The sequence below is a fragment of the Urocampus carinirostris genome, chromosome 20 (genome assembly GCF_059441175.1).
Source record: "Urocampus carinirostris isolate Australia breed hairy pipefish chromosome 20, RoL_Ucar_1.0, whole genome shotgun sequence".
Lineage (NCBI taxonomy): Eukaryota > Metazoa > Chordata > Actinopteri > Syngnathiformes > Syngnathidae > Urocampus > Urocampus carinirostris.
The window spans coordinates 8,284,884-8,347,696 of NC_142368.1; the positions used below are offsets into that span (position 1 = coordinate 8,284,884).

Here is a 62,813-nt window from a genome sequence, read left to right on the forward strand (position 1 = left end):
AGGGGGACAAGTACTGAACCCTGCGGAACACCACAGGTAACACTAACGGGCTCAGATGTCATTTCACCATATTTAACACAGTGTGTCCTATCTGAGAGGTAGGATTTGAACCATAAGAGGACGGTTCCTGAGAGACCAATCCATTTTTCCAACTGTTCTAGTAAGCTATTCAATTACACAACAACCATGACATTTCCAAGTAAAAAGTATTACTACGGGATCGATACCGATGCATACTACCTTTTATCTACTTGGGTTGGATCGATACCAAAATTTCCAGCATGTATTCTATGTATATTAAAAATAGCCTTTTTGTCCAGCATCTGTTTAGAAAGCGTGTGGTCCGACTGTCGAAAAATGATGCACCCCATCCAAGTTGCTCATCTTTGCCTCAGGCCAGGGAGATGTTACCCAAGGGACAAAAATCAGGTCCAGCTGGTAAATAATGCCTGCCTAGGGGCTCGTCTTGTTCGCGGGCCAAAGCCGAAGGTGGCGATGCCAAAGGTATGTCTTCCTTGGAAGTGTTGTCCTGTTGTAATAAAGATACCGAATATCTGTTTCGCATTACCCCTTGCCTCCCGAGGCTCTTACAACAGCAGTACTCCGGTAATGAGAGCCACATTCTTGCTGCAGGGAGTGACTACTATGAGTAAGGTTGTACTGTAGCATAAAGTCGAACATTTTTGTGTCCGTGCCTGTGATGCGAGACTCAAGAATCGAGCAACCTATCTAGGGCTTGGAATTGTTTGCGAATATATACTGTGACGTTATTATTAATATCATGTTTCTCTACTTACGTTACTACTAGTCCATTTTTATATTACTCCGCTACTTTATAGATGCGGATCATTAACTATATTGTCCATTAATTGTTGAGTTATTGTCACATGCATCGCTTGACCAGTAGAAAAATGCCTGAAATGTATTTATATTTACCTACAAACTAAAACTGAGTTTTCAGTAAGCTGAATTTCTCCTCCTGAGGATATTCTCCCTAATGAAATGAAATTAAATGATCTGCATTTATATAGCGCTTTTCAGGTCAAGACTTCCCAAAGCGCTTTACAGTGTGCTTCACATTTCCCGTGCAGCCATGTGAGGCGCTAACCTGCTTATTGGGGGCATTAGGGGTTCAGTGTCTTACCCAAGGACACTTGGACATGCAACACAGAGGAGCCGGGATTCGAACTGCGGTCTCTTGATCCCAAGACGAGCGCTCTACCCCCTGAGCCACTGCCGCCCCCATAAAAATTTGAAATGAAATGATGTGCATTTATATAACGCTTTTCGAGTCAATGACTTTCCAGAGAGCTTTAAAATGTGCTCCACATTTCCCAATAGCGGCCTTGCAGCCATGTAAGGCTGCTAACCTGCTTATTGGGGGTATTGGGGGTTCAGTGTCTTACCCAAGGACATGCAACACGGACGAGCCGGGATTCGAACTGGGATCCCTTGATCCCAAAACGAGCACTCTACCTCCTGAACTACTGCCGCCCCTCTAATGTATATACTCGTATAGAAGCGAAATTTCTAACTATAGAATGAAATATTGAAATCAGGAAGTATATTTGGTTGCTTGTCAACAGTAGTTATTGGTAGCATCGCATGGAGAAGGGGGTATTTTTTAACAGGAAAAACAAACTAACGAAAACTCAAAAATGAACATGGAATTTACAGTAAAAGCATGCAGAATTTGGGTATTTTCATTTGTAAAATTCTTTTTGCTATACACCATGACTTGAGAAAAAAGAAAACGTCCTTGGTAGTACCCTGAAATGGAGATCTTCGAGTGCTTTGAAACCCAGAGATGAAATGGATATGGGGTGTCTCGGATAAATGTTCGTTTTAAAGTTCTCAAGATTATACGAGCCAACAAATGTGAAGGCTTCACTGCTTCGACAGGTTTGTATATACATTTTTATTGCATTTTTTTCTTATGTGGATATTTTAAGGCAGTTTAAGGGGGTCGGCTTCCTTAAATGTCATGATTGCAGATTCGGGGCACCTGCGACTGCCCCGTTGGCGCCAACCGCCACGGGACCTGGTTGGCTGTTGGACTCTTTTTTAAACTCCCGTCTTCCAAAAAGAACCCGTCAGACCGTCTGTGAACCTATGGCAAGCTTTGTACTCTTCGACACTATCCTGCCCTGTTTTCCTGCCTGATACCTGTTGCCAACTGCTTTTCTGGACCCGTTTTTGTTTTGCTCCCCCGCCCTGGCCATCGACCCGTTTTTCCGCTGTCAACGACTACCCTCGCCCGACACGGAAGTGCCACTTCCGCGTTCCTGCCATCTGCTACCCGTGACCGACGATCATCAGATCGTGGATGCAAGCACTGCTCTCTTTCTTAATAAAAACTGAGTAAAACAAACGCTATTGGGTCCTGTCTCCGTTCCTGGTTTGTGACATACAAGTATGTATGGTAATTTCTAACTAGATGGTTACTTTCAGAGTAACTTCCTGTTTTTTGGTGTCCATCACAGTGCCGCCACCATGCTTAACTGTTGGCATTATGTTCTTTTTGTTAAATGCTGTGCCATTTTATGCCCGATGAAATGGGATGCATACCTTCCAAAAAGTTCCATTTTTGACTCATCAGACCATAGAAAGTTTCTCCAAAAGTCTTGAAGATAATCGAGATGCTTCTTCCACGAATGTAAAACATTCTTATGTGACAACAGGTGTTTGAGTCATGAACAAAGACCTTAACTGGGCTGCTTTGCTGCCTCTGGAACAGGACGAGTTGCTGTAGTTGACGGAAAAATGAATTCTGGCATTTACCTGAAGATCCCAGAGGCCGTGCCCTCAAACTCATGCGCTTTGGATCAGGCAGCAGGTCAACAATCCGAAACACACTAGCACATTCACCTCTGAATGGTTAAAAAATAAAGAAGAAGAAGGTTCTGGAGTGGCCAGGTCAAAGTCAGGATTTAGATTCAATTGAGATGTGGTGGTGTGACCTTAAACAGGCAGTTCAAGCTGGAAAACCTTCCAGTATGGTAGCTTTCGCATAATTTTGCAAAGAAGAGTGGGCCAAAACTCCTCTACAGCGTTGTCAAAGACTCACTATCGTAAACGTTTCTGTTATCGCTGGCAAAGGTGGCCCAACTCGCGATTAGGTTCAGGGGGCAATACATTTTTCAAATAGGACCGGATAGGTTTTGATTTTTTTTTGTGTGTGCTTTGATAAATGGAATCAACGTTTCAAAACTTTTGATTTTACATTTTGATTTCCTTGTGTCATGATTACCGATGTGAATCACCTGTGCCCGCTCCTTTGGCGCCTACTGCCTCGGACTCTGCTTGGCTCCCGGTCCCTATTTAAACTCATTCTTAACTGCCTCCTTTTGTCAATCCGTCTGCGAACCTCAGTTAACACTAAGCAAGCATTTTTCGACCCTGACTACCACCTGTTTTTTTCGCCCGTCTGTTCCCCAGCTTCGACCCGTTTTTTATCCTGGCCACGTCTACTCTCCCGTCCCGGCTTTCGACCTCTTTTTGTCCCCGACCACGTCTACTCTCCTTTCCTGGCTTACAACTCGCTTACGACCCTGACCACGTTTTTGCTCTCCTGGCTACTGACCCGTTTTTCCCTTCCCGACACCGCCAATGCTCGCCACGGAAGATCCACTTCCGCGTTCGAGCGACCTGCTTCCTGCGTCCAGCAATCACCGGATCTTGGGAACAACCCTTTCTCTTTCTTCCAATAAAACTTGTGAAAAACGCACCGCAAGTGGGTCCTGTCTCCGTTCTGGTTTTGACACCTTGGGCTGTCACTTTGTGTTATTGAAATTGCTTTGATGATTCAAAACCTTTGTGAGTGATACATATGCAAAAACACTGAAATTGGAAAGGGGGGAAATACCTTTTCATGGCACTGTATATGCTAAAAAAAATGTTTAAGAACGCCATAGGTGTTTGATATATGAAGAATACATACCTGTCAACCTCCGCGGCTCCATGCCCTTACAAACTGTCGTATTTTCCCTTACAAAATACAAAAAAAAAAAAAAATTCTCCAAACATTTTTATTTATGTAGTTTAACATGTTATATTGTACATGTGTTTCGTTATATTATATATATTGTTAATTAACATTTTGTAACAAAGAATTAAGAACTTAGAATTAAGTAGAATAATACATTTTCTTATTCAAATTATGAATTCATTTTCTGCATTAAATTATTGTTTGTAATATACGGATTAAATGAATAACCACAAACCTGTCTTTTTTCATTTTCCTTTTTTTTTAACTTCTTTATACAACATAATAATTTGTAATATGATGCATCAAAGCAATTTTGAAAGCCGGCTCTGTTTAATGAGTTGAGCGGAAAAAGACGGTTCTCTAAAAAGAGACGGACTTCCTTTCACTACACAACTACCACGGAATGATGCATGATGGGAAATCCCCAGGCTGCAGACACATGCGCACAGTAGCATCAAACCGCTCGCTTCGTTTGCAACGGAAAAAAACGATACAGAGATAGAGGCTACCGCGGCGAACTCGTTTGACTTGATTGATTTGCCGTTTCGTGATAGTAGGTGTATACCGGATGGTACCCATAACTGACAAATTTGCGTTTTTCCTTACAGATTTCCTCGTACATCGTACACGTCTTTAAATGCATGATAAACGTACTTTGTACGGCAAAAACGTACAGGTTGACAGGTATGAGAATATCATTTCATTTGCGACCCAATTTTGCTTCCCAACAGCTCGAAACCGCAACACATCTCGAACACTAACCTCCGGGATAAACACCAGCACCCACCCGCTCTGGATGTCAGTCAGAGTCAGAAACATATTTGAGACATGCAGCAGGCGCATAGCAAAACATGCTTCCTCGGATCAAATATCATCAGATTGCCCATGAAATCAGTAATTCGATGAGTTGCAGTTGACGCACATTAAGCTCTTTCGAAAAACAACACAGGACTCTTCCTAACATAGAACAGGTGGAGCTCTTATCAACGTGACGCGAAACCTGACGTATATACGTGCGATTTCCCGTCAGTTGCATCAACTATTGGCATGTCGCAAAGTTCCAAATGGAACCTTTTCGGTCTATTCAATCAGATGCAAGTTGAGATAGAAGGAACATACTTTGCGAATGGAATGATGGATGTCCCGATATCCGTTGAAGTCGTTTAGGCACTGACGTAATCCAGATGCAGGCTTCGACATATAAATATAATAAAGACGTGAATAACCCAAAGCGTAATGTGTAATTCAGCTCGCGAAGAGCCTTGTCAATCAACGAACATACAGTACTCGATATGAGATTTGCCATTGTTTGTGCACACTGAAAGGATTTTTTTTAGAAAAGTTTACCCGCAATAAATATGACACTTAAATAAAAGTAGTATCGAACCACATTTTAGGGTCCCATTCCTTGAAAATTTCCCAAACCAACACACGCTTTATTGGCGTCAAGAACTTTTCGAGGTGTCTCCTATAGAAATCATATCATTTTCCATTATCATAATGTTTTAAATGATTTTTTGAGCCACCAGGGAGCGCCAAAGAGCTGCTTGCCGGCATATTAGAAAGTATCAAGCCTCAGGGAATGATTTCAGTTTAATAAATCACAAATAGATGACATCATTGGCTTTGTCCACACATCGAGGAGCCCCCATTTGCTAGTTTTGTTTCCTGTACCCAGCGATTGAAGTGTGTAGGCAGCCTAGTGAAGAAGTGTGGTCAGAAAAGCGAACATATGGATAGGTACAGATTGTTTATTATTAAAAATATGACAAAGTCCCTTCGTCATCTTCGAGGCTGAGATGGATGGTGTTACGTGCATCGCTAAACCAGAAATATTATCAGTTCCAGAATGGATTAATAAGTAGATCTCAAATATCTCAGTGACAGTTACTGTCATGGTTTTGTCCAATGACTGTGACTCTACTGCCAGTTTTATGAGCTGCTGTGATCAATATCTATGACCCTAAAAACAAATCCATTCATAAATAATGGTCCACAGAATACTGTAGGGATTTTAGTGACGAACGAGGCGACAGTATCCAGAACACCAAAAGCAACAATGGTGATCTAAGAGGCAGGGGACCTCTAGAGTGATTGTAAAAGATTGTGATACAGGCCAAACTTGTTCTGGCCTCAGAGAAGAGAATGACTTTCTGGTTTTCTGCTAAGTCAGCAAAAACAAAAATGCCACGTCAGTTTTTGGCGCAATTTCACATCTCAAGTAACCTACCTGACTGCCTGTGAAAGTCATATCTAAACTCCTTCCCACTTTTCTTAAGATGAAAGACACAAACAGATATATATTTGGATCCCCAAACTAAAACCCTATCACCACCCTTGCTTTGCTCACGGGTGATTATAATGTCTCAGATTATCTAAGGGGCCGTAGGGCACCACACGGAGGCTGGTAGTCGCAATTGAACCCAGGATCTCTGAACTGTGAGGCGGACGTGCCAACCAGTCAGCCGCCGTGACTCCTTTTTACTATTTTTCACAGTTCATGCATCCCTTATTCCCATGGGATTATGGGGGCACCAATGAGGACGCTACTCTGGACAGCTTTCTCCACTGTTGACAGTTCCTGGCCTGTTCTTGGGTCATGGCGATGTTGGCACCTGTCCATTACTTCATGTTGTTGTCCCAATTATTGTTCAGTCTTCCTCTCCTCCTGCCCCCTTGGACCGATCCCTGGGTAATTAGCTTCGCGAGACCTGATGATCTTGTGACGTGAGCATACCAGTGAAGTTTCCGTCTACGCACATTTGACAACAGATCTTAGTAGATTCCAATTTGCCATCTGATGGTATTGCCCACCGTTCCGTTTGTCAGATGGGCTATGTAGCTTACACTAGAAGTTTCCTGTAGCTTCGCTTCTCCATGGCCTGGAAAAGCATATCCGGTTTTGCTGCGAGAGTCAATGTCTTGCAAGCGTAGAGAGCGATGGAAGTAACCAGTGCTTGTCTGATCTTTGATTCCCCTGCAATGTTCTTGCCCGTCCGGAAAGGTTCAAGTCTGGCAAGTGCAGCTGTGCTTTGAATTATCATGGGCATGATTTCTGGTTCAGACAGACCTACAAGCAGGCTATGGCATCACCATGGAATGAGAAAAGGAAAAAGCAGTGTCTGAAAAAAAGTTACCGGACACAAAGGCAGACAACTCTGAACTGCAAAGTTGCCTGCCCAGCCATAAAGTTGCCTGCCCCTTTTTTTACAACTTAAAACACAATAAGACGACTCATTGCAAAAAAAAAACAATGTTGCAAAGTATTAAGTAATACTAATCAGAATATATAACAGAACAACACTTTAAAATTAAGTTTATCATAAATCTACAGATAATATTCATTGCATGTATATGACATCGCTGTTTTCCATCTGCCATCAGATGTGCCTGTATTTACTCATCTTAATTAATGCTAAGTTTGCGTTGCGTCGTCTGCTACACACCATGTGAACTCCTCTTTCCACAATGCTTTTAACGTACGTTTACGTTTTGTAGCGTCATCAATTTTGTTAGCTTCTTTTGAATCTTTCTTCTGGGGCTGAGGTTTTGGGCTTGATTCCTAACCACTTATCCATTTTTCTTGTGTTCTCTGTGCGTCTATTCTGGTAAATGATATGCAAATGCACGACCTTAAAACGCTTGGGAAAGTCTGGAAGTTATTTGATGCAGGCTTCTGCTCGAAATGAACCGAAATTCCGAAATTTCCAAACCGAACGAAGATTTTGAAATCTGAGTAAAACGTTTTCTTTTTTTTTTTCTTGAAAAAGTTGTCGGCTGGGCAGCACGGCGGCGCAGTGGTTAGTGCGTGTGCGGCCCAGTTCTGAGGTCGTGGGAACCTCCTGCGTGGGTTCAAATCCAGCTACCGGCCTTACTGTGCGGAGTTTGTATGTTCTCCCCGTGCTTGCGTGGGTTTCCTCCGGGCACTCCGGTTTTCCTCCCACATTCCAAAGACATGCATTTCAGGTGAATCCAAATTGTCCCTAGGTGTGAATGAGCGAGTGAGTTGTTTGTCCCCGTGTGCCCTGCGATTGGCTGGCAACCAGTTCAGGGTGTCCCCTGCCCACTGCCCGGAGATGACTGGGATGGGCTCCAGCCGCCCCCCGCAACCCTAATAAGGATAACCAGCTCAGTAGCCTAGATGGTAGTGTGCCCGCTTTGAGACTGGGAGGTCGCTGGTTCGCGCCTCGGCCGAGACATACCTAATTGGTATAATGGCGGCGCCCTCTGTTGGCTGCGGCTGCATCGACTCGCTACAACGGGTCAGGTGTATCGACATTTCGTTCTGTGTACATTGTTACAAAGAATGACAATACAAAGGAAATTATTATTATTATTATTATAAGCGGTACAGCTAATGAGATGAGATGAGATGAGAAGTTGTCGGCCACCCGGGTGGAGACGTTTTGTAAGTTGTACGCCCGACGTAAAAGATGCACGCCGAGGGCGTCCGGGCAGGCGTTATTTCAGATACTGGAAACAGGCTATAATAGACTACAGTTACCAGAAGGTGGACAGACAGTGGAAGGAAGGTGGGTCAGAAAAGGACAGAAACGGGCATGAGAAGCAAGGTATGCAGCCAAGTCAGGTAGAAAGATTCGATTATTTTGAAACATTCTCTCCGACTGCGAACCTGACCTCCCCACTTTTTTATTGTTACTCTTACTATTGTAAGATCGACGTCAGTTTCCAGTGCAGATGTGAGCACTGTACTTGATTACATGCACATAAACTTTCCAACATAATATTATTTTGAACATCTGCGAGGTGAAAGAAATAAAAGAAGCGCTCCAGCGTGGCAGACATGAGCGGTCGACGTCTTTGATGCCTTTGTGTGCGCGTGTTTTTCTTTTTCTCAAGGAGGGGGCCCGACCGGAGTGACAACAGCGTGTTTACCAGCCACAAAGAGAACCAAGTCAGCCGAGAGAACTCTGTATTCTTTTCGCTTCTCTTTGCTGCGTTTAATCTCTCTCGGCCACCATAAAGATCCCTTGTGTTCGGGATCATCGGGCCGACCGCAGCAAAGAGAAACCCGCCCACGTTCGTCCGTGGTGTTCTTTAAACAAGCGCAGACCAGCAGGGAGGACAATGGGTGTTCCCTTCCTTCTATTGTAGCTGTCGAGAGGCAATAAGAAATATAAAAGGGGGGGAAAATGTGTGATCATGTCTAATTTTTCCATGCCGGACATGATCCTCTATCCTCCTCGATACGAGCCTCCGGCGCCGTTCTGAGATTGGGAAGATTTACTTTTATGGTTCTTCCCGTGGTGATACAAGATGTCGGGGATTTATAAATCATCACGCTAGATTTGCTTTTTAGCCAACTTTTTTTTACTTACCTTTTTGCTTTACTTTGTCAGGAAGTCAAATCGTGCGATTTCTTTCTAGCACAGAAAATGTAGTCCTTTAGCTACGTGGACCTACGACGTATCAAAAGAAAGCCTTAACCTTCATCTTTTATTAGAAAGGAAAATGTAAGGGTTGACTTGACTTAAACATTAATTGAACATTCGGCGACTCGGCAGAGCAGTGGTTAGCTACCAGCCTTCCTGCGCAGAGTTTGCATGTTCTCCCTTTAATGGTGTACAGTATTATTGTCCCAGTATTATTGGTAATGGTACGTTTCTAATCAGGGTTAGTTAAGGTTACTTTAACTGAATTACACTTTCAATTACTTTTGGATTACTCCAATACCAAATATGCTAATAAAAGACAAAATAAACTAAATATGAATAAAATTATGACACGTGGTAAGCTTTCTCTCCTGGCTTTGATCTCTTTGATCTCCAGCAAAACTAACATAAAATGCGACAAACAAAATGAAAATAAATCCAAACAGCTTGTCAACATCATTCTTGCTGTTGCATGTATTCCGTTACTCCCCAAGCCTGCACAAAATTTAGTCATTTTATTCATATTTAGTTTATTTTTTCTTTTATTAGCATGTTTGGTATTGGAGTAATCCAAAAGTCATTGAAAGTAATCAAGTTAAAGTAACCCTACCCAACCCTGTTTCTAATATAGACACCACGGCCTACTGAGGATAAGCAGTGGAGATAATGGATGGATAGTTGAGCATTGCTAAGTTTCTTGAAAATACTTGTTTCCAAGAAGGCTTCTGAGAAAAACGCCTTTTTGTGAAGGGATGAATTTTGAGCAGAACTTTCACTTTGGTGCTTTTTATTTTGTGATACCTCCCGCATCTAAAGTCAAGTCATGTTTAATTGTATAGCCCTTAATCACAAGGAGGCTCAAAGGGCTTCACAGACTATTGCAAACTACAGACTATCATGACACCACACCCTGATCTAAAAATTATATGAGGGCAAGGAAAAACTCAAAAATCTCAGCATAAGGAAAATAAAGACACCAATACTGTCACAGACCAGGACCGGAGACGGGACCCAATTGCGTTCGTTTTTCTCAGTTTTTATGAAGAAGGAGAACAGGACTTGCATCCACGATCCGATGATCGTCAGTCACGGGTGGCAGATAGCAGGAATGCGGAAGTGGCACTTTTGTGTCGAGCGAAGGTAGTCGTTGACAGCGAGAACAAACAGGTCGATGGCCGGGGCGGAGGAGCAAAAACATAAACGGGTCCAGAAAAGAGGTCAGCAACAGGTATCGGGCAGAAAACGGGGCAGGATGGAGTCAGGAGTCACAAGAGTTTGCCTAGCGTGCAGTGTAGGTTCACAAAACGATCCGTCGAGTGTTGTCAGGAAGGCGGGGGTTTAAAAAAGAGGAAGCGTCCACGGCTGTTGGCACCAACGAAGCAGACTCAGGTGCCCCGCATCAGTAATCATGACAAAAAGTTTGCATAAACACGAGGGCACCTTGCACGCAAATTAACATTTTATTGCAAGAAGGCGGAACTTTCGCATGAACTTTCCAAGACATTTTCAGCGCCCGATTTTTCTGGTGATGTGATCACACTATTTTGGACCATGGCACTGCACCTAACGCCACCTGTCTCAGCCCCGACGATGACGAAGGACCTTCTTTTTAAAAATAAAAACTCTCAGAGCGTTAACAATCTGTACTTATCCTCACTGCTTCACTATGCTTATACTCTCCATACGTAGCTAGTTACACATAATCGCTGGATACGGGAAGCAATATTAGCAAGTGAGGGCTCTTTGATGTGTAGACAACGATCTGATGAAAGCCTCTAATGCCATCTAATGGTGATTAAGGATACTAAAATCATTCAGCTTCCCAAAGGCAACACTTCATAATAGTTGCTTGCTTGCTTATTGCTCCAGCGAAGGTCGGGGGGTCCCGTCCCTGTGCGTTGAGCCGACCAGATGAACCAGGTTTATCCAATGCTGGCGGTCTTGTGCCAGCTGTTCTGCATCCTCTACGGCAACTCCGTGTTGTTGGAGGTCGCCCGCAACGACGTCGAGCCATCGAGTGCGGGGTTTCCCTCGTGGTCGTCTCCAGCCTGCGGCCTTTGGGTCAAACTGGAGAATGGCTCGTGTCGGATGGTCTGGTGGTAGACGAAGGACATGGCCAAACCAGCGGGTGCGGCGTTGTGCGACCAAGGAAGATGCTTGGGGCTGGCACGTGCGGGCTCTGAGCTCTTAAAAACCAGCAAAAAACCAATGTAGCGAGCAGAGACGGGATTTGTCCAGAAAAATAAAACCGCAGATGGATTTTTAGGGTGTCAGGATGCCAGGACCCCCCGTCGGATGATGTCGGATCCGTAGCGTCGGCCGAGGGAGGCGTCGCCCCTCAACTGGTGGGAGTGGCAGCGCTTCAGGCAGGGGTCGGCCACTTCGGGGCCCCCGTCCTCGTTTTCCGCCCCTGTTCGGAGTCGGGTCCGGGGTTGATGGGGCCGCGGCGCCTCCGTGTTGGTGACGGGCCTTAAGAGTTGCTTGTTCTGTTCCGGTTCGGTTTTCTCGCTGCGCTTGGGAATCCGGAACTTCCCCCATCCTTTTAAGGACCCGTTGGCGGAGAGCTCAAACTTCCGGTGATTGTAGACCCCCGCGTTTCCCGAGCTATCGGACGACCTGATATCCACCAGGCGGATGGAGGCCGTTTTATCCAAGTGCTTGGAGCCGATCCGGTTTTTCTGAGATCCGCAGGCGGTCCCGGAAACGGTCCAGCGTTTCCTCTTCCGGTCCTCCTGTTCAGGTTTTTCTTTTCGCTGTTCGGACCCCGGCGTTTCCTTGCGTGCGGGTTTCCTATGCAGTTTTACGCCGACGCTTTCTTGGGAGTTAACCTCGGACTTCTCGTGCCGGAAAACGGGGTCATCGTGAAGTTGGTTGGAGGTCTGGGGGTCTGGTCTTTGCGAGGATTTGGCCCCAGTCATCGTGGCCTCCTCCTTAGGAATTGTCAAGGAGTCACAGAGTCCTTTACTCTCACACGACTTCCCTTTGTCTTGCTTGGACCGTCGTTTGGTCTTGTGTCCCAAGTGGCTGCAGGGGGCCTGAGATGGCCCCCCTTGAGAGCTCAGGCGGTCCAGAGAGAAAAGTCGCTCTAAGTTGCTCTCGGATGGATCCCCACTGAGCAGTTCTTGGTCGATGAGTTGGACTTGGTGATGGAAGATCTGCTCCTGAACTCGCCACAATGAACGTTTCATCTTCTCCCGCCGGGTCACCATGTAGGTCAGGTTGCGGACCCTCTCCAGATCTTGTCGGAGATGCGTAAAGAGCTGCAGACGCCTCAGCAGAACCTAAAAACCGCCTAAAACCAGAGATTCTCCGCAGAAGAGCCCTGGCAGCATCTGCTCTGCAGTCTCTCTGGAAACCACTCTGGCGGCACCAGACCATCGCACGCAAGACGAAGCTCCGCATTTACAACCTCGCCGTACTCCCTATCCTGCTTTATGGCTCAGAAACATGGCCCCTGAACGACACCCTGGCCACAAGAATCGATGGTTTTGATAGCAGAGCTCTCAGAACCATCGAGAACATCAGGTGGCCCCAGCGAGTCTCCAATAAAGAGCTCATAATAGTTAAAAAGAAATAAAAACAAAAGGCACTCTGGGACAGTGCTTCTGAAAACATATTTATACCTTATGTCACTGAATTAGATTTTTATTTTATTCTTCTCAAATGAAATTTTTGCTTTAAAAATCACGATTATCCCAGGAAATTATTCTGGGTTGTGGGGTACACACTTTTGACAATCTAACATAGTTTAAGGCAATGGATAACCAATTTGTTGCCCAGAAGAACCAGCTTGCCTCCTAAGGCATGGGTCGTCAACCCAAAATGTAGAAAAAATCCATATTGCCCCCCCCCAAAAGCCATGGGTTTAGAACCGCAAAAAAGCTTTGTATAAGCTTTGTATAGGCAACACATATTATATATGTATACTGTATATTTTTATACAAATTGGAAAACTTTAAGAATGTATGTGTCATGTTTGTCTCCTATATAAATCATATCATTTTCCATTATCAAAAATGTTTTAAAAAATTTTTAAAGGCAACTGGGAGCGCCGAAGATTAGTGAGTTTAAGCATCTGGCAATGATTTCAGTATTATAAATAAACAATATATGACATTAGTGGCTTTGATCAGATCTTTATCCACACATCGAGGACCCCCCACTTGGTAGTCTTGCGTCCGGTATCCAGCGATTATGTGTAATAGCTACATATGGCGAGTATAAGCATAGCGAAGCAGTGCAGTCAGAAAAACGAATATATGGATAATTACAGATTGTTAACGCTTCGAGGTTTTTCCTTCTAACAAGAAGACAATGTCCCTTCGTCATCATCAGTTCCAGAAAGGATTAATCAACTGATCTCAAATACCTCGTTGACAGCTCCTGTCATGATTTTGTCCAATGACTGTGACTCTCCTGCCAATTTTATCAGCTGCTGTAAACAATACCTATCACCCTAGAAATAAATCCATACATAAATAATAGTCCACAGAACACTGTAGGGATTACACAATCTGAGAATCCAAAGAAAAAAAGAAAAAAATCCGTGTTTAGTGTTTTTCCTTTTATGCCGCTTCAAGGAGGCAACCAGCTGAGCTCTCAAGGACGATTTGGTCTCCAGGACCATGCATGGTGTGGAGAAGATCCTAGTGATCAGTCCAACTTTTACAACAAATATAAACAACGTTGGTAGAAATAATTTGAACCATCTGCTGGATTTAGATTCTTGCTTTTCAAATTAACCTCTGAATGTCAAGTCCTACTAAGACATTTTTCACAACTTGAGAAGGACACAGTCTCAACGAAGACAAATGGATTATACACTGTCGACCACAGGTTACTTGGTGCTGTACTATAGACTGTATACTATATAGAACGCTCTGAGTTAAATTTGTAAAAGTTATCTGGACATTGATTAGGAATGTATTTTAGCGTGTTCGTTGGTTCTGGATTCCAAAAACGCAGGTTTTTTTCAAATAGAGGCTGAGAACAGATGAGCAGTTCCTTCGAAGTGTTATTATATGTCAAGAGCCGGAACAGGATCAGGACCCAATTGCGTAAAGCTACTCACACAAGCCTTTTATTTTACGGGAAATGGGGCGTCATGCAGGTTAGGAGCAGTCTGGAATTGCTACTCAAAGAAGTAAGACGAAATTAACAAATAAAACGCATCTGATGTTACATAGTTTAAGTTATATAAATGTCATGGTTGCTATGGCGCCCGATTGGCCCCTGCCTGCGTGGAGCCAGTTGCGGCTCTTTGACAGATTGGCTTTCCGTCTAAGCTCAGTGCTCTCACTCTTCCTTTGTCAGTTCGTCAACAAACCTCTGCCCCGCAAGATGTGGGTTTTGACTTGGTCCTGTTTCCTGTTGGTATTTTGTCCTGTTTACTATTGGTTTCCAGTTTTGTTCTCGTCCATTTTTGTCCTGTTTATTATTCTCTCCAGTTTTTGTTCCCTTCTAGTTTGTCCTGTTTAATTTCGATATCCTGTTTCATTATCAATCCGGTGTGTCCCGTCCTGTCCGGCATCAACCCCATCTGTCCGATATCTACTCGGGCAATTGGTATCAATTCCGTCGGCCTCTGGCTTCCTAGCATTTCACGCCAGACTGCTGGCTAACGTGCGTGACTCCCCATTTCCTGTAAAATAAAAGGCTTGTGTGAGAAACGTCACGTGTTTGGGTCCTGATCCTGTTCTGGTTCATGACAATAAATTAAAAACTTAAGACAAGAAAGTACATAATCCTGACTAGGTATGAGCAGTGACATTTTTCAATATTATAACAATGTGTATAGGGTTTATTCGTCTTTTTTGTTACCACTTTATGGGGGTTAGATTCAGCAGTTTGAACAGTAGGTGTCACGGAAGGGGGTGAGACCGGACCTCTGTCACGAAGGGGTGACCGGACCAGAACGGAGGCAGGAGGCAGGAAGGGAGAACTCAATTGCGTACGATCAAAGCTTTTATTTACCAAAATAAAAGTTGTCCAAAAACTCCGGGACAAAACAGAACAAAAACATTCTTACACTCAGAATGGTCAGGTACAGGTTTCCTCCGACTTAAACTAAACAGGACAAGGCATAACAGAACAGAAAAGGTATAATGAGCCAACACCCGCAATACCCACAACCCAACCTTAAGTAGCAGCCATGCAATTAGCTGATCTGCTTCAGCTGGTGACCAGGGGGCGGGGCAGACCGGTCACCACTGCGACCATGACAGTAGGAACAGTACTCGCTCCTCTGTAGTATGTACTCCATTGTGGTGTATTTATCTCATTTCTTAAAATAGTACATGTCAAGACTAGAACGGAAACAGGACCCAATTGCGTACGTTTCTCACAAGTTTTATTGAAGAAAGAGAAAGAGTTGCGCCCACAATCCGGTGATTGCTGGACGCGGGAAACAGGTCGCTCTCAACTCGGAAGTGGGACTTCCGTGGCGAGCGATGGCAGTGTCGGGAACGGAAAAACAGGTCAGTAGCCGGGACAGGAGAGCAGAAACGTGGTCGGGATTGGAAGCCAGTCCAAGCCAGGAAAGGATAGTAGACGTCGTCGAGGACAAAAAAGGTCGAAAGCTGGGACAGGAGAGTTGACCTGATCAGGATCAAAAACGGGTCGAAGCCGGGGGACAGACAGGAGCAAAAAACAGGTTTGAGTCAGGGTCCAAAAATGCTTGCCTAGTGTAAACTGAGGTTCGCAGACGGACTAAAAAGGGACAGACACAGGAGTGGGTTTAAATAGGGACAGGGAGCCATTTAGAGTCCGAGGCAGATGGCGCCAAATGAACGGGCACAGGTGCTTCACATCAGTACAGGGACCACATGTAATCACACTCCAAAAGAGGAACCACATTGATTTAGTTTTCATTTTATGAGTAACCGACAGTAATACTCAAAAAGCAGAATACATGTCATAATTCTAATGGTCGATACACTTTCATTCTAATCTGTGGTTTGGTGATTCGATGATGTAACTACTACTAGTTAATTCAAAAACACACGCATTGATTTACGTGATACAATGAAAAATAAATTAATTCGGATTAAAGCCAGAAAAAACAACACTTTAACGTGAGAAAAAAAGGAATTTCTAATACTGCTGTCAGGGTTTGGTGCCTGCAGTCCTTCTTTTGTCCAAAGGATGGCAGCTTTACCCATTTTCCAGTCCTCTTCACGTTTCCTCCTCCGAGGTGTTTGCAATTAGACAATCTGTCAGGACCAGAACAAAGACAGGACCCACTTGCGTGATTTCTCTTAGTTTTATTAGGAAGAAGGGAAAGGATCGTATACACGATCCGTAGATTGCTGGTCAAGGGGAGCAGGTTACTCAGACGTGGAAGCTGTATTTCCCTGGCGAGCAATGGCGGTGTCGAGAGCGGGAAAAAACAGATAGGTGGAGGAGCAAAAACGTTGTCAAGTTCAGAAAATGGGTCAAAGCCGGGAATCAAACAGGAATAAGAACAGGAGAGAGTCAGGGTCGGAAGGCTTGCCTAGCGCAGCTGAGGTTCGCAGACGAACTGACAACGGGTGACAGGAAGACGGGGGTTTAAAAACAGACAAGCAGCCAATCAGCGTCCGAGGCAGTTGGCCCCAAAGGAGCAGACGCGGGTGCCTCGCGTCAGTAACCCTGACACAATCAGCCACTTCTACTATGAATACCCTGGTCTCCCACCTCACTTTGCTAAACAGTTTTAATTCCTGAAGACTTTCACTCGTCAAAACGACAAGCTTTGCCTTCCGCTACCTCCTACCTCCTATGTTACAGTTTCTCCAATGCAAGACCTGCCACTCCAAACCTCTTTTTAAAGGTATTACCAAGTCTCCTTTACAAGATTTTCTCCTCCCCAAGGTTCCCTCTCAGGTCCCCCACTACAGTTTTCCCTCTACGTCCCAAGACCTGCCACTTCAACCGTCGTCTCAGAGGTATTCCCAAGTTTCCCTTTTCAAGATTTTGCCATCCCAATATCCTCTTTTAAGATCTCCTCCTCTCCTGTCCCGGCCCCACAACCCCGGTAAAGTCTTTTGTTGTTGCTGTTCGACCAAACGTCCCCCGAGTGGAGTTAGACCATGTCCCTTATCTCCCGCGTTTGGGTTTGTCCAGCACCTCGTGACAACAATAAAATAAAATGTTTGGGTGTAAAATAGATGAAAGAAAAACAAGAGAGGAAATGCTTTAAATGTGTTATTCTCGCCCATTGAGGTATCGAGAACCTGTTTGATTTTTTCCTTTTTCTTACGAAACCTGTCCAAAGAGAAGTTTGCTGGCCACCGAAGTTAACAAAATTGAGTGTCGCTTCACGGACTGGGCGTCCACAAGGTAGGAAAAGTTCATTATTCTCTTTTGTTCCGCTAACCGTTACACAATCCGTCTCCTTCCGGGGTCCGTGGGAATAATGGTTGCTGAGGTGCCTTGGAGGAGGTTAGTCTTCTCAACGGAAAGGGAGCGGGGAAGTTGATGGTGGATTGCTTGTGAGGCTGGATTGGGCCTGGTGTGACTTCATACATGGACCTTACTTTTGTGGAGCTCATTTTTTGTCATTTCTGCGCAAGTCATAGCGAGTCATGATGTTCTTTTAAATAGGCTATTTGTAAAATGATTGCCACCTCATATTCTGTATTGTCCTGTCTTTTTCCGACTGCCTGCCTGGTGGTGATACAAAGGAGAAGGACGATTTGAGATGAGTCAGCGGACCAGCGTCTGACCTGAAGCATGTGAACGCCTGCATGGACCAGTTGGCAGAGATGGGAAGCTGCGGCGTGGCCGTCATAGACTTTCTGGACTAGTTTACAGGCTGGGGGCGTCGCTGCTGTCATGCACTTTCCGGACAAATTTTCAAGATGTTACCTAGTGTTTACTATGTTTGTGTACTATACTGCTAAATGTAATTCACCCTGGTCATCCTGAAAGGGGGATACCACTTGTGAGGTCCCTTCTCAAGGTTTCTCTTTTTCCTCATGCTGAGGTTTTGAGTTGTTCCTTGCCCGCATGTTGGTTTAAGATCAGGTAATTGTGTCATTGTAATCCTGTGCAGTCCTTTGAGACATTTTTGTGATTAAGGGCTATATAAATAAATTTGACTTAACTTGACTTGTAAAACATGTCATCATCCGGATAGGACGTGGGACCTGGGGGATACCTCAATGCTTCCTCTTCACCAGTTTTATTTCCCACTGATAATGTATTTATTGCAAGCCAATCACAGTGCACACGTATAGACATAAACCATATACACACACACATATCCAAAAAAAGGGACAGGACCAAACTGCCATGCAATCTTTTGGGAATGTGGAAAAAAACCCAGGGAAAGAGTACCCAGGGAGAATATGCAAACTCCACACAGGAAGGCCACTAGATTGAATTAAACCCAATAAATCCAAACTGTGAGGCAGACTGTCAGGACCAGAACGGAAACAGAACCCACTTGCGTGACGTTTATCACAAGTTTTTTTGAAAGCGAGAGGAAGGTCTGCGCCCATGATCCGGTGATTGCTGGGCGCGGGAAGAAAGTCGCTCTCGTACTCGGATCGTGATCCGAACACGGAAGTAAATCTTCCGTAGCGAGCGATGGCGGTGTCAGGGGTGGAAAAACTGGTCGGTAGCCGGGACGGGAGAGCAGACGTGGTCGTGATCAAAACAGGTCGTAGCAGGAGACAAACAGGAGCAAAAAACAGGACAGGCGTGAGTCAGGGTCAGAAAGGCTTGCCTAGTATACACGGAGATTCGCAGACGGACCGACAACAGGGGATTGACAGGACTGGGTTCAAATACTGACAGGGAGCCAATCAGAACCCGAGACAGTTGGCGCCAAATGAGCGGGCACAGGTGGTTTCATGGCTGATATTTTTGTAAAAAGCACTTTAACACAGTGTTAGTGCCTGTTTATTCCAATGGAACTGTATTCCACTGCAGACAAGGTTACCCCTTTTCCTAACTCGCTTGTGAAAAGTAAAAACAGGCCGAGGTCAAAGATTCAAACAAAGAACTCCAGAACTGTAATCCATTATGAAGACACGTGGACCTCTGACCCTTATTTAATGTGAATCACTCGTGTTGATGCTGTCATGATTTCTGACGGGAGATTTTGATTGCTGCGTCTGCTTCAGGTTACCCTGTGACGTTAGTTGATCTGACTCACACAATGCCGACAGTGCATAACATGAAATATAACGTCCCTAAAATGATGCTCAATGTCTTGTGGGCCATCAACGGTATCTCATTTCATCTCATTAGCTGTACCGCTTATCCTTATTAGGGTCGCAGGGGGGCTGGAGCCAATCTCAGCCACATCAAAGGTATATATATATATATATATATATATATGAAAATCAGTTGGAGCTAATGTATTTGATAGTTCAACGTCCACCATGATTCTAGAAAATGTCTAAAAAGTGTGTCAAAGAATTTCCACCAATGAGTTTACTCTTCCTGTGTTTAGTTGCAAAAGGATTTTACTGAAGAATCCTTTTTTAGAAGCCAGTGAGAGCTTGGAGTTGGCTCCTTTTCAGCTCTATCATATTGGGTGCATCATGTTTCTCTTTTCTGTCCCGGTCTTTAGACACACGCTAGGCCAAAGGTTCGGCATCCCTGCAGCAGACGACTACAACAGACGAGCATTCAACATATTTAAAAATAAAGCGGGAGTAAAATTAAGTTTGGCTGTGGTTTATTCAATTATTGATAACAAAGTAAAACACACAGATAAATCCGGACCCAAATGCGTGATGTTTCTCACACAAGCCTTTTATTTTACGAGAAATGGGGAGTCATGCACGTTAAGCAGCAGTCTGGCGTGGAATAATAGGAAGCCAGAGGCCGACGAGATCAATACCAATAATGACCTTTTTCAAAGTATATGGCTCATTCAACTACTGTCTTAGCTAATAAGCCACTGATGCTACACACGGCTAGCATTAGCACGTTGGTAGTTGGCAAAGGCCTGCAAAATAGGAACAAGATTGAAACACACATGTATTCAGTGTACTGTTAACAAAAATCGTACCCCATTGTAGTTGAGATAGAAATATTTTTTGTAACTTGTCTTAGCCCCAAATTAAACCCTGATTAAAATATACATGTTTTTCATTTCATGTAACTTTTAGAAAGTATTATTTTAAAAATGGTTCCACTGGCAAATATTATTGTCCTATTTGTTTTTGGAATCTTTTACATACAAATCAAAAGGATAAAGTACCAAAAAAAGGCTACATTAGTCTGTTTTAATCTTTGAAATATGTGGAAATTCCCAAAAAATGCCTTTTGTCAAATTTAGCCTGTGTGTTTTTCAATAAAAAAGATGTATTTACATCTGGTGCCATTCTCCCTACTGACAATCACCATTGCCCTCTGCTGGCAGCTTAGTATTTACACTCCAGCATCGAGGTCATGGAGGTTTATAAATCATCAACTCTCTACTAATTTTTTTCCTTTTTGTTTTTAGTTATGGAGTGACGTTAGTGGACACACATGCTCCTAGGATTGATAATTGCATCGACCATTCCTTTCGATTTTAGTGACTCCAAACGCCACTGAAGGAGCCACAGCAATATCAACACAAGGTAAGTGGATGACGGAAAACCCCAGCGGCATGCACAAATCATCAGGTCGCTCGGCTAGTCTCTCCTTTCGCTGAAACCTGAGTGTCGATCCCCGACAAGAGGCAGCGAGAGACTCCAGAGAAACCCTCCCACCGCCCTTTTACTTTCTTGTTGATTTACTCGTTCCGAGACACTGCACAGGGGCACGGAGAGGTGACCCTTTAAAAGGTCACACAAACACATCTCACGAAGAGGAAGAGGCTTACCTGCATGTGGTCTTGCAGACTACCGGGTTTCTTTACATTTTGAAGTTTTTAACAGGAATCAGTTCCAAAGTAGAAGTGAGGAAATTTCTTAGAGAAGTATGACGGAAATACTAAGTGATTGACTTGTCTTCCGGTTGTCCAAAGTTATGAGTGGCATCGCCCTAGTTCAGGGGTTGGTAACCGAAAATGTTAAAAAAGCCATATCGGACCACAAATATAAAAAGTACAATCGATCTTTATCCATTGGAAAACGCAAAGAATGCTTCTGTATGTCCTGTTTGTCTTCCTATGGAAACCATAAATGTTTCCATCCATCCATCATCTTCCGCTTATCCAGGATTGGGTCTCGGGGGCAGCAGCCCCAAAAGGGAAGCCCAGATCTTCCTATCCCCAGCCACTTCTTCCAGCTCGCCGATTAGAATCCAGAGGCGTTTCCAGGCCAGCCTAGAGACAGTCTCTCCAGCATGTCCTGGGTGGCCCCCGGGACCTGCTGCCGGTGGGACATGCCCGGAACACCTCCCAAGGGAGGCGTCCAGGAGGCATTCTTATCAGATGCCCGAGGCACCTCAACTGGCTCCTCTCAATACGGAAGAGCAGAGTCACTCCCGGATGACTGAGCTTCTCACCTTATGTCTAAGGGAGAGCCCAGCCACCCTGCGGAGGAAACTCATATGAAATTAAATGAAATGATCTGCATTTATATAGCGCTTTTCAAGTCAATGACTTCCCAAAGCGCTTTACAATGTGCTTCACATTTCCCAATAGCGGCCGTGATCTGTGCTGCCATGTAAGGCGCTAACCTGCTTATTGGGGGTATTGGGGGTTCAGTGTCTTACCCAAGGACACTTCGGCATGTAACACGGACAAGCCAGGATTCGAACTGGGATCCCTAAATCCTAAAACGATCGCTCTACCTCCTGAGCTACTGCTCTCCAGCATGTCCTGGGAGGCCCCCGGGACCTGCTGCCGGTGGGACATGCCCGGAACACCTCCCAAGGGAGGCCAATTGTACCCGGGATCGTGTTCTTTCAGTCATAACCCACAATTCATGACCATAAGTGAGGGTAGGAATGTAGATAGACTGGTAAATCGAGAGCTTTGCCTTTCGGCTCAGCTCCCTCTTCACCAAGACGGAACCAGTAAAGGTTCTGCATGAAAGCAGATGCTGCACCGACGAGTCCATCAATCTCCTCTCCCATCCTACCCTCACTGAACAAAAACCCCAAGATACTTGAACTTCTCCACTTGGGGCAGGATCTCATCCCCAACCCGGAAGGATCATGCCACCCTTTTCCGGCTGAGTGTATTTTTCCATTATCAAATATTTTAGCAAAAGTGCCAGGGAGCGCCAAAGAGCCACATCCGGCTCCAACACTGCTGGTTGCCTACCCTCAGGAAACAATGGGATTGCAAATTTGTCCGGACACTAGCCCGAAGCCTTGAAGATGACAATAATTTTCTGTCGTCCAATTGGTTAGCGAAAAACTTTTCATTTGGTCAATCATGGTAAACATGATTATGCTTAGCAATATTGTACACATTTGAGTAGTTGAGAAGTTATTTTTAATACTCGAAAATTTTACCCGCTGAGATATCCCGTCCTACCCAAGTGTAACTGCGCCCTGGCCGCGACCATAGCACGTCATTTCTGCGTCATTAACTCGTGTTGACCACGTGTGCGGCACGCGTTTTAAACACGTGCTCAAACTTTTGAGCTGCTCAAAAGTTTTGAACGCGCCCAACCACGTGAAAATTTGCGACCGCGAGTAAAGCACAGCTCTATCTCGTGTATATTGCGGGCTCAAAACGTCTTATAGCGTCCTGGCGGCATCTGCTTCACGACTGGAAAATGAAATTGGGCTTGATATAGGCTTTGATGCTAGGTTCTTAGCTTGGCCTTAGCTTGGCCTTTTGTGTACTTTCAATGAAGTCACTATCTTTGATTTTTGCATTTCGGAGATGGAATATGAGCTTGCTCTGTCCACTCCACGCATCGGCCCGGTATTGCAGTACCTCCGGGAACGGTGCATTCGCAATGATCGCAGCAAGGCTTTAGGGCTAGGACCTTAGCTTGGCCTTTTGGCTGAGAGTAAGTGTCCCGGCTCCTAGGCTCTGTAGCGTATTATGAACTGACCGATAATGGATAATGAATAACGAAGATAGATCAATAACCCTTATACCCCCCCCCCCCCCCCCGTGTTCGAGCCTCTCTGCACTCGTTTAAGGATTTATACCCGCGCTCTGAAGAGTTGATCAGGGCAAACGTATTTCACGATGCTACTCGCGCGCGAATCTTCGAACTCGAGTTATGCACAGCTCTATAACGATTCAATGGCGACCTCAATACGTCCAATAGCGTCCGCCTCTAGGGCAGAAATTTCTGGCCGTCATTCAGCCGCAAATGTCTGTGTGACCGGGCCCTAAAAAAAAATGAAAAAAATCCAGAAATTAGAATAAACTTAAATATTTAATAGATAAATAAACGATGCAAATTGATATATTTTTGAAAATGGTATTTCCATTAACAAAGCCTGCCACCCCTGACTTTATGTCACTGGATGTGTACGTGTACTACAAAGTGCTTCCTTACTTTTACTGAAAACAAAATCGTGCCGCAGAAAACCAAAGCACCCCCTCAAAGTTTCATGACAGTGACAGCCTCAAGAAGTGTTTTAAATCATTGGAAGAGGCCCTCTCAGGGGTTCTGGCAGCCATTGTATCACTTGCAACACAACCTGCATGGAAATAGGATTCGGAGGCCTTCTTGATGCGGGAATGCGTTCGTACGGGAAAATGAGAGGCTAAGGGAGTTGGAAGGAGTGATGGTGGGGGTAAGAGGCTTTTTTAAAGAAACACATCTACTGAAGAAGCCAGCATTGTGATAAGTGTGGGAAGACCATTGGTTGACAAGGCCCCAAAAATAGAAGGGGGTCGCTTTGCTGAATAAAGAATATTGTCACCTTCACGGAAACCTTCACTGAGTGTAGGTCTATTGACACATGAGCACCAGGCCTTGATCTCAGCCAAACCTGTTTCCACTTGTCCGCTTCTTTATTTCTTTTAGCAAGCGACGGACGCCTTGCACCCGAGTCATCCCCTCCAAATAGGCTAATTGTGTTCAGTTGACCTCTTTGGATGCAACGGACCTCACGAGTTAATCATGCAGCAAAGCTTCTTAGTGACAGCCAGACCCTTAATTGCATGCCATCAATCTGGTCAGCAGCAAATCTTCACATTCCATCTGCATGGGAATGATGGGATGCCTGCTTTGGGTGAGGCAAATGTGCCACACTAGGCACAAAAATCAATAATAAAAATAGTTGACAATGAATTTTTGTCGCCAGACACGTTTTTCTAACAGAGAGAGACATCTATACATGAACACAATCTCTGCTGAGAGTAGCCAATAACGTCTCTTTGGAGCTGTACCACAAACATACAGAAATGGCAGCCACAACTTCATCTATGCATAGGGTTTTAGCCTAAATACAGCGACTAATAAGACAGCTTGAGAAATTTGCAAAGCACACCTTGCGGATCATGGCAGTAGATCGGTGACGCACCAACATGTAAAAGCACGTCAGACAGTTGAATCAAATAGAGTCTGAGTCTGCATTGTACTGTCATGATGACTGATTAGTATCACCTGTGTCCGCTCGTTGGCGCCAGCCGCTGGGGGCTACCTGATTGATTCCCAGACTCTTTTTAAGCCCGGTCCTATCACTCGCCTGTTGTCAGTCTGTCAACGAACCTCTTTTTCTACAAGGCAAGCACTTTGATTTTGACTCCCATCAGTCCTTCTTTTTGCACCCATTTTTCCACCCCTCCGTTCCTAATCTCCCCGTTTGTCTCTAGCAACGACCTCTTTTTTGACCCTGACCACGTTTGCTCTCCCGTCCCGGCTTACGACCTGTTTTGGATCTTGACCACGTTTTTGCTCTCCTGTCCCGGCTATCGACCTGTTTTTTTCCGTCCTTGACACCGCCATTTCACGGTCCGGAAGATCCAGTTCTGTATTCGGAACACGATCCGATTGTGTGAGCGGCTTGCTTCCCACGTCTAGCGAGCACCGGATCGCGGGCGCTGCCCTTCCTCCTTCTATCAATAAACTTGTGGTTAACGTTTGGGTCCTGATTCCGTTCTGATCTTGACATGTACATTTTATACACATATACTTTGCTGCAAAAGAGGGATTGAGACTGTACCTGACCAACTAATTAGAAATGAAATCCATGCAGTCCGAAGAAAAAACATCAGTTGCTAAAACTGTTTGATTTCAAACTGTTGAGAATCGTTGAGTACTTTGGTTACTGATTTTGCAGTTGACTACTGAATGTACTTTGCAAAATGGACGTATTTGTTTTACTTACAGTTTTACTGCTCCCATTGTGCCTTTTCTTGGTTTAAAGGGATATAAAGTGTATATCCACCCATCCATTTTCTGCATCGCTTATCCTCACTAGGGTCCCGCGGGGGTGCTGGATCCCAGCCACCTTTGGGCAGGGGGTTATCCTGAACCGGTTGCCAGTCAATCAGGGCACACAGAGACATACAACCATTCACACACTCATTTACACTTAGGGACAATTTGGACTGACCAATTAACACTCATAAGCACAGGGGAGAACATGCAAACTCCACCCGGGACGGCTGCGGAAGCTGGAATCGAACCCTGGATCTCAACCCAGCCTCTGTGCCGCCCAAAAAAATGTTTCCTTGATTTTAATGTATTATTTATTTGCCTAACCCTGAAAAAATGGACTGACTCTGTGCCTAATTGGTTGCATTTATATTCAATTTTCATACAAATCCAGAGAATGTTCAATAATAGATGTATTTTTCACCGTACCCACTTTTCATGTTTTTATCATCATCCACCACAAATTAAATCAACGTCATGCTAAATTTAAGAAAAAAATAATAATTACCCGATTATTCTACAAATCCTTTCAATAGTCAGTGACTGTTTTAACTATTAAAATAGACCTTGGTTCCAGCCTCCCCCCAAAAACTGCCAATCTCCAAGCTATTTGGGGTCCAAATGAAAAGGCCTTTGAGCACTTAGCACATTTCCCTTACTGTGAAGTAGTACCAGGTTTAAGACTTAGTCTGGTAGGTTCACCCTGGGCTAATACAGTTTGTTCCACATACCAAAAATGTCCCCTGGTGTGAATACTTGATGCAATTGGTTGGCCACCAGTCCAAGGTCTACTCTACCCCACATCTGGTCCAATGTCTGAAGGGATTGACTCCAGCTCCCCTACGACCCCAATAAAGACATGCGTTATTAAAAAGAATTGTTTGTCTTTAGCTTGGCAGAATGCAATAGTCCAAAAGTTTCCTTCCACATTGCAAAGGCATTTATGGTTCAGTAAAGACTTCAAATGCTAAGAACTGAAGACTGTTCAAAGAAGTGAACGAACTTTAGCTCACATTTTGATACTGAGCAAAATGCAAGCGCATTCATGTCAAAAGGTCCAACGGCCACAAGACCCATGGGCACAGGGACAGGCTGTCAAAATCGCTGATAGAAAGATATTGCTCAAAAAAAATCCAAGACAACCCAGATCTTCAACAGTGGTTATGCAATGCCTCAGAAAAAGTAGAAAAATCTTGCTTAAAATGTCGCTCAACACTAATGCACGAATGTACCCTTTGTCTACATTACAAGAGTGTCCAGAGTATTGTAAGAACTTCTCGAGGATCAGTTTGTCTCCAGCCTGTCCTGTTCTGTTGGAAGGTAAACCAGCGTCCCATTCTCAGGTCTCCTCCAGATTCCAACAGATTTTCAGCCAGAATTGCCCTGTTTTTGGCTCCATCTTCTCGTCAACTCTAATTTTCTTGTTGACCCCAGAGCATGATACTACCACCACCAGGTTTGACAGTGGGAATGGTGTTTTCAGAGTGATGTGTAGTGTTGCCCCCACGCCAAACGCAACACTTTGCATTCAGCTAGAAAAGTTGAATTTTGCTCTCATCTGAACAGAGCTCCTTTTTCCACATGTTATTTGTGTCTCCGATCAGGCTTTGTGCATACTCCAAGTGGACCTTTATTATGGTATCCGTGTTTGGGCTGAAGATTAGAGGGATGGCAAGGGATCAGTAGGTTTGCAGCTATTTTCTGCCCTCTCCATTTTGCTATCATTGCTCGCTCAGTGCGAAATCTTATCGTATCCCATTCAATTTTTATTTCTCAGTTTTTTCGATGTAAATGTGTCATAAAATGTTGGAATAATTTGGTTCCACTTCACAATTGCCTCTCACACTTTGTTGATTCATAGAAAATATTGGTTTCTTATTCCTAAGTTTGAAGCCTGCCTTGCGAAAAATTGTACTGTTTACCGTATTTTCCGCACTATTATGTGCACCTTTTTTTCAAAAGCTGACCATGCGCCTTATAATACAGTGCGCCTTATTTGTGGATCAATATTAAGTCGCAAAGTCTTGCAACTAAAGCAAGCAGCCGCCAACTAGATTTTCCCCCGAAGGCGAAGTTGTCCGCGTTGTATGCTGGAATTTATATACCGGCGTTTCACTTCCTAACCAATGTGTCAATCATCATTTGAATCAGTCACTATTGGCTAAAGTTATTCGGAGGTAAAGGGGGCGGATCCTTTTTATCATTTACAGGCTCGCATAGGCCAAAGGGGCGAAACAAAGCCTGCAATTGGCCATAAAAGATAAATGTGAATCACACGTTGGGTTGCACTACGGCATAGAGAAAACATTTTTTACTATTCTGTATTTGTAAATATTTTACTCTCCTGAATTTACTACACTCACGGTTGTAAGAAGACCATGGTTACGTATCATTAATGAACGTGAAGGCTGCAAGAGAACTTAGGTGAGCTATGTGGATTTATATTTTCCCGGTATCTTGTTTTAGAACGATCTTGATGTTTCTGTGATGAGTCTATTTTTAAACTAAATTCAATTCAAAGTGTTTATTGTCATATGCACAGTAAAGAACCCCGTTTCCCTGCACAATAAAAGTCTTACTTTGCTGTCCACACAGTTGCCAGCAAAAAATAAAATGGAAACTAAGAAATGTTTGTTCGGTGACATCGTACGGACACCGCATCCGCACGTGTCTACGACACATATTTGCTTTTTTGCATGCTTTGGGAATGTTAAGGGGGTAATCAGTTTGACTGAATCATCTGACTGTTTTGTCGACGTTCCCATTGTAGCGCCTTATACTCCGGTGCGCCTTATGTATGGAAAATATAGGACCAAAAACTATTTTTTGGGGGTGCGCCCTATAACCCGGTGCGCCTTATAGTGCGGAAAATACGGTAAGTGAGAAAATTTAGTTCCATGCAAAACAATCTCAAGGCAAGTTTGGTGCAACAGGATGTTGATGCATATCATGTGTTGTTAGTCATATGTTTGTGCTCTGTGATTGGCCAGTAACCAGTCTCACGCAAAGTCTTCCGGGATAGCTTCCAGTTTACTCGCAACGGGAATGTCGGTTCCCCAAAATGTTTGGCCGCGCCGCAAACCGATTTATTTGTTGACATCAACATGGCCACAGGTTCTTCTTCTGACCGTTCTTTGGGTCAAGAGCTTCCCTCAACCAGGCCTGTGAGAAAACTTCAAGCTACCGAGCCTTTTCTATACATTGAAAACGTTACCGTTGGGACAAAGCTAGCAACGTGACAATAAACGGGGAATGTGGTCCACCGCCGAGCGGGGCGTATTTTGAGATTCCCAGCTCATCTGTTCGCTCCACGCTGAGCCCTGGGAAGTGAGGTGAAAAAAAAATCCTAGCCTTTTCCACAAAGCAATAACTTCCCACCATGACATTGAAGCAACGCCGCTTTAGTTGTTCCTCGCTGCGAGAATGTCAAGCCGCCTCTTTTCATGTGAGGGGGGAATCCTATCTGATTTACTTTGGCTGCGGCGCCTGTTTGTACGGGGCCATGTTTCATTTGAATATCAAAGACAGGCGAGGAGGTGGCCAGACGCCTCGGGGGCAATATTTTGAACGTCCCCTTCGGGAATGCGATGGCTCCAGTGTGGCCGACAATGGCGGGAGACAATGGCGCTTCTTTGAGGCGGCCCGATGCTAATCTACCGGGCCTCTCTTCGGCGCAAATGAGACAATCTTATTTGCATGTGAGTGCGTGCCTCTCTACGCTTGAAACGCTATTTGATGATTCTGTCCCATTTTTTACCCATTAACCCTGAGCGTGGTGGTCAACACGTCCCTTCTGGTGTCGTGTTTGTATTTACAATGACAGCTTGAATGCATCTGATGGTTAGACAAAAGTGTTTTTTTCCTAACCGGACACAATGGGTGTTTTTGGCTGACTTTCGCATGGTTTTGGTTACTTCCTTCTCAGTCTTTTTCACACCTTGTCAGTCAAGTCTTATTTATTTGTGTCGCCCTTAATCACAAAATGTCTCAAAGGACTACACTGTCAGGACCAGAATGGAATCAGGACCCAATTGCGTAAAGTTTACCACAAGTTTGATTGAAAGAAAGAGAAAGGGCTGCCCCCACGAACCGGGGTTCACTGGACGCGGGAAGCAAGCTTCTCTCACACTCGTATTGTGATCCGAGTACGGGAGTGGAGCTTCCGTAGCGAGCGATGGCGGTGTCAGGGACGGAAAACAGGTCGGTAGCCGGGACAGGGAGAGCAAAAATGTGGTTCTTGTCGGAAACGAGTCGTAAGCCAGGACAGGAGGGTAGATGTAGTCGGGATCAAAATGGGTCGTAAGCCGGAACGGGAGAGCAGATGTGGTCGGGATCAAAACAGGTCTTAGCCGGAGACAAACGGGAGCGAAACGGGGCAGGTGGGAGTCAGGGTCAAAAAAGGCTTGCCTTGTATGAACAGAGGTTCGCAGAAGGACTGAAAACGGGGGATTGACAGGACTGGGTTTAAATAAGGACAGGGAGCCAATCAGAACCCGCAGTGGTTGGTGCCAAATGAGCGGGCACAGGTGATCATGATCGGTAATCATGACATACACAGGTTACAATGACAGCATCCCCTGATCTGAAACCAACATGCGGGCAAGGAAGAACTCATAACTGCAGCACCGGGAAAATTTAGAAGGGGCCTCACAAGTGGTAAGCCCCCTCCCAAGATGGCCAGGGTACAAAATATTTAGTATTGGGTAACAGTACACAAAACATAGTCAACATCAATAAAAGAAATCATGGGTAGTATGTTGAAATGTGTCCAGAAAGTCAATGACAGCAACGACGCAGCTTCCCATCTCTTCCGGCTGGTCGATGCAGTTGTTGACATGCTTCAGGTCCAGATGCAGGTCTGTTGACTTATCTCGAATCGAGCTTCTCCCTCGTATCACCACCAGCCGGGCAGTCGAAAAAGGACAGGAAAATAAAAGTAGTCCCTTATAGGTGTGGGAAGTCCCGGTCAAGAGGTGCGGTTTTGGTCACTGGTGAGTTCCTGTTGATGCTTTTCTAAAATAAAGTTCTCCAACTGGTTAATTGTAGTTGTTATCATAATTATAAATGTGAAGTATTTCCTGGACATGACACACAAATGCAGATCATTTCTCTTTTGATTACACTGGTCACTTCCGATGAATAGATTGTTTTGTGGTTGGAGATTAGGATCCTCCTTTTGCAGAAAAAAACAGCCTTTACATGCTTCCTATAATTTCATATTTGGGTATGGATTCTGGTTGAAAGTGTTTTTGTTCATTCTTCTTTACAAATATCTCCAGTTCATTCAGGTTTTACAAATTCTGAGGATAGACAGCCTGCTTTAAGGCATACGTCAGATTTCAATATAGATCAGATCTAGAAACTGAGATGGCCATTCCGGAATGTTGTACTTGTTCCTCTGCATCACTGCCTTAAAAGAATTTGAGCATGTCATGATTACTCATTGCACTCACCTGCCCCCGCTCGTTTGGCGCCAGCTGCTGCTGGTTACCTGATTGGTTCCCCCTCCTATTTAAGCTCTGTGCTCTCACTCGCCCTTTGTCAGTCCGTCAGCGAACCTCTGCTTACACAAGGCAAGTACTTTGACTTTGACTCCCATCGGTCCAGTTTTTTCATCTGTATACCACTCGTCTGTTCCTGATTTCCCGTTTGTCTCAGGTTCCGACCCGTTTTTGACCATCGACCACGTTCTGATCTCTTGTCCCGGCTAACGACCTGTTTTTGACCACCGACCACGCTCTGATGCCCCGCTCAGGCTATCGACACGTTTTTCCCGCTTGAGATCCACTTCCGCATTCTGAACACGCTCCGATCCCATGAACGGCTTGCTTCCCTCGTCCAGCGAGCACCGGATCGCTGGCGTTTGTTTATATCTCAATAAACTTGTGAGTAAACGTTACGCATCTAGGTCCTCTTCCTGTTCTGGTGTTGTAGACTTGTAGAAGTATCCAGCCCTGGCACAACTTCGACTTTCCCGCTGATACTGACTGGAATCCATGCAACTTTCATTTGTGGGTAGCAAGGGTTTGTCTCAGAATGCTGTGTTATGTCTAAATAATTTAATGTCTGTTTCATCAGTCCACAGCACATTATTCTAAAATAAAGCAGGCACTTTTGCATACCCTAAGCAAACTTATGAACTACAATCAAGGTTTTTTAGGCATAACAAGAAGCAGTATACCTAGCAAAAGAAGACATCAATATTCCAAGACAAACCCTTTCATACCTAGTTAAATAGAGTGATGATTACATCTTGCTGTGGCGCTGGGTGGCCAATGAAGGTACCGGCAATCTTGTTGAAGTTGGAGGTTGCATGGATTCCAGTCAGTATCAGCAGATACTAACAAACAATGTTTAAGAATCAGTGACAACGTTTAAGTTATGCCAGGGCTGGATACTTCAACACAACAATGCTAAATACTGCTTAAATTCTACTAAGGGATTCATGCAGAGGAACAAGTACAATGTTCTGGAATGGCCATTTCAGTCCCCAGACCTGAATGTAATTGAAATTCTGTGGTGTGATTAAAAGTGGACTGGAAATGCTTGGAAATACTCAGACCTGGAGATGGTCTGTAAAGAAAAATGATGAAAAATACCTTCACTAGAACCTAGCCCACATTGGAAGCTATACAACGCAAAGAAGCTAGCATCATTGAAGCGTTAGCAAATGCAGTTCCTGCTCTGTACTCTACTCTCGATTCAGGAGACCAAATGGGCCACAATTGCTTCTTTATGTAAAGGGTGTAATAATAACTTTTGTTTTATTGAAATTCCTGCTGAAATATGTGTATAGTTTTTGGTAAGTGTCCTTCAATGATGAGTCCAACAGTACCACCTGCTGGTATGGGGTAGGGTTTGGTTTTGGCTTCTGACATGTGACCGGGAGGCGGGGTTTGTTGGCAGTCTACAGAGAGAGCCACCAACGGTAAGACACATCTTTTGGTGCTCCACAAAAGAAGTTAATTTTAAACATTATAACCACAGCTGACAAATCTCTCAACATGCACAGTAATGGGATTGATGTTGTCAAGCTGTTTGGATTTATTTTCGTTTTGTTTCTGTTGTACTAAAATGATAATTCCCCTTGTAGAGATCAAAGAGATCAAAGCCAGCAGAGAAGCTAATGTTGTGACTCATTTCATTTGCAGGTAAATTGTATCAATTTTTATACTCATTATTGTTATTATTTCTATTTTCTCATATATATAAATAAAAATGATGATGTTGCTTAAAATTCAGACTAAAGAAAAATATATTGAATTCATTGTAAACGTTAAAAAAAACACTTTACGATCTCTTGTTAAAAGTATCTTGTTAAAATGGATGTAAAAATGTTTTGTGATATTCTAAAATGTATTTTATGTAAATTGAAAAGAAAGCTCTTTGATATGCTTTGGGCAGTCTACAGAGAGAGCTGCCAACGAGATCAAAGAGATCAAAGCCAGCAGAGAAGCTAATGTTGTGACTCATTTCATTTGCAGAAACTGTAATTAAAAAACCTCATCATCCAGTCCAGCGTAAATGTGGATCTTTGGTGGGACAGGTACACCGCGGTTACATTTCCACTCAAATCTGAGCGTTTATGACTGGTTGATTATGGATCAAAGGTTGGTGTGAATGGGTTCAACAAAAGTCTTAACTTTGCTGGAAACCCTTTCTCAAAATCGGGACTTATCGAAAAGTCATATAGAATGAGCCGGATGAATGTTTCATTAGCAGTTTGACTTCAAAGGAAGAGGAGTATCCATATCTATTCATACCGGAAATCCCTTTATTGCGTCGAGCTCAATATCGGATCTGAGAGAAATGTGATGCTGTTTCAACTTGGCTTGGTATCTTTGAGTATTTACGGTCCGCAAAAGTAGTTTATGGAAAAGAATTGTACATCCTTGGAGACTTTAGCACTGCAGCGTAAGGGAGTATTTGTTTTACTCTCCCCCATTTCTTATAGCTCCCATGGAATGTAAATACAATATGAGTCCTTTATTATTTCTGAACATGCCCTAGTGAGTATGATTAGCTTCTCATTCAGAGAACAAAATGAATTTTGACGACTTAATGTACCCCTGTCTGCAAATTCAAATTTTGTAGAGTTTATTACAAAGGTAAACAAAAGACTCTTTTGGAGACACTTTAAGCATATCTGAGGCACAGATCTCGTCTTATTTGGTCAGTATCAGGAAAAGGAGATTTGAGAAGTGAATGGAGCACTATCGTACTGAAGACAGCCTCGTCATCTATGGGTCATCTTGCTCAAGCCGCTTAACCCTTAATGAGGAAATCAATGGTGTTTTTCTAACACAGACAAAAGCTACACATAACTTGAAGCCATCTACCACTCAGGAATGAGCTTGTTCTCATGAGCTGAAATTGATGTGTAAGGATCCGGTACCCAAAAAACCCGCACCAGGTAGTAATCAACCAACCAGCATATAATGACTGCACTGACAGCTCCATCTTGTCGAATCATTGCATTTTCGCTTGCCCTTGCCTGTTTGCTGACCATTTAACACCTGTATTATACGCAAGAGTTTTTGCCTTGAGTTTGTGTTGCCTGTTTTCTACCCACCTCCTCTACTCCGAGAGCTTTTTGTTACCACCTTTTAGCCCCAATAAAGCTGTCAACTTTGCTTGCTTGTTTGCATACCATAATATAACATGATGTTTCCCGTGTAACATTGTGTATTCCACTCAAAGAATTAAGATGATAGTCTTAACAATGTACTTAAGTTCACTTCAGACCATAAAGTAAAACACAACTGAAGTTACATCATGATGACAATGAATGAGTAGTTCTGAGGTCATGGGATCAAATCCAGCTACCGGCCTTCCTTTGCAGAATTTGTATGTTCTCCTGGTGCTTGCGTGGGTTTCCTCCGGGAACTCCGGTTTTCTCCCACATTCCAAAAACATGCATGTCAGGTCAATTGTCCGGTCCAAATTGTCCCTAGGTCTGAATGAGCAAGTGAATGGTTGTCTGTCTCTGTGTGCCATGCAACCAGTTCAGGGTGTCCCCTGCCTACTGCCCGAAGATAGCTGGTATGGGCTCCAGCACCCCCGCAATCCTACTGAGTATAAGCAGTGCAGATAATGGATGGATGGATGACTAATTGTGGGCTGTGACATATTTCAGTAATACAACAACAGCAATTAGCAAAATGACCACCCCCTGAAACGAGGACTTAGAACGCACCCTTGGGGAACGCCGGAGTTGATGACCAGGGTGAACGATACTGACTGTTGCACACAATTTAAATCGAAAATTGACTGGTTTTATTATGCTGCTATTGAGTTTTCTATATGTATTTTAAATATTTATGGATCTTTGCATTTGCGAATGGATGACTGGATGCTCCAAACGAAGTTACATTGTTCTTTGACGATGAAAATACATTTTCTAAACTCTGAATAATCAAGAGGACCATATTGTCTTATTTTTTTGAACCAACATTCTGTAAACACAATATTAATTACAAGTTAGGAACAGAAATGGGACATATTATCCATGCTCTCGTTGGAATTGAAAATAAACATTGATAAATAGAAATTATCATTAGCCAGTGTAACATTTTTTGTTTCTCATGATTACTCATTGTACTCACCTGTGACTGCTTGTTTGGCGCCAGCTGCTGCTAGTTGCCTGATTGATTCCCCTCCAATTTATACACAGTACTCCAGTCACTCCTTGTCAGTCCGTCAGCGAACCTCTGCATATGCAAGGCAAGCACTTTGACTCAGGCTCCCGTCAGTCCCGTCTTCATCCGTATCCAACTCGTATGTTCCTGATTTCCCGTTTGTCTCCGGCTATTGACCTGTTTTTGACCACCGACCACGCTCTGATCTCCCCCTCCGGCAAATCCACTTCCCCATTCCGATCACACTCCGATCCCGTGAGCTGCTTGCTCCCCCTGTCCAGCAAGCACGGGATCGCTCGCGTTTGTTTTCTCGATATCCCAACAAACATTTGAGTGAAACGCTACGCGTTTGGGTCTACCATTTGCTCTGGTTCTGACATTGTTAGCCATCATTTGACTTCATAATACTCTCTGTCCTTTCATTTGCAAATCCAGCTCCAGACTTCCTGTGCGGAGTTTGTATGTTCTCCCCGTGCTTGCGTGGGTTTCCTCCGGGCACTCCGGTTTCCTCCCACATTCCAAAAACATGCATTTCAGGTGAATTGGCCGGTCCAAATTGTCCCTAGGTTGAATGAGCGAGTGAGTTGTCTGTCCCTGTGTGCCCTGCGATTGGCTGGCAACCAGTTCAGGGTGTCCCCTGCCCACTGCCCGATGATTGCTGGGATGGGCTCCAGCCCCCCGCGACCCTAATGAGGATAAGCGGTACGGCTAATGGGATGAGAGAGAGATAAAGAGACAATTCACCAAAATAAAGACTACAGATAAACACGATTTCACCCTCATGTTTACATCGAGCGCTAAAAACAAGAGACTGTTAGTCTTCCTTTTTGTTGTCTTGCTCTCTTTGATGCCTTCAATGCACTGGGAGGATATGGTGTGTTTGTTGTCTTTTTATTTGCGATAGTTGAGGCGATGAATAAAACTATTGTGTGCGCAAGCAGATCCGGCAGAGTGATAACGGCAAAGTTAAAGAAAAACAAGCTGTTCTCAAGAAAGTTGTTTTTCTTTATTCTTTAGTTTGCTAAACAAAATCTCATCTTGTTTCAATGCTAACACACGCAAAAAATATGAGCCAGGCGGCCTGACCTCACCGTTGTTTTTAGATCCCATAAAACACAAAATGGACGTCGTAAATTAAGGGATTTATTCCCCCTCACGCGTAATATTGAAATAGTCGCGGAGGACATGTTCTCCAACTTGTTCATGCGTTATTAATATTTAGACTTAAACGTTTCCGAGAAGCGCTCTCCCCGCATTCTGTTAGCCTCCCCGGTGTTTTACTTTGGAGTTTTGCTTGAAAGCCCCGATCAGAGATGAGCTAGATTTCTATCTGTGCACCCTTCCAAGGGACGTATTTCTGATGAAAGTCCCTGTAGGTGTCAATAAATCTCGGGATGGAAAAGGAATTTCCGCTTGGCTGTGAAGACTGTGGCTTAGAAGCCAGGAAAGGATGGGTTCAAGGAACTCCAGTGGATTGGATGTGCTGGATTAGAAGTAGGGATGGGTTGTTTGCGAACAAACTGGTTCAATGAGCAGGCTCCTTGAAATAAACGATGAGCCGACTCACCTTAAATGAGAAGCGGGCTCACTTTCTCTTTGTCCCTGACAATTTTCTCTCTCTCTCTCTCTCTCTCTCTCTCTCTCTCTCTCTCTCTCTCTCTCTCTCTCTCTCTCTCTCCGTCTCTTTGTCTCTGTCTCTCTCCCTGTCCCCCTCTCTCTCTCTCTCTCTCTCTGTCTCTTTCTCTCTCTCCCTCTCTCTCTGTCTCTCTCTATCTCTCTCACTCTTTCTCTCTCTCTCTCTGTCTTTCTCTCACTATATTTCTGTATATTTCTTGTATAATTCTCTTTCTTTCACACTTTCTCTTTCTATATAACTCTCAAGCTTCTCTATGTTTACTGCTCACCACTAAGTTTACTGCTCACCTTGCACAATGTTGACCATTTTTTTGCACTAAGATGACTATTTTTTGCACCAAATGCATATGATGACTATTTTTTGCACTATGGTGACTATTTTTGCACCAAATGCATAATTGCACAAACCCTTACGATACCAAACTGTAGGTAATATCCTACATGCCGACATTTCTTGTGTAAATATTGTGTAAATTATAACTATAACCTTATCCTCCTTGTTTCATAACCTTATCTTCTCTGTTCCTTTATCTTCTTGGCTTTTTTACCTCACTGTGAATGTGTGAACCTGGAGCGTCATGCCCAATTGTTGTCACAATATGTTAATCCATTTTGGAACAATGACAATAAAGGTATATTCTATTATATTCTATTCTGTCTCTCTCTTCCATTCTCAATGTATCTCTTTCTCTCTTTTGCTTTCTCTTTTTTCACTTCTCTCTCTTTCTCACTCCCTCTCCCTGTCCCTCTTTCTCAAATTCTCTCTTTGTCTTTTTCCCTGTTTCTTTATCTCTGTCTCTTCTCTAATTCTCTCCCTTTCTCTCTTTCTCTTTATCCCTCTCTCTTTCTCTATCACATTTTCTCTTCCTTCTAGCTCCATTTTAGGTCCACCTTTCTATCCATCCTTTTTCTCTATATCTTTTTTTCTCTCCATCTTTGTCTCTCTCTACCTTTCTCTTTTTTCTTTCTTTTTCTCTTTCTCTTGATATCTTTTTCTCTCTCTCTTTGTCTCTCTTTCTCTCTCTCTCTCTCTGTTTCTGTCTCTCTCTCTTCCTCTCTCTTTTGCGTTCTCTCTTGCGTTCTATCTTGCTCTCTCTCTCTCTTTCTCCATCTTTCTCTTACATAGTTGTTATATTTCTCTCTCGGCCTCTTTCTATATTTCTCTCAATAATTCTCTCTCTTGTCTCCCTCAAATTCTCACTCCTTCTCTCTCGCTTGCTCATTTTCTCTCGATTTTTTATCCCTGACTTTTACTCTCTCTATAGATTTCTCCCACTCCATATTTCTCTCTTGCTTGCTAATTTTCTCTGTGCTTTTTATCTCTTTCTTTCACTCTCTATCTTTCTCCCACTCCATATTTCTCTCTTTTTCCTCCTCTCCATCCTTCATCTTACTCCTTCTACCTATCTTTTCTTGTCATTTTCTTTCTCTCTTCCTTTTACTAGTTCTCTCTAACCCTCTCCATATATTTCTCTCTTTGTCTTTCGATAATTTTTTCCCAGTGCTCTAACTGGTCAATATGAGTGCCGCCATCTCTGTCTAGTTTGTGGCACGACCAGAACAGACGGAGGACCCAGATGCATAACGTTACTCACAAGTTTATTGAAATATAGAGGAAAGGCAGCGCCAGCGATCTGGACATGGGAAGCGAGTCTCTCACGTGTTCTGAATGCGAAAGTGGAACTTCAGGAGTGGGAGATCGTAACGTAGTTAGACGGAAAAACGTGTTGTTAGCCGGGACGGGAGATCAAAAGTGGTCGGGGTAAAAAAAAACGGGTCGTAGCAGGAGACAGACGGGGAAATCAGGAACGGACGAGTGAAAAACGGGTGCCAAAACGGGACCGATGGGAGTCCGAGTCAAAAAAGCTTGCCTTGTGAAAACAGAGGTTCACTGACGAACTGACAACAGGTGAGTGAAAGGACTGAGCTTAAATAGGACGGGGAACCAATCAGGTAACCAGCAGCAGCTGGCGTCAAACGAGCGGGCACAGGTGAGTGTAATGTGTAATCATGACAGTTTACTTAGGATGAACAATTTGAGCATTTAAATTTTGGAAAACGACATTTTTTTTTAAACTAATTATTTATTTGGTGCATTATGTTTTATTATTATTGGTGGTAAATCATTAAAAGAAATCATAATCTAAAGAGCCGTTTGAGACCCTAAGGAGTTGGCTCTCTTCAGTGAGCCGAAAGAGACGGTTCTCCAAAACCAGCCAGAATTCCCAACACCAATTCTAAGTTTGGGTCGGGTATATCTTATTGATAGAATACAAGTTATCCGGTGGTTATTTCTTTGTGGAGGTCCGAAGCGAAATAGAAAACAGGCACTGGACTCCGTTTGGGTTGGCAAGCGCCCACCCGCAGTTGGCTTAAGGTGGAGCCCTTGGGGGCAGTTTGAAAAACAATTCGAAATGATTGCACACTTTTCTGCCTACATGCCATACTCAATCATATTGCATCGAGGGTCTACTGCCAAGAATCGAGGATTGGGATTCACAATCCCGGGATAAAGCGAGAAATATATGTGAAAGGTATATTGTCTGTCAGTGAGTGTTGCAAGTCCAGTGTTGGGGGGGTTTGTGGAGGTTTATTGTTCTATATTCTTTATCAATTATCCGTTATCGGTCAAATCATAATACACTACAAAGCCAAGAGGCTGAGACATGGAACTAACGCGTTACAAATGGACAGCATTTTGTAAGTCTACTGTATTTACTTCTTGGTGCATTACAACGTTACTACATTCTATTTTAACTGCAGGTGATTGTTGTAAACCATTTTTGATGCGTTTTACTTTTTTTTATCAAGCGTTTTTCATCCTATTTAAGCTTATCTTGGACTTTACTAAGTGTGGTACCCTGTATTATTGGTTTACCTATGTCTGTTTTTTAACTAATGCATTACCTTTAAGGGACTGAAGAAAGGCATGATGGGAGATCAAGTCCTGAAAGAAGAAGGGGGGAAAAAACGCAAATGCAATCGATCCGGGTCTTGAATTAAAAGCCCAAAAAGAAAGTTCACAACTTTTTTTGTGAGTCATCTCATATGCAAAATAGCGTTTTAAAAATGCTATAATTTTTGGGGATGCTTTGGATGAATTGGTGCACCCCCAAAAACAGGCTGGTTACGCCCATGGAACTGCAACTCCTGACCACCGACCATTCCAAGCGGTCAAATCCAATCTTTTTGTAACGAGGCGGAGCTGGAAACAGGAAAAAAGGACCCATTTGCGTCGACGTACTCACAATTTATTGGGGGAAGGATGAGGAGGGTGCGCACACTCGATCCGGGGATCGATGGTCGCGGAGTGGATTAGAAATCCAAACAAAAGACAAGTTGTCAAAAACAAACAAACGGATCAGAGCAAAAACAAAACAGGATCAAATACGGGCAGATTCACAGAACTAGGCATTCAACAGGTTTTAACAGAAGTCTCACGGAGTTTAACCAGGTTTAACAAACGTTCCAGCAACGCACAGTACAAAGGAGCGCGCTTAAGTACTCCAAGAGCAATCAGTCCAATGCGTCTCAGCCGGTGTCAAGGGGCGGGGCCAGCTGGGCGCCATGACAACAGTGCAGGACATGACACTGGTAACACTGGGACATTTTTGCTTGTCATTAAGTAGGGGAACAAGGCAGCACAACTGCTGAGTGGTTAGTGCGTCCGTGACACAGTTCTGAGGTCATGGGTTTGAATACAGCTACCAGCCTTCCTGTGCAGGGTTTGCATGTTCTCCCCGTGCTTGCGTGGGTTTTCTCCCACATTCAGGTTAATTGGCTGGTCCAAATTGTACAAAGGTGTGACTTGTCTGTCTCTGTGTACTCTGTGAATGGCAGGCAACTAGTTCAGGGTGTCCCCTGCCCACTGCCCGAAGATAACTGGGATAGGCTCCAGCAGCCCAGCGATCCTACTAAGGATAAGTAGTGCAGATAATGGATGGATGGTTAATAATGGGAACAATTGACTCACAGCCGATTTGGTTTTCAAGATATGCAAAACAAAATGTACAATTTACATTGATATATTAAATATGTTGACAATATGAACGTTGGATGGGTAAATCTATTATTCTATTATAGTATTTCGGTTTGATGCAATACCGCACCCTAACCACTCGTGACGCTGTTGTAATATCATCACCGGAAGCGAGCAAGCAAGGTCAGAATTCCAACATGGCGACTCGCGGTCTACTGCAGTCCGTTTGGAGCTCGCTTTCAGCTTTTAACTTGATTAAAAATGGACGTTTAAGTGCGACCCAAGTGTTACAAGTGCCACAATTGTCGCAGTCGCTTTTTCAAAGAAGAGGAATCCGACAAGGTAGGACAGTTGAGCACAGTTTTGTGAATAGCTTTTAACCCAGTTGACTAATTCATTAGCACCTGCATGCTACGTCATCGATATATGTTGTTTTCATTGCGATGATGATATGCTATAATATTTTTTTTTGTAATATTGTTTCAACAGTTGTGGAAAAGCAGGAGGGGAACACACGGACTGTAAGTAGTACAAACCTTTAAATGTATCAATGTTTATATCTGTTATAGCTGTGGTCCCCAAACGTTTCTGTACCACAAGCTGGTTTAAAGGACAATGTTATACTAATAATGTGGCATTAGCAGTGTTGGGAACGTTATTTTAAAAAGTCGTTTTTTGATTTTGCTTTTGGGGCTTTTGCAGAGGAGAAAATGTTCAAGTCATGTTTAATTGTATACCCCTTTATCACGTGGAGTCTCAAAGGGCTGCACGGACCACAGATTATTGCAAACTACAGACTTTTAGCACAGCATTCCCTGATTCAAAACGTACATGAGGGCAAGGAAAAACTCAAAAACCTCAGCATGAGGGAAAATGAAGAAACCTTGAGAAGGGTCCGCACATGAGATCATCTCCCTTGCAGGATGACCAGACTGCAATGGATGTTGTATTAACAAACAATAAAATTAAAAATATAAAATAAGTAATAATATAAAAAAATAAAATAAAAAGGATGGCCACGTTGTGATGGATGTAGCATTAACAAACAATACACAAGACCTCAATTCTCTAGAAAGGTCTGTCTTGAAAATGGCTTCCAGAATCAAAATAAGTGAAGTATACTGCTACTGATTCATTTAACATAAAGTAGCCAGATAAGCTTCTGAAATTTTCAATCAATACTTTTGAATTAGAGGTAAGATCAGGCCTAAAACAATTCAGCCCGTCACGGGTATATAAATTCAAACCAAATGGATTAACTTGATTTGATCAGTGAGTCTGACATAAAGCCAAAGCTTTAATTCGCCCCCCAAAGTAACCTGGAAACTTAACCTCAGCCGTGCATACTTCAGCCCCCAACCGTGCGTTTCGGCTTATCTACGTAACTTGGGAGTCCCGGAAATCAAGTGTGCACTGCAAGTGATGCGGTTTGGCGCCGAAAAGCGCATCTCGGTGGGGGGCAGCAAACAGATGTGAAACTGAACAAATTGGCACAGAATAGAAAATCAAATTCTGCAGATAACAAGCTGCAAATAGTCAAAGATTTGGCCAAAAAGTAGAAAGTTCGTAAAGCTTGTAAGCTATTGCCAAAAAACGGAAATGACGTCTAACGTGAGGGAGGTGGAAGAAGGAAGCCGCGTGTCTTTTACCCCAACACCGAGGAGGAAAATGTCTTTGGAGTTAAACTGATAGTTTGGTAAGCATTTACTTTATCTTAAAATTCCTTAGTATAAGTAAGTGAATGCTGTGTTGATCTTCAAAGAACGAGGGTGGGAAAAAACGGCGAGATAGAAGCCCGACCGGCTCGACTTAATGTTTGATATTTTAAGCCCGAATTCCCGGGCCTACGAGCTCACCTCTAGTTTAAATGATTAGTAATCATAACGGTTCCGGGCGGATCCTTAAAAAGTCTTAAAAGGCATTGAGTTCATTATTCTAAAAATAAGGCCTTAATTGGCTTTAAAATGTCTTAAATCCCACTTTTGAAATTCTTAAAAATGTAATAATTTTTATTAGTTTTAAATAAAAGGATTTAGTTAAAAAGTCATTTTACCTGCATCATGATAAAATGCTTTATTAATGTAGCAGAAGAGTTCTTTGAAATTAGTAGTTATCTGCCAGTTCTGACTAAGAATACAAGATGTACTGTAAACATCCTATATATTTATTGTTGTCCATAGCTAAAACTTTGGAGAATGCTATGTTTTTAAGATGGAAAGTTTTCAACTGGACAGAAATGTGATTTTAAAATAAATGAAAATAAACCATTGTTTAAACTCATGTGGTTGTTTTTGGGGGGTTGTTTCAATTGTGTTTTTTGTACTTGGTCTAAATTTGATTTCAAAATGCATTAAAAAGTCTCGTGTGCGGTCCCTTCTCAAGGTTTCTTCATTTTCCTCATGTTGAGGTTTTTGAGTTTTTCCTTGCCATCGGTTTTAGATCAGGGGATGGTGTCATAATAGTCTGTAGTTTGTGATAATATGTGGTCTGTGTGGCCCTTTGAGAGTCCTTATTATTAAGGGATATACAAATAAACAGGACTTGAATTTAACTTGTTCTAAACTGTTGGAACCCTGTCATGATAATCACAATAATGGTAACAATGATAATAATTAGCATGAATCCACTATGGACTCATCATGCGCAATGTTTGGGTGTCCTCGTAACGTCATGCCCACATCCCATGACTTGGGCAACTCTGCGCCTACTCACTACTACACACATTGCTTTCGTAGCATTTAATTCAAGATGTCCAATCAAACTGTGTATAAGTATAACCCCCCAGTACACTGAACCTTGCAATCGGTATGTCGGTGCACTGCTTGTCGTGTCAACCACGTAGGGATTCCGTATATCCTCAAATTGTAATGGTCGATCTTTCATCCATTGCCAAATATTTTTCCGTGGCCACTTGTTTCTTTACTGATCCCTCTGATTATGTTCCTCTGGCGGGGACTTTTGTTACCAATGTGACTGCTGCACCGGCGAACGCGCACTTGCGCCCGCCCGTGCGAACTACAAGGACTGAAATGTCACTTTGTGACTGTTGTAGTGCCAATAAAACAATAATAAGCAGAAAATAATAGGGATGGCTAATACGGGTCCAATAACTGATATTCAGAGGCGGTTTTCATTTGTTGTAAATCTTAAAAATTGGCGTAAAACATTTTTAATAATGCAACCAGAAACAAAGAATATTCGTTATAAATTCAAATACAACTTGAATAACTTTAAAGTAAATGAATTCAAACGTCAACATGACTAATCTTTCACTTGAACCAAACTCAAACAGTGCAGGAAATAAGATCAGACTCGTATAAAAGTACATACAACTTAAATAGCTCCCTCAAACCTTTTACAGTAGCCTTACTTAATAAAATACAATACAACCAACATGACTTAAATAAACTTAACGGAGCTTGCAAGTTGAAAAGTGTGGGCACTCCGGTTTCAGAGCCAGATTGACAAACCGATGTTATGACAAAAGCTCATCGCTTCCACTTTAGCATGCTTTTTATGCTCTCAATCACAAACAGACAGGTTTGATTGACAAACTAATGTTATGATAAGAGATAATGTATCAGTCTCCATATGAATGTAGCTCTCTAAAACAAGTTAACCACACGTTTTACGAGCCAAACTGCTGCTCTCTCCTGCTTCAATGGCCCCGACCCCATCCGCTTATCCAATCAGAAGGCGCGGGGTGGGCAGCAAGGGGTAGGAGAGAAGGAGTCTCGGCCGCATGAGACTTTATAATCGGCTCGTCGAAAGAAAACAAATGCTGATGCCGATATCTGTCAAATTCCCAGATATCGGTGCCGATAATCCGTCAAGCCTTACAAAATAATGGAATTTGTTTTCTTTCTTTTGCGGGCCGGTGCTTGGGGACCACCGTGTTAAAGGATACTCATCACATTTGTTCAAGCTGAAAATGTTAACATCTGTAAATGAACCAAACAATTAATTAAGACCAAACACAACTGTTCCAGATTGAAGGAAAAATAGTGGACACCGCAGCCGCGCCTGAACCTCCAAACCCCAGCGCCAAGTGTCCCATCTATAGATGGAACCTGCAGAACAAGTACAACTACACGGTAAAGTTTTTCTATGTATGTCCTGTGTCTGGTCAAAAGTAACCGCATCCGTAAACATTGTTCTTCCTTTCCTTTTTTCCCCTCCCCCTAATTCGATAGGATGTGTTATTGCTAAGTCAGTTCATTAGGTCGGATGGCGGGATGCTGCCCAAGAAAGTCACTGGCCTCTGTCCTGTGGAACATTACAAGATTGCAGAGTGTGTTAAAATGGCTCACAGGGCAGGTGAGTATTCATTTCTCTGTCACTCCTATAATGTTTGAATGGTCATAGTTTAACCTTTGGGGTTAGAACTTTATTTACATTTGAGGTATTTTGACCATATAATGTCCATGCTTTCTTAAATTTGTCATTTCCATTTTTTATTTTCATTTTTTACTTCCAACCAATCAAAATGTTGAGGGGGATCTTAAGTTACGCGTTCAAATCTGCTTTTTGTATGTGGTCCGTAGTGTCTTTTTTTCTATGTTTTTTTTTTATAGTAACTCATCAAAACCATCAACAAGACAAAATGCGTAAAAATACCTCCCACGGGTTAAGAACCCATGAAGATACCGTAGATTCCAGACTACAAACTGCTACTTTTTTTGCTGTATTTTAGACACCGTGCCTTTAATTATGGTGCCGCTTCTTTTTGTGGCAGGACAAAAAAAATTGCCTAGCAGCAACACCCTAAAGAATAAATGAATAGTTCACAAAGGTCCAATTCTATTGTATGATTAATCACAAGTTTGGTTGTTGGAAATCTGTCGGGTGTGCGGGGAAACTTTTGGGGGAAACCAGCGCAGCTTCAATGGAGTATTGTACTTGTGTTTTTTGTATTTGTACTTTTTCAGTCATATGGTAACAAATCACAATCTATACAAATCACCTGAAAAGAAAAAAGGATGACGGGTTGAAGTCAAAGCCTTATACTGTAAGTCACTTTGGATGCTTCTTCAATAAATCGTATAAAGAAATGATCAGATCTTAAATCATTATAACATGATAATTGATCATTTTGGCACTCATTCGCCAAATTCCTTAAGTGTGCAGATAAATAAAGTGAGCAGCTCTTTTCCACAACGCATGCGCTCTAAATACAAAACACTGCGGTGACGTCTGAAAACAATTAAGAAGCCCTTCTAGAGGAGAATTCAGTCCAGGTTTTTGCCAATATTATTCATATAATATATAACAGGAGCAAAATTGGGGGTTTGACGACTTAATTCAATATTTACAACGTATTCCCACTTTTTCACCCACACATCAAGTCCCCAACTTAAACATCCGAATTGAACAGCACTGGAAGTTAAACCTCTCTTTCCGTATCATTGGCGTCAATGTCGGGTCGCTGAAGTTTACTTTAATTATTGAGGACCAATAATAAGCAAATTTGGTCGATTTTGGTCCTTGGAGACTTCTTGTGATTAAGGGCTATACAAAAAAACTTGACCTAACTTGGACACTTGCTGTGTCATGCAACTGATCTTAAGCTCTCCCATCCCTTGCACACATGACAAAGTAGAGAGGACACCAATAAGATGATTGCACACGATGACCGCTGCGGGCACACTCCGCAAACGAGGGTTCGAATCCCGGTGCAATTTGTTACTTTTCTCTCGTCGACATTTCCCCGCTGGTCCATTTTAATGGCTGTTAAAGCTTACGGCTTAAAATCCAATGCGGCTTGTGCATAAACAAAGTGTCTTCCTCAAATTTGTGCACACTCTGTAGTCTGGAGTTTACGGTGTATTTTTTGTATGACGCTGTTATGATATGCATGACTACAGTTCTACCATCGGTCATTGATATCTTACAATACCATCATACCGAGTACAAAGAAAACGTTTTTGGGTTTCAAGGTTTGCTTCCGGACCACAGACCCAAACATCTTGAGGGCCGCGTCCTGAAACCCAAACCGATTCTCAACAGGTGACACCGACGCCCACCTTTTGCCTTTTTTGCACTTTGATGTAAAGTATCGGCCCTCCCTCACCCCCTTTGCAGATACCTGACCCGGTGGTCCATCCACTCCGTAAAACCGATCTACAAACGAGGACTGAAGTGGTGCAAAAAACGCATGGCTGTCGGAAGTCCTCTGCTCAAAAACAACGTACGATACAGCCCTAAGCCACTTTACATTAAACACTAAAAGACGACTAGGACTGATTATTTCAATCGGCGAGACATCTGATGGGGTTGTTTGATCTAGTTCCTCGTCTGTTCCGTTAGAAGGAAAAGGTCATAATTACTCATAATGTAAATGGAGAAGTTGGCACGTTGTTTTACTTTACTTCATCATATTTATTTGTGTATAAAGTGTTTTGCCTTTTTTACCTTTGAAAAAAGAACTTCGCGTTTGGGTGCGCTCAATGCAACAATTGCAAAACATTGAATGAAACAAGAATCGAACCCGTGTCCCGGAACCATTGGTCTACCAGTGACCCAAAAGTGGGGTTGTGGGCCTTCTCCACGGCAAAGTAATGCTAAGAAAAGAAAAATGATGATAATACCCTCCTTGATCTTTTCTTCCTGTTAAGTCAATTTGTGAGGGACCACATCTCATTTTATTGCGTTTTTTTTTTTTTTTTTTTTTTTTTTTTTTAAATAATGGGTCCCATGAAAAGTAGTGATTCAGGAAAGGTAAAGTGGAAAATTGACAACAACTATTACGTTGAAGAAGGACACCATTTTGAAATACAAGTCTGCCGTTGAAGCACTGCTGGAAAGTACAGTAAATGGTTTGAAAATGCAATACTTATAGCTTTTACAAGTGTATTCATCTTTATTATCTACATATTTAAATAATTATGGATTTTTAGGTAAAGGCTTTATTAATATTTTGAATTTCTTTTAGTATGTGGTTATTTTAAAGCAGTTCTTATATTTTTGGGGTCACAGCTTGTCATTAGGGTGGGATGGTGGTTCCTGACCTCAGACCAGTTGAGAAACTGTGATACAGATGACATCTGAAAAGGGTGTTATCTCATCATCACATTATCTTCAGTCACAATACCAGAGACAAATGTTAAAGAAAATGGAGAAAACAGAATACTGTCCTGAAAGATAAAAATAAACGCACAAAAAGTTTGACCAGGGAGTCAACTTCGAATGTAATTTTTGTCACGGTAACATGAGAAATGCACGACAAAATCAACATTGGTCTCTGGTTCCGTGAATAAGAGTAATGTGGAAATGAGATAAAAATCCAACTCCTGTTCACAGGTTCTCTATACCTCCAGCGATTCGGGGCTTTCACTGTCGAGACCCCGGTTCGATTCCCAATGCATCCTGCCACTAAGTTGTTAAATCAAAAATGAAGAGTCTGCGTTATACATGATGGCGCTTTATAGATGAATAAATAGGGTATTCACATCTTCATCTATTTCATTTCCTAAAAGGTTTCTGATCAAATCCATGGAGATTTATGACAGACAAATCAAATGTTTTGTTGACCTCTCGTTCTGTATTCATTTTTGTAACAATCATTAAGTATGAATGAAAACAAATGCATTATTTCTCAACTTAAAGGTCAACTGTGTTATATTTGCCCTGTAGATATCGCTGTATTGTGTAGTTCTACCAAAAAGACGAGTGCAACAAAGCACAAGGAAGATACAAAACTATGGAGACTTGGTCAACTAAAAGTACCATAGATGTGACTTAGGAAATAATTACAATTTTTTTGACCTCCACTATTAAGTTCATGTATTCTGGCATATCATACAAATTACGTCCTGTGGTGAGGGGCTCTCTTCCCCCTGAGAGGGGTGAGAATTCTCCCACCGTGGTCCGCTGCGTGTCGTAAGAGGCGACTAAAGTGGAGGGAGCGAGGGGACTGGGGATCCTCTCCTATCTACTCCCTAAGAAGACAAGACAAAGAAAAGCAGGCGGGAGACCGAAAGGTCTAGCAAACCCTAGTTATTGGGTCACTAAATGTGAGAGGATGTGGAAGTAAAGCGACTGAGTGGAAGAAAGATGAGATCGGAAGGATGATGACTACCTTTTCCCTTTTTTAAATTTTCTTTGTTTTTGTATGTTTTTGTCTGGCTGTCGGTCATCCCTCTCGAGGGATATGACCAGGGTAGATAGAGCGTTAGATACAAATAAAGTAGTTTTTATGAATACATTTTATATTATTAGGTGATGCCTAATAATAATAACTGGGGTCTCAGACCTATGGCCTGGGGCCATTTGCACCCCGCTGGATGATAGTTTGAAGCCTTGACATGAAAGTTTAGAGACAATGTGTATTAGTTAGCAACTTCAAGTGATAAAAAACATAAATTGAAAAATAAACTATCAATTGGAATAAAATAAGCAAAACGACATCATCTACACATGCGTTTTATAAATACACATAGGTGCAGAAATGTGCTTTTAGTTTTTAAAGCATGATCCTCATTGTCGGCCATCTTGCTACTACAGCTCCCTCCACAAAGTTTTTTTTTTTTTAAATATGCTTTTCTTTTTTCCTCTTCCATTTCTTTTCTTTTTTCCTTTTTGATTCCTTTATTCTCTCTTGTTCTTCTTCTTCTTTTGCTCTTTTGTTTTTACATTGTTTTTATATTTTTTATATCCCCCACCCCCCCCATATTTTCCTCCTCTTTGCAAAATGCTGGCCAAAAAAATGAGAAGCAAAATGTCCTTACAAAAAGAGTCCCTTTAGTTTGTGTTCTTCCTTGTGCTTTTGAGCACTTGTTTTTCACTTGCGCTACACAATACTAGTGGTATAATATTACACACTGCCCCTTTAACATTCATATTAAGGCATACTGAGGGCCATGGGTTTGAGGGAATACTATATTACTTGAAAGTTTTTGCTGGCTGTTTTGTTTAAAAAAAAAAAAGAATGTATACGACTATCTTGTCTTTCTTCAATACATTTGAAAAGTGGAAATGTTTTCTTGATTCGGGTCGCGGCTTGCAGACTGTTGGGGGGATTCTGGGTCCTGAAATCAGAGCAGTTGAGAAGCACTTGCTTTAAAGCATGAAGGGCAGGTCCAAGTTCTTGGTCCCATAACCGATGTAGATGAAGCCGTGAAGTGGCGTCATGGGCACGTGGTAGAAAGTCAAGCCCAACCACAGCAGGCTTCGGATCACACAAACTTTGTTGGCGCTCTCAAACTGAAGACTCCACGAGCCTACACACAAAAACGGGAACTCAGCAAAGCCAGTAGACATGCACTGTTTTAGAATGTCAATTGGTGTTGGGACTAACGCCTTAAAAAGGAACACGGTCCTGCAACGCAATTACTTTTCTCGGTAACAAGTACTTTTAACGCATTCATATTATTACAACATGGTGCATTCTCTAATGCTTATACTACTGATAGGTAACTTTTACCTTTGCACATGATACAACAAATCGCTAGAAACGGTTAAGAAGAGTAAACACAGTAATGTCAGGATCTTGCACCTTTACCAGGGGGTTTGGAACTGTGCATACCTGTGTCCAATCTCCCCACAACTGACTGTGATTACCCTAACCCTTTATAATGACTGCTTGGACAACACGCGGGGTCGGGTCATTGCCATTTCAATGTCGCTTCTATCTAGTCTTGTTACCAGGTTTGTTTTTTGTTTGTTTGGACACTGGTAGTTATTTTGAGACCTGGTTTGATTTTGTTTGTTGTTCCTGTTTTTTGTCAATAATGACTGTTCTTTGTTGAGCAACTGCCTCCATTCCGGTTTCCCCACATTTGGGTTCACCTTCACAAACATGAGAGATTGATTTGACCAGCGCCCCGGCGGCAAGGAAAAGGTACCTCTTCTGTTTTTGTACCCTGAAAGTCCCTCGGTCACTTCTGTTCCCTGTTCGGGCGGGGACGAGAAGTACCTTGGCCGCTTCTGTTCCATGTCCCGGTGGCTAGGAGAAGGTCCCTCTGCGGATTCTAGTTCCTATCCTGGCAGCAAGAAGGTTCCTGTCCTGGCGACAAGAAGGTCACTCGACCGCTTCCATCTGTTTCAGCAAGGATGGACAGGTACATTCGGTCGTTCCCTGCTCCGGTGGAGGACAGTCTGCTGCAGCCTCTTTGTCCCTTTTTGTCGTCTGTCTAGCATCCGGCCCTCGAGGGGGAGGTGATGTCAGGATCTGGCACGTCAACTTTACCAGGGGGTTTAGAACTAGGCACAGGTGTACACAATATCCTGATACCTGACGGTGATTACCCTTACCCTTTATAATGACTGTTCTGACAGCACGCAGTGGACTGGTCATTGCCACTTCTATCTGGTCTTCTGTTATCAGGTCATTTTTTTGTTTCTGGTTGGACACTGGTTTTTGTTTTGATACCTGTTTTTTTTTCGTTGATTTTTCCTCTTTTTTTTCAATAAATAACATCCTTTGTTGAGCAACTGCCGCCATTTCGGCTTACCTGCATTTGGGTCCACCTCTGCATAGTGACTATACAAACGTTAGCATCAGTGTTGGACGCATTATTTACCTTTTGGAATGTCCTCACTTAGCGGATCCAGAAAGTCCAAAGCAGGGTTTAAGTCCGCCATCTCCAGCAGGGATTTCTTCTTTAAGTTTTTGGGTTGAGCAAAGTGGAGAAAATGTTCGAGTTTCCCTGCTTGAGTGTAAGAAAGACCTAAAGAACGAACATGGTGTTACATTTTCCCGTTACGAGTGGGTTCGTAAGGAGGCCCTTCAAGAGGTGAAGCCTACTGCTCTCGCATATATGTACAGGTATACTCAGACGCAGTTAACCAATGCAGAAACACTAACTCTCACATATTATACTCTCATACACACTATTCTCTTACATATACTATTATATACTTGAACACACTCAACGTACTATACTCTCACGAATACTACATACACTATTATACTCGCTCACACATATTACTATACTCTCATGCAACACTACTATACTCACATATATTACTATACTATCAAACGCAAACTACAATACTCTCATACAGACACAATATACCTATGCACAAACACTACTCTCACATACTACCATACCTATACATACAATATTATACTCTCTTGCACTTACCACTGTACTCTTATACTTATCAAACATGACTATACTCTCCCACATATTGCTATACTCTCATACACACTGCTGTACTCACACATGTACAACTACTCTTAAACACGGTCATACCCATGCACAAAAACCATTATACTCTCTTTCACAAACTATTATACTCTTGTACGCAGATTATTACCTCTCTCACACATACAGCACCACTATACTCTCAAACACAACAATACTTTAACACTTACAACTATTCTCTAATAAATATTACTTTATTCTCATACACATGGTACTACACTACCTCGCACATGCCACTACACTCTCAAGAACACTATTCTCACACGTTACTATACTATACTACACTCACATATTACTATTCTTTCATAAACACACTACTCTTACACATACTATACTCTTAAAAACACACACTACTATGCTGTCACACACATATTAGTATAGATATGTACACTACTATACTCTCACACTTATTACCATACTCTTAAACTCACACTACTAGTCTCTCTTACACATTACTGTACTGTCATACACACACTAATGTACACTCTCAAATAAACTACTATACTCTGAGCAACTCCGGTTTGATGTTGAACCTTACAACATATGGACAAAGATTTGTGTGCATTGCCAGGGTTACCAAAGATAGCCACAGTAAAACAACACTGAGAGGTTAGTTGATCTAGGACACAGGTGTCAAAGAGGTGGCCCGCGGGCCAGATCAGGCCCGCTAAGGGATTGAATCCGGCCCGCGAGACAACACTCAGAGAAGCGCAAGAGAAAAACAAGCAGCAGGTTGAAATATGTCCATTTGATGTTGCCAAAGCCAGGTGCCTCTCACAAAGACACTGTACTTGTATTTATCTCTCTCTCTCTCTCTCTCTCTCTCTCTCTCTCTCTCTCTCTCTCTCTCTCTCTCCACCCCTTTTCTCCCACTCTGTCTCTTTCACTCTCTGTGTCTCTCTTTTTCTCTTCCTTTTTTCCTTTTCTCTCCTTCTGTATTTCTATTTCTCTTTGGATTTCTTTCTTCCTCTCCCTTTCTTTTCCCCCTCTCTCTTTTTATCTTTTCTCTCTTTCTCTATCTTCTTTCTCTCTAATATTCTCTCTCTCTTCTTTCTTTCTAATATACTAGTCCGACCCTCGACAGAATGTTTGTTCTATCTTGTGGCCCCCGAGTTAAAATGAGTTTGACACCCCTGATCTAGGACCTAGATTCTAGGTGATCATTACACTAGGTGCGAAAAATAACCCGTAACTTTAATGGTGTGTGAGAATAGTTGTGTGTTTTTGAGAGAGCGTATAACGGTGTATGTGAGAGTCTACAGTAGTGTCCGTGAAAGTTGTAAGGGAGAATATAGTTTGATTATAGTACCTTAAAGAAGTTAAAGATTATATCCAGGTGCTATTTGGTTTCTAACAACAATTATATCATCAATCAAGATGGCTTTCACTTTCATGCCGGGAATTTTGGTCACCAGCTTGCCTCCCTTGCTATACTCCCTTGATTTTACAGTGACTCATTGTTCTTTTATGGTACAATAGTTTCACCTTTCTTACTGTTGATTTATTGTGCCCGCACGCCCTCTAGCGACCAGCATTATATCGCTCCATTTAATCATGTGATTTTGTTTGAGTCAATCAGTGTTGCGTCGTTTCACGCCTGTGTTTTGAATAAATGGGTCGTTATCGGATAAGTGTCTTGGAACCAGATCTAGGGGAAAGCTCAGGGTGGGATGCTCCTCCGATGAAAGGGCTACCCAACTTCAATACCCGAACCATTCTGTAAGAGAGTCCGGTTTAGAGTGAGAGTACGATGTTACAGGCGAGAGCAAGTAGTTTTTAAAGGGCCCCGGAAACGTGGATGCGGTACTTGCCTCCGAAGCTGCGATTAATCTGTACGACGCCGTGCGTGCTGTTGATGAAGGCTCCTCGCGGTACCACGGACGCTTCCTCGTTGATGTGGTGCACCGTCACCGCCAGTCTGGTTTCTTCGGTGACTTTGGTCTGATCGGGAATTGGTTTGTCACAAAATACGGGGAAGATCGTTACCGACGTACGTGAAAAGAAATACCCACTGATGTTTAATATAGAGATGGGTCAATGAACATGTAAGGAAATCATTGAGTGCCTGAATATATGACTTTTATTCATATCTCATGTATTATGTTGTATATTTTGTTATGTATTATGTCGTGGGTTTTTTGTGTACTTTGTCATTTATTTTGTGGTGTTTTATGTTGTATATTTTTTCGTGTTATGTCGTGTTTGTTCTTTGTATTTTGTCATTTATTTTGTGGTGTATTATGCCGTCTATTTTTTCGTCTATTTTTTCGTTTAATGTCATGTATTATGTCGTGTATTACATTGTATATTTTGTTATGTTGTGTTTTTTTCGTGTCAGGGTTTTACCTTTGGTATATATTTTCATATATTTGTCGTGCAATTCGTCATTTATTTTAAGGTGTATTGTGTCTATTTTTTCGTCTATTATGTCGTCTATTTTTTCGTTTTATGTCATGTATTATGTTGTATATTTTGTCATTTATTTTGTTGCGTATTATGTCGTATATTTTTTCGTGTTATGTCATATATTTTGTCGTGTATTATGTCGTGTTTGTTTTTTGTCATTTATTTTGTGGTAAATTATGTCGTATATTTTTTCATCTATTATGTCTATTTTTTCATTTAATGTCATGTACTTTGTCGCGTATTACGTTGTATATTTTGTTATGTTATGTCGTGTTTTTTTCGTGTCAGGGTTTTACTTTTGGTATATATTTTCATATATTTGTCGTGCATTTCGTCATTTATTTTAAGGTGTATTATGTCGTATATTTTTTTTTTGTCTATTATGTCGTCCATTTTTCCGTGTTACGTTATGTATTTTGTCGGGGCGGCAGTAGCTCAGGAGGTAGAGCGCTCGTCTTGGGATCCAGGGTTCGAATCCTGGCTTGTCCGTGTTACATGTCGAAGTGTCCTTGGGTAAGACACTGAACCCCTAATACCCCCAATAAGCAGGTTAGCGCCTTACATGGCTGCAAGGCCGCTATTGGGAAATGTGGAGCACATTGTAAAGCGCTTTGGGAAGTCATTGACTTGAAAAGCGCTATAGAAATGCAGATCATTTCATTTCATGTCGTGTATTTTGTCGCGTATCATGTTGTATTTTTTTATGGATTGTCGTGTTTTTTCGTGTATTTTGTCTTTTTTTGGTATGTTTTTTCGTGTATTTTGTCTTTTTTTGGTATATATTTTCGTGTATTTGTCGTGCATTTATTTGGTGGTGTATTATGTTGTATATTTCTTCGTGTGTTATATTGTACTTTTTCATGTAATAGGTTGTGCATGTCATGTATTATCTTCATGTATTTTTCATGTGTTTTGGTGTATATATATGTTGTGTATTTTTTGTGTATTTTGTCATTATTTTGTAGTGTATTTTTCTCATTTATAAATGTATTTTTTTTAATGTTATACGGTATTTTTTGTTAGTTATCGTATATTTATTTTGGCTGCATGGCCGCTATTGGTGTGTGAGTGAGTGTGTGAATGGGTAAGTGTGAAGCACATTGTAAAGCGCTTTGGGGGGGTCTTCATTGACCGGAAAAGCGCTATATAAATGCAGACCATTTTACCATTTATGTATTTTCTTGTGTGTTTTCATAGATTTTTTCGTGTATTTTGTTGTATATCATGTCATGTGTTAGGTCAGGTGTTATGTCGTGTATTTTATCATCTTTTTTTGTCATTTATTCGTTTGTCGTGTGTTTTTTTGTTTATTTTTTTCGTCTATTTTAAAATTCATTTTCTCATTTGTTTTGGGTGTATTTTGTTGTATATTGTGTTGTCTATTTTGTCCTGTATTTTGTTGTGTTTTATGAATTATTTTGTCATTTATTTTATGATTTATTTTGTTTATTGTCGTGTATTTTGTTGTTGTCTCGTCATTTTTTTTTAAATTTACTTGCTCTGTTGTGCATTTTGACGTGTATATTGACGTTTATTTCGCAGTCTACTTTGTTCGTTTATTTTGTTTCTATTTTTTTTTTCCATGTATTCGGTCGAGTATATTGTTATGTATTTTTTCCCAACAAATTGTTTTTCAAATGAGGGGGCGGGTCCAACCGGCTGAGCTTTTCACCCATTGGTTGGTCGACGAGCGCAGTGATCACCAGCAATGTCTTTCTTCATCGCGTACCAACTAATAGGTGGAAAGCTCAGGCAACCAGACCGCCTCCTTATTTGACAATCGCGAGAATAAATAAGAAAATTTCATTTACGTCATGTATTTAAAGGGACACTGTGTAGTATTTGACCACTTCGTATTTGATTTCACTGCATTGTGTAGTGCGACTACATTATGAGTATTAAAAACCACAACGAAAAAAACAAACTACGGGGACCCAAAGTGACCAAATCGCACCTAAAAAAATGAGAAGTTTTTTTGGCCAGCCTTTTTGAAGCTTTTGGGTTTCCGTAGCAGCAAAATGACTGACAATCATGTCAGCTCCCTCTAAGCGTTATGAAATGAAATGATCTGCATTTCTATAGCGCTTTTCAAGTCAATGACTTCCCAAAGCGCTTTACATTGTGCTTCACATTTCCCAATAGCAGCCGTGCAGCCACGTAAGGCGCTAACCTGCTTATTAGGGTAATTAGGGGTTCAGTGTCTTACCCAAGGACACTTCCACATGTAACACGGAGGAGCTGGGATTCGAACTGCGATCTCTTGATCCCAAGACGAGCGCTCTACCTCCTGAGCCACTGCCGCCCGTTATGCGAAATGAATGCAAATTTCTGAACCTACGTGTGTCTTTGAAAATTCATGTTGATATGAACATTGATTTATATCAGTATATTTTACTAGATTGTTTTACCACTGGGAGGCACCAATTACTACACACAGTCCCTTTAAATAAATACAAACTTCGAGTATGTATAAAAATGTATGTTTGCATAATAGATCATGTATTTTTGCTTATTACTGGCAACACTGTTTTTTTTTAATGGATAAAGTTTTTCACCACTTGGAGGTGCCAGATAATACACCATGTCCCTTTTATCAGGGGTCTAAAACTCCAAGCCTGGGGGCCAATTGCGGCGCTTGAGATTATAGTCTGAGGCCCCCCCAACTTTCATATAAAAGTTCATGTACGTTTAGCCTAAGGAATTGAGTATTATTTTGAATTATTGCTTGAAAATTTTTATTATAAAATTGGATTTTCCATCGAATTAAAAAATATTTGAGAACAGTTACTTTCTTGTTGAATCTCCGATTGGGCCCCATCTCACTCAGACCCCAGGTTCGGCGGGCCCCAAGTAATTTGAGTCTTTCTCATATATTGTGTATATATATATATATATATATATATATATATATATATATAAATTTGATTCTGGGTACTATCTTCATCTTTGTGCGACGATTAAAACGTGTACTCACTGTCGACTCCTCAGCCGAAGGATCGGGTCTTTCTGCTTGCCTGGACTCGTAAACGAAGGAAGGATCTCCTTCGAATCGTCCTTTGGCCGTTTTGTACACGTCCTGAATCATTTCACTCGTGGTGGAAGGGATCAGGAACCAGTTGATACAGTTGAAGCTGTGGGTGGGAGGATACACGCAAATATTGATATTATCCGTGCCAGTGTTTGGTCTAGTTACTTTAAAAAATTGTTAATTGTAGTGACTCGCAGAAACGGAGGTACCAGGGAAAGTACTTATTTATGTTACTTTGAAGAAAGAAGTTGTTGTAAGTCATAGAATTTTAAGTTTTCCGAGGAGTATTTGAGTTAGTTGAATAGAGAAGAACAGATAGGTAATTGTGTTATAGGACATTGTCATATTTGTTGCACCTCACCAGCAAAATATTTCTTATACTTGAAGTTCAACAAAAATAAATAGTAAACAATAGCAAACAGCATGTACATAAACACGCACGTAAACACACACTGAAACGTACAAGGACACTTAAACGTACGCAAATGCACACCAAAAAAAGACATGAATTGACACAAAAACATACATATGTAATAAACGCAGGCAGATACGTAAATGCACGCACAGAAACTAATGCAAAAAGGCATAAAAATTGACGTAAACGCAAAAAAAAAAACCACGTGAATTCACACAGAACTGTATGTAAACACACATGAGTACATAAATTCACACACAAAAATGTATGTAAAAACGTACGTAAACATGCACAAAACCAGACAGAAATGCACCCTGAAACGTGCGTAAACACACACAAAATCATACGTGAAGGCCCATACGTGATAAATGCAGACCGGTACGTAAATGCACTCACAAAAACGTATGTAAAACGCACAAAATGGACGTAAATAACAAAATGTTCGTTAATTTACACAAAACCGTATGTAAACGCACATATGTACAAAAATTCACAGACACATAAATGTATGTAAAAAACATACGTAAACATGCACAAAAACGGACAGAAACACACCGAGATGTATGTAAACACACAAAAACTGAATTTACACAAAATCTTATGTAAAAGTACACATGTAATGCACGCACACGCTCATACGTAAATGCATGCACAAAAATGTACATAAAACACACAAAAACGTACGTAAACACACACAAAATCATACGTGAAAGCACATATGTAATGAATGCACGCACAAAAATGTACATAAACACGCACCAAAATGTATGTAAACACACGCTGAAACGTACATGAAACGTACATGAATGTAATAAACGTAACACATACGTCAAATGTAAGTAAAAATACACAACTTACGTAAACAAGCACAAAATGTGCAGCTGATTTTAATGCGCTCCTTTTAAAATATCCCTTGTGAAAGTTTTCTTAAATATATAAGGTTCTTTGAAATATAATTTGATAGATTGGTAAATTTTGAGTTTTTGGATGCTCCTTATATTTCGGAAAATGTCTTGTTGACATTGTCATACGATATTCATATTATTGTCTGAACAAAAACCTGTAAATCCATTGTCACTGCTGATTTATGGTTTGGTACTTGATGTCGAAGTATTAGAATTTTTTTCTACTATTTTTCCCTTTGACTTCATCTTCAAAGCCGTCGACTCTGGACTTTCTTCAACTATAGAAAAGGACAATGCTAAGTGTAGTTTGTGTGGTAAAGTGGCCTGTGACGACAGCAACACCACACATTTACATAAACACGTAAAAAAGACACCCTGCAGAGAGCAATAAGCTGCAACCGGAAATGTAAACGTGCCTTGCTGACTTCATTTTCAGAAGAGTGCACAATGGGAGGTATCATATTTGCCATGTTGACTTTGTTTTATTCATATTTTCGTGACGTCGCTGGTTTCACTCTTCCTGTATTTTGGATACTGTTGACAATTTAATTGAAATGATTTCAGAAATAGGCTTTTTTTATGGTAATCATAAACCAACTCAAGAGGGAGGGGTCCAATTATTCAACGTCCCAAGCAGTATCGGTCGATACAAAGAACACTTGTAAAATAAAGGAGAATGTGACACCCGAAATGACATTTAATGGGCGTTATTACCTGTAGAAATGCTGTGTGTCCTTTAACTCGTCGTCTCTTCTCCCCTGGGCGATGAAATAGTGCTCTTTCAATCCGAGGATTTTGCCCCAAAACAAGACGCGATTGAATTTGTAGTTCTTTTTTAAGATAATTAAGGAAGTTTGCAACGCCGCCCTCTGTTCCGTGTTCAAAATGCACCCGCTGCCTGCGACCAACTCCAACGAGTAGGATAACGAGTTGGCGTCCATTGTTATTGTTAGCGCTGTCAAACGTCCGGGCTAGCTAATGCAATAAGCAGGTCTGTTTACCGTGTTAACAAAGCCCGTCGCCATGAATGAGCTAATATGTCCCTTCTTGGCGTCGTTTTTAATTTAACACTGCGGATTTTGGGGGTCTTCTTGTGCCCTACAAGAGTCGGCGCTGCTAAAGAGTTGCCGTGGAAACGTGTCAACAAAGAATGTGATTGGTTTGTGGCGACGCTATGATGACGTCACTCTTGGTATCGTATATTTCTCACGCCATCCAATATACATGAATTCAAATGACACTTGGCTTAACGGCTCGGGTCGTAGGGCAGCGTTTCTTGGGCAAGTGTAAGACTGCTTGGTATGGGAAATTGAATTGCAAGCTTTAATAAGAGGAGAAATGGGCTGAAGTTGACATGGAAATATCCACGTGACTATTTTGAAGGAAATTCCGATACCGACCAATACCGATCGATTTATTTCAATACCAATCGATATCTTTCGATACCGATTAATATCTTCCGATACCAATCAATATTTTCCGACACCAATTGATAGTATTGATGGCGATCGATACTGGTCATTAACGATCGATAACGATCAATATCTTCTGATACCAATCAATATATTTTGATACCAATCAATATCTTCCACTACCAATCGGTATGTCCCGATACAGATCGCTACTGATCGATACCGATCGATATCTTTCAATACCGATAGTTAGCTTTCAATGACGATCGATACTGATCACTAACGATCGATATCTTTTGATACCGATCAATATCTTCTGATACCAATCAATATCTTTCAATATTCTAATGAAGATCAATATCTTTTGATACCGATTGATTTCTTTCGATGTCGACCGATACTGATCAATAACAATTTATAACGATCAATGTATTTTGATACTATCGATAACTTTCAGTACCAATTAATAGCTTTCAATGACAATTGATACTGATCATTAACGATCAATAACAATATCTTTTGATACCCATCGATATCTTCTGATACGATTGATATTTTTCGTTAGCGACTGATATATTCCAATAAAGACAGATGTCAGATAACGATTGATACTGATCTATACTGACCAATACCTCTTGATACCGTTCAATATCCCTCGATACCGACAGATTTATTTCGTCATCGCTCAAGCCCTCGATACTGATTGATATCTTAATACCTTCAGATGGCGATTGATACTTTACAATAATGGTCGATATATTTCGAAAACAACCGATACCTTCTGATAATTTTCAATATTGATCAATATCTTTCAATACTAATCGGTAGGTATCAATACCTTTTGATAACAATCGATAACTTTCAATACCAATCGATGGCGATCAATACCTTCCGATATCGTTTGGTATCGATAACGGCCGCTAGCGTTACCGATCAATATTGATCAATGTGTTTTGATATCTAACTCCATCGATATCTACCTGGTTATCCAGATAAACAGCAATAGATATTGGTACCGAATTATATCAATACCGTTTGATTGCTATTGATAGCGATCAATCCCTTTCGAAATTGATCAATATCTATTGATACTTATCAATACCTTACAAAATCTTTCAATGTTTATCAGTCAATATCAATGGATATAGAATCGATCGGTACCGATTCTTTATGTTTCGATATTGATGTTTACAGACATAGACATACACATAGAGAATGTCTGTCGCTTAGTGTTTCTGTCCACCCTGTGGAAAGGGGAATGAGTTTCAATATGATCACCATCTTTCACAGCCAGTCAGGTCCCTTACCTTAGATGTGAACAAATAACACAAAAAGCTGACTCAGCACCTCTGGTTTTGCTGACTATTTTACCAGAAAGACATTCCACTCTCCCAGGCCAGAACAACATTCCTCCTTGTCGTGGCCACAATCCCTGTGATGTATCCATTTACTCACAGACTCCCCCTATTCCCAAGACTCAGCTTTATTTGTCCATCTAATGGTCTTCGTTGTTTCAGATGCCTACTCATTGGGAGTGTGGTGGGGTTAGAAGCAAAGGGCATTGGGCCCACATCTTAGAAGTCTTTCAACTTTCAGACACGAATTTCGACACACAAAAGGCGAGCCGCGTCACTTAGCAATTTGACATTTGAATCATCATTTGGTGCACTTGATGTCAATGAGCACTCGGACTTCTGGCAGGATAAAGTGAGCGCTGAAAGAGAAGCGTCCAGTCCAAGACAACAAAAGGGGCGACCACAACTGCGATGGGAAGTATGCATGGAGAGGGAGCTTGACGGACTCACATCTTAATTAAAAGGGCTTCTTTTTTTAATTAGATGCGTTTAGTGCTTTAAACCAGTGGCAACCTTTAATGTTCAACTATATTCTCACAGCATAGTAATATTAGTAATAATAATAATCCCAAATCCACTGTTGAATTACTAGACCACTAGGAATCTAGATAACATGGGAAAAGGCATTAGTTTAGGGATCAGTAACCTTTGGCTTGCGAGTCATATATGTCCCAGACATTAAATTGAGTCTGCATGATTATTAATTCTCACAAGTCCAATGTTGTTGGGTTCCGTCCCGTGTATATATAGGACACGAGATGAACTACGGTTACCAGTCAAGGCGTCACATCAACGGAACCTCGTTTTAGCTGTAAATCTCTATATATGGAAGTTCATTAAACAATCTAAAAAAAAAAAAAAAAAAAAAAAGTGAACGATGAACATAGTAAAGAAAAGCCACATAACAATGTTCAAACACCCAGAAGTGCTTGAAAAAGCACAGAGTAGTTTGATTGGGTGAGCGGCAGGAGTAGGCAGAACTCTATACTCCTCCACCTCCTCGCCCAGCGTAGTCTGCACTGAAGGTAAACACATTGGTACCTTTTGCAGTATTTGGTAACATTTTTACAGAAAAACTTTGGTTGCACCTTGTTTTGAAACCATTATTTAGGACTGAAAATGGCAGTCAAAATGAGCAACTCCGAGAGAGAGAGAGAGAGACGCTTTTTAAGTGGTATATTTATACCAATAAGGGACACAGACTACACAGGAGAAAGTCTATAAAATAATAATAATGGCAGACATTATTATTATTTCATAGACTATCAAATCATCAAACATCACAC

At 42.0% G+C, this 62,813-nt stretch overlaps 3 protein-coding genes and 1 pseudogene across 3 annotated transcripts; 2 read left to right on the forward strand and 2 right to left on the reverse strand.

The window, feature by feature from the left end:
* Nucleotides 1-11,651: 11,651 nt before the first annotated feature.
* Nucleotides 11,652-13,771, reverse strand: LOC148346144 (protein Jade-1-like). The gene is made up of 2 exons (XM_088325645.1): nucleotides 13,751-13,771; nucleotides 11,652-12,662 (listed from the first exon to the last, which is right to left on the reverse strand). Exons 1-2 carry the CDS (start codon nucleotides 13,769-13,771, stop codon nucleotides 11,652-11,654), a joined length of 1,032 nt encoding a protein of 343 aa, XP_088181771.1.
* Nucleotides 13,772-23,085: 9,314 nt separating this feature from the next.
* Nucleotides 23,086-23,222, forward strand: LOC148346145 (U2 spliceosomal RNA; annotated as a pseudogene).
* Nucleotides 23,223-41,021: 17,799 nt separating this feature from the next.
* Nucleotides 41,022-47,092, forward strand: mrps18a (mitochondrial ribosomal protein S18A). Its single transcript, XM_088324754.1, has 6 exons — nucleotides 41,022-41,201; nucleotides 41,349-41,380; nucleotides 44,849-44,953; nucleotides 45,053-45,176; nucleotides 46,796-46,865; nucleotides 46,941-47,092. Exons 1-6 carry the CDS (start codon nucleotides 41,057-41,059, stop codon nucleotides 47,083-47,085), a joined length of 621 nt encoding a protein of 206 aa, XP_088180880.1. The 5' UTR covers nucleotides 41,022-41,056; the 3' UTR covers nucleotides 47,086-47,092.
* A 1,171-nt stretch (nucleotides 47,093-48,263) lies between these two features.
* On the reverse strand, nucleotides 48,264-59,894 carry rsph9 (radial spoke head component 9). Its single transcript, XM_088324753.1, has 5 exons — nucleotides 59,475-59,894; nucleotides 57,387-57,543; nucleotides 53,818-53,947; nucleotides 51,380-51,526; nucleotides 48,264-50,077 (listed from the first exon to the last, which is right to left on the reverse strand). Exons 1-5 carry the CDS (start codon nucleotides 59,699-59,701, stop codon nucleotides 49,917-49,919), a joined length of 822 nt encoding a protein of 273 aa, XP_088180879.1. The 5' UTR covers nucleotides 59,702-59,894; the 3' UTR covers nucleotides 48,264-49,916.
* Between the last annotated feature and the right edge of the window lie 2,919 nt (nucleotides 59,895-62,813).

Coding starts and splice junctions, on each gene's coding strand:
- LOC148346144 (XM_088325645.1), bottom strand. CDS start 13,771: ATGACAGGAGCTGTCAACGAG. Junction 12,663..13,750: donor TGACAGGAGCTGTCAACGAG/GTATTTGAGATC, acceptor GGCGGTTTTTAG/GTTCTGCTGAGGCGTCTGCA.
- mrps18a (XM_088324754.1), top strand. CDS start 41,057: ATGGCGACTCGCGGTCTACTGCAGTCCGTTTGGAGCTCGCTTTCAGCT. Junction 41,381..44,848: donor AGGAGGGGAACACACGGACT/GTAAGTAGTACA, acceptor CAACTGTTCCAG/ATTGAAGGAAAAATAGTGGA. Junction 46,866..46,940: donor CCCAAACCGATTCTCAACAG/GTGACACCGACG, acceptor CCCCCTTTGCAG/ATACCTGACCCGGTGGTCCA.
- rsph9 (XM_088324753.1), bottom strand. CDS start 59,701: ATGGACGCCAACTCGTTATCCTACTCGTTGGAGTTGGTCGCAGGCAGC. Junction 57,544..59,474: donor GACACACAGCATTTCTACAG/GTAATAACGCCC, acceptor TCCCACCCACAG/CTTCAACTGTATCAACTGGT. Junction 51,527..53,817: donor GATTAATCGCAGCTTCGGAG/GCAAGTACCGCA, acceptor TTCGTTCTTTAG/GTCTTTCTTACACTCAAGCA.